The sequence below is a fragment of the Mesoplodon mirus genome, assembly GCF_964341445.2.
Source record: "Mesoplodon mirus genome assembly, chromosome: 15".
Lineage (NCBI taxonomy): Eukaryota > Metazoa > Chordata > Mammalia > Artiodactyla > Ziphiidae > Mesoplodon > Mesoplodon mirus.
Window position 1 is genome coordinate 836,941 of NC_138991.1, and position 68,333 is coordinate 905,273.

The 68,333-nt window shown below is 62.9% G+C and overlaps 1 protein-coding gene across 9 annotated transcripts; it reads left to right on the top strand.

The window, feature by feature from the left end:
• Nucleotides 1–6,907: 6,907 nt before the first annotated feature.
• Nucleotides 6,908–54,777, top strand: KCNQ2 (potassium voltage-gated channel subfamily Q member 2; the record flags this gene model as incomplete). 9 transcript variants are annotated; one of them, XM_082644981.1, is made up of 18 exons in its annotated part: nucleotides 6,908–7,203; nucleotides 21,402–21,492; nucleotides 22,374–22,500; nucleotides 22,789–22,964; nucleotides 23,833–23,958; nucleotides 27,807–27,917; nucleotides 28,599–28,694; nucleotides 34,214–34,308; nucleotides 35,394–35,423; nucleotides 38,974–39,042; nucleotides 39,939–39,968; nucleotides 43,988–44,041; nucleotides 47,500–47,723; nucleotides 48,150–48,258; nucleotides 48,669–48,800; nucleotides 50,809–50,916; nucleotides 53,464–53,587; nucleotides 54,043–54,777. In XM_082644981.1, 18 exons carry the CDS (start codon nucleotides 6,908–6,910, stop codon nucleotides 54,775–54,777), a joined length of 2,733 nt encoding a protein of 910 aa, XP_082501107.1. The 9 variants fall into 9 exon arrangements, with proteins under 9 accessions (XP_082501107.1, XP_082501109.1, XP_082501110.1 ...); XM_082644983.1 differs by lacking the exon at nucleotides 43,988–44,041 and having other exon boundaries at nucleotides 39,939–39,972; nucleotides 47,504–47,723; XM_082644984.1 differs by lacking the exon at nucleotides 50,809–50,916 and having other exon boundaries at nucleotides 48,129–48,258.
• Between the last annotated feature and the right edge of the window lie 13,556 nt (nucleotides 54,778–68,333).

Genomic DNA, 68,333 nt, shown 5'->3' on the forward strand with positions numbered 1-68,333 from the left:
GAGAGCTCCCAGGCCCTGCCTGTCCCGCGTCCGCCCAGGTGGAGTGGGTGGACCTGGAAGGGTCCATGGGGCAGGGACCAGATCATTCTCCTTGGACCGTCTCTGTGAAGATGCTCGGTGAAGTGGCCCCAGGCTCCGAAGCCATCTTCTTGTCAGGGATGCTGGCAGCTCGGGGGGGGCATAGGGGCCGTGGCTGGGCTTGTGCCAGCCCCGAGTGACTGATGGGCCCAGCTCCCTGGCCCAGAGGGCCCACCCTGGGCTCTGGTGACAAGGACCATGCCAGCTGCTGCTTGAAGCTGGATCTTTCGAGATGGCTGGGGTCCTGGTGTCTGGGGTTCAGCTGCCCAGAAAGTGGTGGGGGGGCGGCAAAGCTGAGCCAAACGGGGAGCTGGAGGACAGAACAGAGGAGGGAAGAGGGACGGGGAAGGGGGTGGGGATCATGCGTCTGAACCCCGCGGTGGGAGTTTGTGAAATGTCCCCTTCCATCTCTGGCCTCTGAGCAAACCTCTTGCCCCTCAGAGAGGGCAGGACCTGGATGGGTGCTCTGCGCACCTTTAGGGCCGGGGTCTGTGTTCGGTGGCGCTGCCCTGAGCCCCGGCTCTCTTGGAAGCCTACAGCTGCCTCCACTGGCGGGGGTGCGGCCCCTGGGATGCTGGGTGCCTCTGGTGTCCTCTCGTCCCTTTCTTTACTGTGTGTCTCCGGAAACCCAGGGTCCTCCTCCCCAGTGTTGAGGAAGGTGGTACATGTTGGAAATGCGAGATTGCAGAGGCAGCCCTGGCATCGATTCATTTATTTTTACTTTAAAGCGTATATAATGCTTACTCATGCCAGACATTGTTCTAAGTGCCATGCAAACCTTAACTCCGTGAACGGTTGTAACAATCCTGTGGTATCGTTTACGAGGGCCAGAGAGGGCCAGCACCTTGCCCGGTTACACACAGACATGAGCTGTGAAACAGGAGCAAAGACTGCACTATTCTGTGATGGTGTAAAGGTAGATTCTGTCATCAGGCTAGAAAATAGCAACATGGAAAACCCAGGGTCACTTTGTTGAACTCTGATGATGAGCTGTCCTGTTGCCTCTTGGCAAGTGTGCCCCTCACACAGATGCTTGCCCTGCCCAAAGCCCTTCCTGGGGTCGGGGAGAGTTGCTCTCCTGCCATGAAAATTCTCATCCCTTGGCTTGGGTACTATTAGGAGATTTAGGAAGAAAATCCATTTGTTGGCACTATTTTATACTAAGGGGTGAATGGCTAACTCCTAGAAATATTTGCAACTTGAGAGAAGACCTTGTTAACCTAAATCATGGTGTCTTAACCTCATCACTATTGACATCCAGGGATAGAAAATTCTCTGTTGTGGGGGTGAGGAGCCTGTTCTGTGCCTCTACCCGTTAGATGCCAGTAGCACCTGTGCCCATCATGACAATCAAAAATGTCTCCAGACGTTACAGATGTCCCTTGGGGAACAAAGATGCCCTGGGTAAGAATGATTGGCCTAAGTGGATCTCATCTCTGTGGCTGGATGCCAAGAAGGGAGGGGGTCAGTGTGTCTGAGCTGGGGGACTCTCCCATGGGGGAGGGTCTGTAAGAAACCAAGGAAGAGGGTGCTTCTAAGCCAGGACTGGGGTCACCATGCATCTCCCTGCTGTTTCCTGGATGCTGCTCTGTGCCAGGTGGTGTTTTCAGGGTCGCCTCCTTTCAGCATCCCCCAGCAGCCCCATGAGGTGGGAACCGTTTCTCTTCACTCGACCAATGAGGACCCCTGGGCTCTGCAAAGGTCACTTGACCAGCTTGGATGAGCCCGCGGGGCTGCCCCAGGGCTACGCTCTGCAGCACCACCCTGCCTCTGGCAACGCTGTGGGGTGGAGCCGCGTTTGCTGGTGGAGTGATTCATCAGGGTCCACCCTGCCTGAGCCCGTGGTGCTGGCTGAGGGCTCCAGCTCTGTCTAGGCTGATGTGTCCTGGTTTGCTGGTCCAAGAGTCCAGCCTTTCTGTCCCATCTCCCTGGCTTAGTGTGTGGTGACCTTGTCCTGGGTGAGGGGGCCGGGGGTGGGGGGGACTCTGACTGCCCATGGGCCCTGCCCCAGGCTGGACAGCTCTGTCCAAAGTCTACTGGACATCTGGCCAAGCAAGCCGGGCACTCAAGCGAGCTGGGGCTGGCAGTGGGCTGGCAGCCAGGACCCAGATGCCCATGCCCGTGTGTGGGCAGGGTGCTGACCGCTCTGCTGGTGGGCAGCCTGTCTCCACGGCATCGTGCTCCAGCTCACATCCACCCATGGTCTACCTGGGCAGACCCTAAGCCACACAAGCCCCAGGCCGGTCATCAGGGACACATCCTGGCTAGAGGCTCCAAGCAACATCTAGCTCTAGAAAAAAGTGACTGTTCACTCATTCAGGGAATGTTGATGAGCAGCTTCTGTGGGCTGGGCCAGGGGCCGTGAGAGTGTGCACGAGGCTGTGTGCGTGTGTGTGAGGCTCTGTGTGCACGGGCCCATGAGCGTGCACGGGCCCATGAGCGTGCACGGGGCCGTGGGTGTGTGCACAGGGCTGTGAGTGTGGCACCATCCTGCTCTTGAGCTCCCTGTCTAGTGGGGTTGGGGGACGACCAGGAGGGGAGACAATAAGTAACCCAGTTTCAGACTGTGATGGGGAACCTGAGAGCTGGGGCTGGAATCATACCTCAGGGGACATCCACAAGCAGGGCCTCCCTGAGAAGAACCACAGGGACCTTCGGGTGCTAACGGAGGGAACAGCATTCCTGGCAGAGGGAACAGTATATTCAAAGCCCCCTTCACCTGCTTGAGGGTCCTTGAGGCTGTCGTGTGCCCAGGGCACGGAGCTGGGAGGAAGGGACGTGGGGTGGAGAGGTGGGGGTCTGCGACCGCTGGGCCAGGTCACACAGGTAAAGAGGCCATGGCGAGGAACATGGGTCATGGGAGCATTGACTCGGAGAGAGAGAACGCTGGTGGGGCCTGGGTCACACCTCAGAGATGACAAAAGGCACAGCCTCCCAAACAACCCCCCCACCTTCAGCCTGTCTCCACAGTCACAGGCGACCATGGACTCCTGGCGTCAAGGTGTTATCGGCGGCTGAGAAATACAAGTCATCTCCCGCATGCAATTAGCTGGGGCTGGGGAATCTTGTTGAGAGCTCTGATCCTTTAAAAGAAAACCCTATACATTAAATTTATATTGACTTTAGTGCAAGATGTTTAAAAAAAATCAATGCTTTCATATCTTGAATTTTTCCTCACTCCTTTTTTCCCTCCATGAGCTGGATAAATAAAACCGCCCTTCCTCCTAATAACGGAAAATTCCTTGGAGGGGGTGGGACTCTCTGTCTGGGTAGGTGCTTCCTGTTGCCCAAATCACAGCATTAAGGCAACAACAGCCCTGACCCAGGTTACGTGACTGAGAACCTGTCTCTTCTCATTTCCCCAAATTGCCTTGTTTCTCAGCCTGGTGGAGTTTTCCCTCTGGGCCTCTGTGGGACCATCTGTTTTTCTGAAGGCGGTGTGGTTGGGGAAGGAGCTTGCTTCTTTTCTACTGGGAGGAAATGGGGTGGTGGTGAAACAGGAAACTCTGCTTTTCAGGGCCTGCCCCCCATGTCCACGTGGTCACTGGCCATGAACTTGAGCATGGCTGAACACCGGGATGTAAGTATCTTTTTGGTGACTGCAGGTGTCAACAAAGCATCAGACGGGGCTGAACGAAAAGGGATCCCACAGCAGGGTGCCGGAGCCACCTCCCCCCGGGGACAACCTGCAGGACCTTGCTGCTGATGGCCCTCGGACAGGACGGACGGCCAGGGGAAGCCTGCGTGCTCTCCACTCGCTCCCCTGTGTTCAGAAGTCTTCTGGTTCCACCGTCTGTCTGTTGTGAAGCTAGAGTCATACCCCCCGGGCTTGTGGAGAAGCGGGTTCCCGGGAAATGCTGAGCCCATGGGCTGAGCCGTGGGAAGGGTCACCATGAAGGTTCCCAAACAGGGGATGATCCAGATGCGCTTCCACGTGGCCTCCGACACCCGCGGCTGTGACATCCCCTGACCTCGCAGTGTGGGCCTCATCTGTGCCAGGCTCTGGGGGACACGACGGTGAGTGAGATGCACCCAAAGGCAGAGGAGCCGGGCCGGGAAGCAAGGTCACAGCCCTGCGTGGTGAGCTCCCCCACAGGAAGGGAACACACGGGAGTACAGGGGGGCAGGGGGTGAGACTCTGAGCTGGCCTCTGATGTGACAGCTCAGTGTAGCTGGTGATGTGGGGGACAGGAGGAGGAGGCCAGGAGAGAGGGCGAAAGAAGACTGGGCTGGGCTCAGAAGGTTCTGGGGTGGTGCTGAAAGGACAGCGCCTGGCCTGGGCAGCGGCCGCCCCAGAGTCCTGGTGAAAGCTTTCTCCCCAAACTGGGGCTGGGCATTGTGTGCATCCGAATTTTTCCACTCCCCTTCTCTGGATCCCGTCAGTGCAGTCTTGGCAAAGATGGCTTGAGTCTGAAAGCTTTTCCCATCTATTTTTAAATAAACGGAATTCCTGTCACTTGCATGAAAATTCACCCCAACTGACTGTTTTCAACAACCTGTTTTGCCTAGGTGGCAGGGGTGGGGGCACTGGTGACCAGACTGCTGACAGTGCACAGCCCGTGGTGTGCAAGACACAAAATTGAAAACACAACTGATCACGGAAAGGACACCCTAAACAGAGGAAGCAGAGGTTTTCAAACCTTGATGCGGTGCTCGCCTTCTGGAACCTCCAAGAGATGCGGTAAAGCTCTTGGTGCCAACGCCACTGTGGACAAGCGAGCAGGGGCTTGGGGAGGTGGAGGATGCCTGCAACCGAGCCCAGTCCCCTTGCAGCCGGGCGGGGGCTCCCTCTCAGCACCGCCTCCCCCAGGAGGTCATGAAGGCAGCCAGGGGCCCCTCGGACCTCAGCGACGTGCCCTCCTTGCTCCCTGCTCAGTGCCCTGGAACGCCGAGCCGACACCTTCATCCTCGGGGGCCACACTAACGTGGGCTCGCGTTGCTCTCCCATCCAACCCTGGGGAGGGGTTCCCCCAGGGAGGGACCATGCCCAGCCCAGGTGGCACCCCGGGGTCTGGGAGGCCTCCCCTCAGCAGGAGGGGGTGGCCCAGCCCTCGTGGAGTCTACACGTCTGAGTCACAGGGGTTCACCCAGTTTCTGAGGACTGAGCATGAGTGTCCCCCAGACGCCACCCCCGTGCAGACCCAGTGCGCGCGGGACGCAGTGTCCCCTTCTTCCCTTTCGTAATCCAGGGCCTCCCTCTCCTCCCTCAGCCTGGGCTCAGCGGGGGAGAACCCACCTAACGCTGGTGATTGTAGCTAGTGACCAGGCATGGAGGCAGGGAGGTGGGGGTCAGGAACGTGGCCCCTGGGATGCACCTGTGTGCACAGGTGTGGGTGTGGCATGCGCTGCAGTCTCCCCAACATTCTAGATGACTTAGCCCTGTGCCTGCATTGTCCATTATGTCTTCTGCCCAACTGAAGAAAAACAAAACCACGCCAATGCCTTTGGAACCCAAAGGGCAAACAACACAGCTGACCTGGCACCAGGGGTCCTGCGTTAGCCGCCGAGTTACCGGTGAGGGCAGCACCAGCTACTAAACAGGGCCTTTCGCTTGGTAGATCCCACGATACCGGGTGAACGTGGGAGGGGTCTGGGTGTAGTCAGGAGGGGCCCCTGAAGCCAACACCATCCTAGGTGTGCAGATGGGGGGGTCCGGGGGGGCATGGTGAGGAGCTGACAGCATGGAGTGTGCAGGGGCCCCTCGGGAGCTGAGGAATGAGCCCTTTGGTCTTCCAGCAGCAGGTTCCAGAGTGACCCCCCCCAGGACACCCGTGGCTAGGGGAGGCCAATTCTGCCCACTCCCCGCCAAGGGGACACCCTGCCATCTGTGTCCAGAGCCTGCCCTCCTTTGTCCTGACCGTGGGACCAGCGTCTCCACTGGCCTGAGGCCTAGGTCTTGCCCTGGGGCCCACTCTCCAACCCCCTGCCCCTGCCTCAGGCCTCTTTGGGGTCTGCAGAACAAATCCCAGGCCCTTGGGGGACTTCAAGGCTCCCCGGGGTGTCTCTCAGGTCTGAGCTTCCTGACCCTCCTTCCTCCTCTTTCTGCCGAGAAGCCTCTGCGAACCCCCACCTTTTCCCAGCTGTCTCCCCCCGGGACGTCCTCTCCAAGGCGCGGTTCTACCTCTTAGGAAGGAAGTCTCCGCAGACGCCTCCCTGCACAGCCAAGGGCCTGGGGTCTAAAGCGCCCTCATGCCTGGTCCATCTAGAGGCCAGGAGCATAAGGCCCCGGGGAGCTGGGCCTTCTAACAGAGAGCCTGGCCTCCCCGGCTTCAAGGTGTCCAGTCCAGGCCCAGCTGGTAAGAATTCAACTGCGGCCAGGCCCTGGCACCGCACCACCTGGGGATCCCATGGAGAGCTGGGGTCTCTGCTCAGGCGTGTGCTTGCCTGGTCCTGCCCTCCCACCCCAGAGGGGACCAGGGGGCCGGATTCCCTCGTCAGGGCACACGTGGCCGGAGGGGCGGGAAGAGGTCGGCGGGGTGGCGCAGCCTGATCCTCCCTCCTGTTTCTTCCCCCTCCTCCCCTCCCCTTGCCTCCCGCGGCCGGGGCGGCGGCGCAGGAGTTAACGGAGGGGGGGCGGGGGCGGGGCGAGGCGGCGGGCGGAGCCGGCGCGGCCGCGGGCCAGGCGCCCAGGCGCGCGCGGAGCGAGGGGGCCGCAGCGTCCCCGCGCGCGGCCCGGGCCCGGCAGGAGCGCGGAGCCGCCGCCGCCGCTGCCGCCGCCGCCGCCGCCTGGCCATGCGGCTCCAGGGCCGGGGAACTGGGCTCGGGCCCGCGCCGCCCCCCACGCGCCGCCCCCGCTGAGCCCGCGCCCGCCCGGGCGCCGCCCGGCACCATGGTGCAGAAGTCTCGCAACGGCGGCGTGTACCCTGGCCCGAGCGGGGAGAAGAAGCTCAAGGTGGGCTTCGTGGGGCTGGACCCCGGCGCGCCCGACTCCACCCGGGACGGCGCGCTGCTCATCGCCGGCTCCGAGGCCCCCAAGCGCGGCAGCATCCTGAGTAAGCCGCGCGCGGGCGGCGCGGGCGCCGGGAAGCCCCCCAAGCGCAACGCCTTCTACCGCAAGCTGCAGAATTTCCTCTACAACGTGTTGGAGCGGCCGCGCGGCTGGGCTTTCATCTACCACGCCTACGTGTGAGTGCCCACCCGGGCGGCGGGCGCGGGTCGCGAGGCCCCCGGGCGATCGGCCGCTGGCGGCCCGTGGGCGCGCAGCTGCGGGCTACGAGGGCCTCCGTGTGTGTCCGAGCGCCCGCGTCGGTCACACCGTGTGCCTGGGGTCCCTTGGTTCAAGCGAAGGACAGAGGTTGGAGAGCGATTTTGGAGAAGTCTGGTTGGAAGGAGTTCTGGGGTCGGGGTGGGGGCGCCTGTCCCCCTCCCGCGCCCGCCAGCGGCCTGGTTGGGTTGCATCAGTCCCTCCCCCGCAGGTTGGGGAGATGTGCAGCGCCCCAGCCTCCCCTTCTCAGCCCTGAGAGGCCCCTCCCCACGGCCACTGCATCGAACAAAGGGCCGACCAGGGAGGGAGGGCGGCGCTGCCCGTCCTGGCACTGGATCTGGACTCCTAGAGGGCCCCCTCTAGACGGGTTCCCTCAAAGAAGGGGAAATGGGGGGAGGGGCTGGCCAACCCTTCCCCATCCCCCCAAGCCGCTCACTCTCCTTCTAGGGTGAGCTTCTGGGGTGCTGAAATGGCGGAGGGGTCCCATCATTACTCTCCTCCCCCAGCCGTAGGCTGAGGGCAGTTAGTTGGCTGTTCCTGCCCCGTGGTGCTTGCACCCACCCCTGGCCTGGCCTGCGTCGCCCCACCCTCCCCTCCACCCAGCACAGCCCTGAGCCCCTCTGCAGCTGCTCGCTGGAGGAGCAGGTGCATGCCTGACGCCCCTGTGCGCATTCTGGGCTCCAGACCCCCTTTATTACGGAGTGGACCCCCAGGAAGAGGGGGGCCACCATCCTGGGGCCGCCAGCCCTGGCCCTGGGAGGGCTGTCGGTGTCCCTGGGCCCGTTGTCCGGGGAACTCCTGGCTCCTGAGGCAGGGCTGGTGGCCACAGGCCGGCATTGTGTGCACACGCGTGTTCGAGTGTGTGGCGTTTGTGTGTGTGTGTGTGCACGCGCACCCGTGCCGGTGGCGAGCACAGCCTCTGAGCCTACAGGCGCTCTCTCCCATCCCAGCTAGACTGGGCCCGGGACTCGGCCATTTTGTGAGAAAGAGGCATTTGGGGATGGGAGTGAGGGGTGGATTCTGGGAAACCATCTCCGACCAAGTGCCCACCTGGGATGAGGGTGTGTGTGCCCGTGAGTGTGCCTGTGACCTGTGAGTGTGTGCTCTGGACGGACCCTCTGTGGGTGGGGGAGAAGACCCTGGGAGGAAATGCCAAGCTGCTGGAGGGGTAGTTGTCCTGGGGGTCACCACAGCCCTGGAGGCCTCCTGGCCACTGTCCCCAGCCCCAGTGCTGAGCCACCCCGGGAGTCCCAAGAGGCAGAGGCTCCCCTGGCACTGTGTCAGGCCCCGCCTGCCCCAGGGAGGTGACCTAGCTCTTCCCGGGGCGGACATGCCCAGGTGCGCTCTTCCTCCTTGGAAGAGCCCCGTGCCTCCTCTCCCTGCTGGGCGGGGGCCAGCTCTTGTCAGCCAGGTCCTGGCCCGAGGTGACCTCTGGTGTATGGGCACAACCCAGCGGTGCCCCCACTCCTGTCTGACCTGTGGTGCGGCTGCTGGAGGGTTTGCTGTGCTTTGGGCATGAAGGTCCCCGCCGGCAGCACTTCCCGGGGTCCCCTCTGTGTGGCCTCTCCCTGCCCAGGCCTAAAGTGGCCGGCCCCTCTGTGCGTCCTGCGTCCTGGAAGCTGCAGCCTCCAGAACTGGCAACAGAGTGTGGGGACTGGGGGCCAGGCAGCTGCTCTCTTGGGTGTGGGTCTGCATCACCCCCCACTCGGGAGTGCCCGAGTTGGGACAGGTGGGCCTGCAGCGTGTGAGGGTCCAGGGGCAGTGAGCAGGGCACAGCTGCCCCTGCCCCCAAGGCATCGTGGAGGCTACCGCGTGGGGTCGCCACTCTCCCGGTGCTGGCCCGGGGCGCTCCTGAGTGGCGACACCTCTGTCCCGCTGTCGCCGCTCATCAGTCACCCCCCGGGTCCCTGGGCCTGGAACTCACTAGCTGTCCCCAGGCCCAGCCCATCCTTGGGGCCCAGCCCACTGGACTCAGGAGGCCTTCACTGCCCCCATGCTGGTCCCCAATGGTGCGGCCTCCCCTGTGCAGCCCCCGCCCCCCAGCATGGACTGGCCCTCATCTGTTTGGTTTGTTGATTAAACCAGTTCAAGGCCCTCCTGAGCTGGGCCTTGGGGGGGGCCAGTGGGGGCAGGGAGTAGTCCCAGGACTGGGGCAGTGCTGCCCTCCTGGGCCACCTTCCTCTGCCTTTTGCCACCAAAGCCTGGCTTCTGGAAGGCAGAGGTATGCTGAGCCCTCTGGGTGTCGGAGGTGGGGAGGGAGGTGGCTGCCCTCTGGCCCCCGGGCTTGGTGGGCATCAGGCCAGGTGCCCCCCGCCCTTTGCGCAAGGGGCTGTCTCCATGGACGTGCCTCTGGGCCTGGAGCCGTCGCCATCACTGCTTCTGCCTGTGAGCGGCTCCACAAGCACTTCTGGGGGCGGGAGGCTTCCCTGAGTCAAGAGGGATCCCGGACCAGGCGGAGGGGAGCCCGCCTGGGCCACCCCTCCCAGCCCCGAGGCCCCTGCAGGGTCCCTTCCTCTGCTCCCCGCCCCGCATGACTCGTCACCCAGCTCTGGCTGGGATTCGGGGCGGGCAGGCTGGTGTCATCTGCGGGGAGTGGGGGCCCTGTTGCGGGGAGCTGGGCCGTGTGGGGTGGGGAGGGGGTGCAGCTCAGCTCCCCACCGCCTGCCCTCCACACCCCCAGGCAGGTCTCGGGGCTCCGAGGGTCTGTGCACCCCTAGAGCAGGGCGTCTTTACAGGAGAGGATTTTCTAGCTACGGTCTAGAGTTTTCATGAGTCTCTCAGAGGGGGTGTGAGCCACAGAAAAGGCCCCAGACCACTTCAGGGATGTGTGTCCAGGCCAGTGGGACCCCAGGGGCTACTCATCGGCTTCAGGCAAGCCCTGGGGGGTCCTCTGAGAGCCTGGATTGGGACCGCAGCCCCCTCCCCTCTCGGGTGGGAGCGGCAGCTGCTCCATCATGGTGGGGGGTGGGGGGATCTCCCCGAGGCTCAAGTTAGGAGGGGAGGGGAACCGCACGTCTTCTGGGCCGGCCCTCTGTCTGCTGGTCTCAGGGGTTTCACACTTTGTGGCCCCATTTTCACTGGTGAGGAAACCGAGGCTGAGATGGTTGAGTTCCTGAGTTGCCCCACCCACGCCAGACAGAAGGGGTCTCTGCCCAGGGATGGGAGCTTGGGGTGCAGATCGGTTGACTTTTCCAACATCCAAAAGCCACTTGGAGTTGCCAGGTGAGACTGTGTTTAAAATAGGCGGGATGGAAAATGCCGGTGACTGCAGGGTAGGGACCAGCCCCTGGAGGCTGGGGCTCGCCTGAGCGGCTCACTCCTGCGAGCTGTCTTCTCTCGGGCGGGTCCAACGAGCCCCCTCCCTCCTCGGATGGCGTCCAGGTGGGTCTCGGGGGCCTCCAACATTTCGGGGCCTGTGGCTGGGGGCAGCGGGATGGGTGCCTGGGGCCTCGGGCCTCAGGGCCCTGCTGCAGTCCCCTGCGTGGCCTCAGATAACCCAAGTGGGGTTCCACGTTTGGTCACGTGCAGGCCACCCACTGCCCCCTCTCACCTGTCCGCCCTCGGGTGGGCAAGTGTGGGCCCACGTGCTGGCCTCTCTTTTCCTCGGTGTGACTGCACTTGGGGAGCGTGGGGGGGCCCAGGGCAAGTGGCCAGGGTGTCTGCTTCTGAGAGGAGACTGGGGTCTGAATGGCTGTATTCTCAGCTTCTTTCAGCTCCCAGACCTCGCTGCAACCCTGGGGAGGAAATGTCTATTGACTGAAGAGTTGGAGAATCTTATGGAAATTTCCCCAAAGGTGAAAACGGTAGGAGGGTTGTGGTTTCCAGGGAGACCAGGGCTCAGCAGACTGTCCCCGGCCGGCTGTCTGGAGACCTCAGGCCTCCTCGTAGGATTTCTCACCCACAATAAGACAATGAAGTGTTTCTTAATCACAGTGTCTAATTACACTGTCGTGAATCCCCGCAAACGCGGTCTGTGTCCTCAAGGTAATGGGGTCGGTAGGAAGCTCTGTTCTTGACAGTTTCACAGATCAGAACAAAGAAAAATCTCTGTTTTGTTAGAAACCAGTACAAGTCAAACATTGAAACTCGTCTCTACGGAGACTCGGTGGGGGGCTTCGACGTGGGCACCGCCTCTGAAAACACCTAAACCCGGAATGATTGTGAAGAGACCGGATTGTTTCCAAGAGCGCAGCCCGAGCCTGGTGGTGGATAGAGCGTCTCAGCGGGTGTTCTTCCTGGTCCGTTTTAGTCAGTAAATGAATCCTAGGCTGTGTTAATCCCTGCGCGCCTGTGTGTCCACGATGAGGCCCGGAGTCCGCTCCTGGCCATCTCTCACAGGTGTCCTGAGTCCGTCCTGGTGAGCCCGCCAGGCTGCCCCCACCCCCGGGAGCTGCGTTCTGAATGCCCCGGAGAAGGAACAGGCTCCAGAGGACCGAGAGTTCTCTGGGGCCTTTCATGGACGGTGCTGAGGGCCAGGGTGGCGGCGGGGGACCCCGTGGAGGGCCGAACCTGCGCTCGGAACGACGGGGAGGGACGTGCTGCAGGCATTCCGGGCCTGCTGACCCTCTCCTTGTGGGGGACGGGGAGGGGTGGGGCTGGGGGCCAGGCCTGGGGCTCACGACGCTGGGTCGGCCCTGGGCTGGAGGCTTGTGGCCCTGCCTGAGGCAAGGCTTGTGAGAGACATTGGCCTGTGTCCGATAGCCTCATTATAAACCGTGCTGCCTGGGTTACCTCGTAGGCAGGTCACTTGAAACGTTCTCGAGAGTAAATGGAGGATCTTTCCTGCGTGGAAATCGCCGGGTACGTGCCTTAGTCACAGACGTCACCTTGTCACCCTCATGCCCCTTCAGGGGTGGTGTGAGGTTATAACCAGTGATGGTTCAGGGGTGTGTGCGGGCAGAGGATGGCGAGCCGTGGGGACCGTGGGCCTGGCAGGGATCCTGCCTGTGGGCCCTGTGTCCCCTCATCTGTGACGTGGGGACACCACTCTGTGCTTGTCTCCTGTGAATCGCTCAGCACAGGGCTCAGAGCGTGTGACATTCACAGGGTCCTGGCCGCGCTGTCTGTCACTCAGCAGGAGGAACACCGGGCGGAGGGAGGTGGGCGCGTCCGGGACAGCACCCTGCGCCGTCCGCCCTCAGCGCGGCCCGGGTGCGTTCTCAGTCCCATCGGCCAGTGGCTGCGCCTGGACGGAGGGGTCTGGGGCTGCTGTGAACGTGGCCGCGCGATTAGACACGGGGCCCCCGTCTGAAGCTGCGTTTGTCCAGGAGGACTGGCCGTTTTCCTAAAGGACTTCACTGTTCTACAGCTGCCCGGGTGTTGGGAGAGGTCTTCCTTCCACAGCTGAATGGCCCCAGCAGCCTGGACCTCCGGGCATGGAGGCCAGAACGGTTTTGGCTTGAAAAGGACCATTGCGAGCGGGTTGTACCAATGGACCCCCAGACCGTAAAGGGGACCCCAGGTTTCCGCATGGGCTGCGTCCTGATGAGCTGCACCCCCTCCTAAGCTGTCGTGTGGTGACTTAGTGTCACATGGGCTGCCAGGCTGAGCCCATCTCCAGACTGCACTGCCCGGAGCATGGGAGGCTCCTTCTAGCACAGCCACTCCCTTCTGAAGGCTGGTGCCCGGCTGCGCTTTCCAACAGAGGTTTGCTAACAGCTCTGCGGCGTCAGGAAACGGGCCTCATCTGTGCCATGCAGTTCCCTCCCAGCTGTGGGGCACCCGGCCAGCAAGCCCGGGCCAGCTTGGTGAGATCCGAGGTAGAAAGAAGAGAGCCGTGCAGCCCCGAGGTTGTCCCCCAGGGACTCTGCCTTCCACGCTGAGGGGAGGGTTGGACGAAGCTGCCCCGGCCCCTAGACCCTCTTTCCACTTTTCTGCAGGCGGCTGTGGCCCGATGACTGCTCTCAGCTTGCCCCCCTGGCAGCTGCTAGGGCGGCGGTGAACCCCTCTTGGTGAGGTGGGTGCATACAGGAGGGGTCAGGGCAGAGAGATGACTATTTCTAAAGCCTGTCTGTTCCTCGTGTGAATTAAGACAGCCATGGCCGGAGTTGGAGGGAGGTGGTCCAGGTGCTGTTTTGCAAACGGTCTGGAGTTAGGGAGAGGGCTGGTCTTTGTTGTTTGAAGCTGGGCTGCACCAAGCTTTTAATTCATCCAGGAGGAAGCAGGGCTGGGGATGCCTGGGTCTTGGAGCCCTTGGGTGGGCAGCTCTGGGGCCTGCGTGCCTCCCAGTGGGGGCTGCAGGGCCCACATTCCTCAGTTTGCCCCAGTGTGTTTGGGTGGCTTCATCCACAGCCCAGCCAGAGCCCCAGGGGATGCAGGCCCCAGAGTTCCCTACTGTGAAGGCCTGGGTTTGGCAAGTGAGGGTTCCGTCATGCAAAGGGGGTTCCCCGGGGAACGGGCAGGATGGTGCCTGCCGAAGGGAGAACAGGGACAGCGGCAGGACTTCTACCAGGTGTCATGATGCTGCGGGGCGGGGCGCAGGTGAGCTGGGCTGAGTGACGGACCCAAGTGCGCACTGGTGCGCGCGGCCGGCAGCGCTCAAGCCGGGCAGAGGCTGGGTGAGGGCTGTGCCTTCTCCAGCAGCCCCAAGGACAGTGGGGAGACCCCTGGTCTGGGGCGGGTGCCCGCCCACGAGGGGGCTTTCGCTTCTCAGCCACCAGCTGCCCAGAGCTTTGGTCCCACTGCCCAGCAGCTGGGATTGGCCAAAGGGAGGGCACGCTGGAGCGGGCAGGCCTTTTCCGGCAGCTCCTTGCAGAGGCCGTGTTGGCTTCACTTGGTTGAGACGTGAGGGTGGGTGTGTTCCAGCCGCCAGCCCTGAGTCTGACCTTCGTCTCCAGGATGTACTCAGAGCTGAGCGTCCTTAGGCTCTGCCGGCTACCTGGCTTGAGTAAAATTAGGTCTTAATTTTTTCAGATGACCCGGATTAATCTTTTTAAAATATTTATTTATTTATTTATTTGGCTGTGCCGGGTCTTAGTCTCAGCACATGAGCTCCTTAGTTGTGAACTCTTAGTTGCAGCGTGCACGTGGGATCTCGTTCCCTGGCCAGGGACCGAACCCGGGCCCCCTGCATTGGGAGCCTGGAGTCTCAGCCACTGCGCCACCAGGGAAGCCCCCTGGAATAATTTTGTAAATGTACAGAACTGCGTTTGTTCCAGAAAGTCCTACTCGGACTCATTGGCAACAGCGTCTCCAGAGATTCCTTAATCGTCTGTTGTGGTGACAGGTCTCAGCTCCCAGGTTGTTCCTGGCTGTCTGCTGCGTGCGCGCCCACCCAGGCCCCTCCGTCCTCCAGGTCCTGTCTGGTCCACCCCTTCCTTCCCTTAGAAGTCTGTTCTCCCCAGAGGCCAAGCCCTGATGTGGGATGTGGTGGCAGCACCGGGACGGGCCCTCCAGCAGGAGGGCAGGGCCTGGCCCGGGGTCCCTGACCCTCACCCGGAGGAACAGGAAGTGAGAGCATTTGGAGCTCAGCCTTGGCGGGGGCGGGGGACCCGGGCGAGCCGAGGCAGGATGGGTGTGCAGGGCGCTGGCCAAGGTCCTGATCATGAGTCCACGGCCGTCTCTCCAAGTGAGCTCCGCGCAGGACCGTGGAAAGAGGGGAAATTTGCCCATCGCTGGCTGGCCTGGGGAAGGGGCTCCTGGGGCAGGCGCACGGCCACCCCTCGTCGCTTCCGTCTCCCGATTCAGCCTTTTGTGCTCACAGAGCTCCTTCCTCCTTGGTTAATGTTCTCCAAGACGGTCCTCTCCGATCTGTGTGGTTTGATTAGCTGAGTGCTGAATTAATATCGTGTGGACGGAAATCCAGTGTTTCAGGCCAGGTGGTGGGCAGACGGCACTGCATGGTCTGAGCGAGAGGGGCTGGCGGCCTCTTAGAGAAACACTTGGTTGTGGTCCATTATCTTTTCTGATTATGAAAATTACACACGTGCACCGTAGGAAACGGAGAAGATGCAGAAAACCTGAGGAGGAGCGTTTGTCCTTCCCGATTCACTGCCGAGCGTCTGTGCCCGTCTCTGCGTTTCCTAAAGGAGATCGGATCCAGGCTCTGTCCTCCTCCGTGCTGACCGTGTGTGGTGGGGGTTTTCCCGTGGAATCAGACGAGTCTCTGCTGGACAAGTGTTGGGCTTTGTCTCTGTCATCAGGGCTCCTGGTGCCCCTGGGGTCGGGGGAGAATGAGGTGGCCCTGTCACTGATCCCTCACCCTCCGCCCTCGGTGGCTTACGGCTGGGGAGCAGACAGCGCCTCTGGCCTGGAGAAGGACCCCAGGCAAGCACATGCCTGGTGGTCCCCCGGGGTCAGGACCAGGGCTGGTCCAGGAGGCGGCTTGTTCAAACGATGTCCTGCCCATGGCTGGGCCTGCCCCTCCGTCGCTGTCGCTGGAGGTGTGCAAATGGAGACCAGCAGAACACCAGGAGTGTTTCTAGCTCAAGACCACTGAGCTATGGGCTGTGGGGCACGGGGGCAGCGGGCCAGCCCGAGAGCCGCTCGCAGGGTGTTCAGGAAGAGTCCGGGGGAGCAGGCCTGGCCGTGCTGTCGACCTGGGGAGGCGGGTCTATGACGGCCCCTGGTGTGGGGGTACCCTGAGCACCTGCGTGGGGTCCTGTGCTCACGAAGGGGACGTCAGATGCCGGGACTGGTCCAAACTGACCCCTCGTGGGGGGAGGAGCACCTCTCCCCCGAAAGATGGTATTTGCCCTGGGTCCTGACCTCAGAGGCCTGTCCATGGCAGTGCCTCCCTCGGGGGACCCCTCCCCTCCTCACCCAGCTCCTGCGCAGGCTTCCACGTGGTGGGGCTATGGGACCCGCAGGGCCGGAGTCAGCCATGCTGACCGTTTCGTCAGGCCAGCTCCCTGGACAGAGCCCGGCACTCGAGGGACCCCAAAGGTGGCTGTGCTGGGGGTGTGTGTGGCAGGCCTGGGGGACGCACCCCCAGGACGGGGACCCCCAGGGTGAGCCGGGGCCGGGGGAGACCAGGACTTACAAGGACAGAGCTCAGTGTGGACCATGGAAGAAAACACACCTGGAGGGGGACCCCTGCCCCACAGCTCAGGAAATGACCCAGCCAGCAGTTGCCTGCTCCCCATGTGTGGATGCTGAGGAGTCCCAGGGGAGGCTGGGGCCCTCCTTGCCCCCCAAGAGGCCTCAGAGCAGTGTCCTTCCTTGAAGGCTGGGGTCAGGTCCCCTGCCGGCAGGGGATGCGGGGAGCAGTGTGGGCAGAGGGGTGGGCTCTCCCACCCAAATCTGTGCTGACGCAGCGGGGAGCTGAGGCACAGGTGGGGAGGGCCTGCCTGGGCACAGACGGGCGGATGGGCTTTACCCTCTGCTTCGGTCCCTGACAGCCTGGCCTGTTTCTCTTTTTTTCTTTAATTGAGGTGAAATCCACAGAATGTGCAATTATTCAATTTAATTTAATTCAAGGGAGGCCTCAAATGCCAAGGCCGGAGCCGGACCTTCCCAGGGTCTGAGACTTCCTGGGTTGGGGCCTGTCAGGTCTGAGGCGTTTACTGAGCACTTACTTGGCGTGTACGGGGGTCCTGAGTGCCCGCCTGCTTCACCCCCCACGGCCCAAGCTCAGGTGGGTGCTTCCGAGAACCTTCCATTCTCCCGTCAGCAGGCTCAGACGGGGCCTGGCGGGACTGCAGTGGGCCTGGGCGGGCTGCCCCACGGGCGGGCCTCGTTTCCGGGGTAGGGTCTGCACACGGCCTCCCGCTCCCTCGGGCCGCGGCGGGATCTCAGAGCGATCCCTCGCGTCTGGTTTGCGCCCGGAGTCCAGGCTTCCTGTCGCCCAGAGGTTGGCAGTGGCACCAGGTACTGGCAGCAGAGCAGTTCATTAAGGGTGACATGAGATTCCGGGCTGCAGCGCCCACTGCAGTCCTGATGGACGAGGCAGCGGGAGGCTCCCCAGGGACCCGGTGCGGGAGCTTGGGCCGCACGCCGGCGGCTCCTCCCTCCCCGTCCTCTCCTGGGCTCCCGGGCCACCCGGCCTTATCGGGATGGACGTTATTCTGGGGAGACCCCGCCAGTGGAAGGGGTGCTCAGGCTTGGCCCCACGCGGCTGCGGTGAGCTGCATCACAGCCTCCGTTTTCTCGTCTGTAAAACATATGAGCGTCTTCTTCCAGTCTGCTGGGTCGTTGCCTGCCTGGTGCCTAGCTGAATTGTAGCCTGGGGGGTGGTGCTTGATGTCAGGGACCCCTCCCCATCCTCCTCTCCCAGCTCTGCCAGCCAGGGGCTGGGGGTGAGCAAGTGGGGTGCTGATAACACGACTTCCCTTCCTCCCAGCCCTGCCGTTGGCTTATAAAAGGTGTATTTCACTAAATATGTAAAAGGAGATGAATAATCCCAGGCATCTCCCAACTTAGTCTTTGAAGGGAGCGAGAGAGTCTGGGCTGTGGGCCAGCACCATGGCATCCACCCTGGTGCCCTCCCAGCAGTGGGAACCAGACGTGGGAATGAGGCGGCAGAGGCTTTGTCACGTTTTCCGGAAAAGAAATATTCCCTGCAGTCAGATGGGGGGGAGGGGGGGAGAGGGCCGAAAGCAGTGGGGTCTCGCCCTGGAGGTGACGGCTGCCCCCTCCCGAGACTGCAGGTCAGGCAGAACGCACACGTGCGCACCCAGGACCTGCGGCACGGCTGTGGGTGGGCTGACCGCCTGGAGGGGTGTCGTCAGGCCTTGACTGGGGGGCTCCCCTGGCCAATGCCCAAGGCTCCACCACCCTCAGTCCCTCCTGTAACCTCCCGCCTGCCCTGTCTCTCCGTGCGTCAGAATCCCTACCTGAGGACCCTGCCGTGCCTCCACCTGTTTCAAAAGAGGGGTCCATCTCTGCCCAGAGCTCAGGCAATGGAAGTCCCTCCTGACGTCTGGCTGAGGTCTCTCCTGCTGCGGTGGATCCTGCAGTGCTGGGGTCAACCCCACCTCGTGGCCACTCGTGAACTGGGTGGTGCAGGCCTGGGTGTGCATCTGGGATGTGGTTGTTCTGATGCTCACTGTCCAGGTGGCCTACCTCCCCCCTGCCCAGGTGAGCAAGGTCTGAGGTCCCTGGCTGCCCTGCCCCTCCGCCTGACCCCCATCACAGCCCCTGGAATCTGGGGCTGGGGACCAGTTGCTTGAGCTGCTCGTCTCCTTGGCAACCGCTGCCAGGGAAGCATCCTGACGTTGAATTCATTATCATAATTAGCCACCATGTTCTGCCTTTGGAGCCACCTCCTGCCTCCCCTCCTTTCTTTTCCTGCAGCCTGGACAGTTCCCAGGCTGGAGGGCGTGAGAACTCCCCTCCCCCAGGGCCCTGGGGCCTCCGTCCCGGTGTTGGGGAGATGTACAGGATGGTGCTGGCCGTTGAGCTGAACCTTGGAACAGGGGGACGGGTCTCCCAGCCTGTGGGCGGGTAGAACTGCTCACCGGTCCCATCTGGGGAGGAAGCGGACCCAGCTACTAGCCACCACGTCCTCTGGGGCCGGGGGGGTCAGTGCTCGGCACACAGCTTGCCTCCCGGGGCCTCCCAGTGGTGCTGGCGGCTCCCACCCTGCACCTCCCCGATGCCTCTCCAGAGGAGGAGAGGGGAGGAGGGGGGTCCCTTTGATCCACAGCTGCCAGCTCCCATGAGCCTGCCAGGAGCCAGGTCACGGAGGCAAGAGAGGTCTTTGGGAAGGAAGGCCCCTGCCTGGCTCAGATTCCCCAGGGTCTCCAGGACGCTCCGGTACCCAAGGCCCCAGCATAACTGCAGCGGGCGACCCCGTGATGGGCCTCAGGGCTGGGGGTGATCACCTGTGTCGTCCTGCGGGAGGGCTGGCCCCCCCTACCCCCCGGCTCTCCGGGGCTGGGCCCCAGGGAAGTGTCCCCTGTAATGGAGGATGCCGTGCCTGGGACCACGAGGCCAGAGGCAGAGCCCCCTCCAGCCTCGCGGGACGGGCGTGGGCTTTGGCGGTCTCTGGGCCCAGGATGCGGCTATGTGCTGGGCAGGGGTGGTCGCCGGTCACAGGGTTACCCGCAGACAGGAGGGGACCTGGAAGTAAGTGCCTTTTCCCCATCGTGGCTGCCTGTGAGTGGCCGAGGGGTAGGGGACATCACTGCCCTTTGGAGTTGTCCCTCTCTTGATCTGCGGGGGCCCTACCTGCACCTGGAGGCATGGCTGGGGTGCCCGCTGCCCGTGGGAGTCTGCTGCCCGCCTCTCCTTCCTCCTTGCCATGTGGGTGTGCTGGCCTCTTTCTGGAGTGTCCATCCTGCTGCATCCCCTGCACACCCCAGGCGGTGCCATCTGTGGCCATCTGTCCCAAAACATCAAAAACAAAACTTGGAATGTCACTGGCATTTCCTGGGGCTGGGCCGCTGGGGAGGTTCCCAGCTTGGGCCGCAGGTTTGTCTCCTGAACTGCTGGTGGGGCTCCCGACAGCCTGGCCGCTGCCTGCTGGGAAGGGCTGCGCTTCGTGCAGCGTGCCCTGGCCATTCTGGAAGGTTCCGAGATGCTGGTCAGAGCGCCCTGGGGAGGCGGGGCTGAGAGGGCCTGGTCACCTTGGGACCTGGGTCTTTCCTGTTTTTCTTTAGAGGAATGTTTTTATACAGCACGAGGAGCCCTTCGTGGGCGCAGCCCTGGACTCAGTCTCCCTGACAGGGGACAATGGCGTCAGGCACCCCGGGGCCCCGGTCTCCAGTCTGGTCAGACTTGCCTGCTGCCGGGTCCTGGACACACTGTCTCCCCCCCCCACCCCCCCCCGCCTGGCGCCACTCCACTTGCCCTTCCCTCTGCCAGGAACACTTTCCCTTCTCTGTTGGCCCCACCAGCTCTTCATCCTGCAGTGCTATGGACACCTCCACAGGGAAGCCCACCATGCTATGCGTCCCCCCGGCTCCCGCATCCAGTGCTGAGCTGAGCTGAGTGCTGAGTCCAGGTGCCCCTTCTGAGCTGGGGATCCTGCCAGTCTCTCCCACCGCCCAGGCCCTGGGGTCCTGACTCACCACCCTGGGATCTCCTCTGACCCTGGCAGATCCTCTCTGGGCACGTGGGCTCCTTCCCACCGCAGGCAGAGAATTACGAGTATAAGGCACATGAGACATCTGGACATTTTTTCCCCCAGGGCTCAGCTAATTGAATAAATTGGCTAATGAGCAAAGGAAATTAATTGAGGTTTGAAACGTGACCGTTTCCCCGCGTGCGTTGTGTCTGCGCCAGCGGCCTCCGTTATCTGCCCTGAGCGCCTCTGCCCTGGAGCTGGGGGCGCGTCCGGAGACATCCTCGGGGCCACGCTCTGGGGAGGGGCCGCATGTGGAGGCGGGTCTGCGCCTCTCTGGCCCCCCGTTGTCAGGCCTCTGGGGCACATGGGCAGGGCCGCCGCTCGGTGACGCAGGCTGGGCTGGGCGGGGTAGGGCCCGAGTCACTGTCGTTGTGGCCCGGCTGAGGTTGGACCAGGAGGCTTTGGCTCTGAAGGGTCTCATCTCCCCTCCTCCACCACTACCACGGAGGATGGTGGTCTCGACTCCCTGGGGTGGTGGGGGTGTCCCAGTGGTGGTGAAGTGGGAGGGGCATGGTGTGCGGTCCCCGCCCAGCTTCCCGTACCAGGTTCTCTGTGTCTCAGACGGCCTGGGTCCTGCCCCTCAGCCCTCGGGGGCTCTGCCCCCTGGGACCCCAGCCCCGCCCTGTCCGCTCTGGCTGGACACCTGCTGCCCGTCGGCTCCTGGCTCCATTGGTGCCCCCGCCAGCACCGCCTGTAGACACAGGTCCGGCGGCCAAGGGCGCTGGGACGGCGTGTGTGAGGCTGGTGAGAGCTGGGAGACAGGAAGCGTCTACTTTGGGGCCTGGTGAAGGAACAGTTGTGGATGAGGAGAGGGGTGACTGCGTACGGGGTGCCCCGCGTGGGCACGGGCTGTGCGCTTCACTCATTTCTTGTTTGCCCAGTGGCCCAGAAGGCAGTGTCCGCTGTTTGTGTTCCCTCTGAGAGGGACGTTGGACGTTGGCGAGGGACGTTGGTGGGGGCGGCGGGGGGACCGTGGTGGGCATCCTGGAGGGCAGCGGGGCCCAGCCATCACCGTGGAGCCCTGGGCTGCCGCGTGCCCCCTGCTCTGCCCGGCGCCTTCCCGTGCCGGCTGGGTGCCCGGCCTGGCTGACCATCTTCTGCTCCGGCCCCCAGGTTCCTGCTGGTCTTCTCCTGCCTCGTGCTGTCTGTGTTCTCCACCATCAAGGAGTACGAGAAGAGCTCGGAGGGCGCGCTCTACATCCTGGTGCGTCCCACAGGTCGGCGCAGACGGGCCTGATGGCGGTGGAGCCCGTGGGCGGCAGCCTGTCCCCGGTCCCGTTGGGCTGATCTCCCAGACGCCCAACGGCAGGGACCCCTGTCCTCCTGGCACCCATGGCCCCTGCTCTTCCTGGTAGCCCTTGGGTCCCTCCCAGCTTCCCCCCCTGACGGTGGTGATGCGGCCGCATCCTCAGCCCCCACCCACCCCTCCCCCGAACACCCCCGGCACCCTGTTACCCTCCAGCCTAGGCTGGCCTCTCCCTGTGTCGTCACGATAGGCCTGATAGGCCTCCCACTGTCCCCACCCCCTTTCCCACCTCCTGTTCTCACTAGAGCCTGTGGCCCCCTCCACCTCATAGTGTGGGGTGTTCCCTGGCAGATGCGGGCGTGGGCTGGGGGTTGTGAAGCTCACAGCAACCCCGTGATAGGTCGGGGCAGGCGCCATGGCAACCACAGGTAATTTCTGTGTTGCTGTTGGTGATGGAGGTATGGGGCCACAGGGAAGCTGATGCCGCCTCCAGACGCACCTCTGGGGAGCCCTCCGCCCCTGCCCGCCCTGCGCTGTGTCCTGGGGCTGCCCCGGGCATGGGAGCCCCACCCCCTTGGCGGTCACCTGAGACCCTCCATTGGCTCTGCCCTCTGTGTCCCCACTCGCACACCAGCTACACAGGACGGGGTCCCCACTCGCACACCAGCTACACAGGACGGGGTCCCCACTCGCACACCAGCTACACAGGACGGGGTCCCCACTCACACACCAGCTACACAGGATGGGGTCCCCACTCACACACCAGCTACACAGCACTCTCCCCTCCCCGCCCCCCACCAGCTGAGCCCGCAGTGGCTCAGCTGTGGCTTCCCCTGCAGGAAATCGTGACCATCGTGGTGTTCGGCGTGGAATACTTCGTGCGGATTTGGGCTGCGGGCTGCTGCTGCCGGTACCGCGGCTGGAGGGGGCGGCTCAAGTTTGCGCGGAAGCCCTTCTGTGTGATCGGTGAGGCCCGGTGCAGGTGGGGGCAGGCAGGACTGCAGGATGGCTCCTTCTGGAAGTTTCTCGTCACCTGCCCTCTTGGCGTCAGAGCCCGTGGTTATTGTGGCCTGAGTGCAGGGCGATGAGGTGTCGGGCGGCCGTGCCCAGGGCAGGGCTGGGCTGGGCGGACAGCGGAGCCAGGCCCACGCCGGCACTTTGTGTGCGTCCGTCTGTCCGTCCTCCCGGGGCCCTGGTTGGGGGCTGCCCTACCGTGGCAGGGGCCGCCCCGAGCTCCTCCGCTGTCTCCCGCAGACATCATGGTGCTCATTGCATCCATCGCCGTGCTGGCCGCCGGCTCCCAGGGCAACGTCTTCGCCACGTCGGCGCTCCGGAGCCTGCGCTTCCTGCAGATCCTGCGCATGATCCGTATGGACCGGCGGGGCGGCACCTGGAAGCTGCTGGGCTCCGTGGTCTACGCGCACAGCAAGGTGAGCAGGCAGGACCCAGCCCCTAGCCCCTCGTTTCTTCTGGGCGTCTTGCCATGACTTGACCATCTTCCGCTTCTCTCCAGCTTGTCTGCCAGGTCCGGTCCATCTGGGCCCTGGAGCCGGCTTGCTCCTTGGTTGGGTGGCTGTGCTAGATCAGTACCCTCTGCCCCCCAGCACCCAGGCTCCTGCCCATTTAGGCTGAGGCTTGTGGTGGCCGCTGGCCATGGGACCCGCAAGGGGGCTGTGGCCCCATGTCCCATCCAGATCCCATCCCTGTGTTGCCAGGGGCCCTGCCCACCCAGGCCCCGCCCTGCCAGACTCTGCCAAGAGGCTGTCCTCTTGTGGGTGGGCTTATTGTCCCAAGAGTCCCTTCCCCACTACCCTTCCTGTCTGAGCCTGGAGGCTGGGGCTTGGCTGGCAGGACAGAGAGGGTGGTGGTCCCCCAGGGTGCTGAGGTGCTGAACCCCCAGGAAGGGCACCCAGTTGGGGTGTCTCCCCCAGGCTCAGGCAAGTTGGGGCAGGGTCCAAGCAAGCCCAAGATTCTCCAGCCTGACTGGCTGACGGCCGCCTGGGGACACTCCCTTCCTGGGTGGATGCGGCACTGAGCCGTCCCTACCCACCGCCCTCCAGGGGTGAGGTGCGTAGGTGTGGGACCACCCAGGGCTGGAACTGGAAAACGCGCCCCTGCTCCTGCCTGCCCCGGGCTCAGGGCTGCTGGGGCTCTGCGGCCGGCTCTCAGGAGGGGTACCCGCCCGCTGAAGCCCGGGGGATGCAGCGCCCAGCAAACCTCCAGGCAGGCGGGGCCTCGTGCTCCCAGGGGTGAGTCGGGCTGGACGCTGGCCCAGCGGCTGTGATGTGCCTCTTTCAGGAGCTGGTCACTGCCTGGTACATCGGCTTCCTCTGCCTCATCCTGGCCTCGTTTCTGGTGTACTTGGCGGAGAAGGGGGAGAACGATCACTTTGATACCTACGCGGACGCGCTCTGGTGGGGCCTGGTGAGTGCCCAGCCGCTGGGACCTTTGCCCTTCACTGAGGACACACTCACCGGGTGTGGCCTTCCTTGGGGTCCCTCCTGCACATTGTCTGCCCTCCCCTGCTCCCCACTCCAGGGCGTGCCCCTGGGCCTGGACAGGAGACGCACAGCTCTCCCTGGCTGACCTGGCCAGAGACGTCTCTCTGGGGCCTCTTACTGGCCACTACTGACTGTGATGCCACGTGGACGTGGCGGCCCAGGAGGGGTGGTGGTAGGGGATGCGCTGGTCTGTGTGGGGTGGAGAGAGGCCTGGCCTCAGGGAGCCTGTGCCTAGCCATGGCCAGTCACCTTCTCTCCTTCCTCACTGACCACGTGTGACCTCTGTGATGGGGGGAGGGGGGTCCTGCGGTCCTGTTGATGGGCAGGTAAGTTTGAAAAAGGGGAAGTGGACGCCCTGGCTCTCCCAGCTCAACTCCCAGGCTGCCCCGGCCCAGGGTGGGTCTGGAGCTGGTGGATTTTCAGCCCATGCTCATGGCCACCCACCTCCTGAGCCCCTCGAGGGCCCCTCTCCTGTCACCGGGTGCAAGTGGCCTCTTCTGAGAAAAGCCTTCCTGGGCCACCCTCTGAAGGCCCTCCTGCTCTGAGTGGCGAGGCTCCGCGTTCTCGGAGTGTGGCCTCTGGAGACCAGGCTGGGCCCCGGGGGGCCTCGGCCTGGCTCCTCCTCCCCGTTTCCACGACGTCCCCAGGCAGGGGGGCCAGAGTACCCTCCTTTGTGAGCTCTTCCTGGGGGTACTGGACACTCAGCCTGGGGGCACTGGGCCGGGGGTCGTGTGGAGGGTCCCGTGGGAGGTTAGAGTCCATTGTCTCCTGGGACCCCAGACCCAGTTCCGAAAATGAGGACCACGTGACCTTGGGCAGATGCTGCAAATCCAGTCGCTGGCAAGAGGGATGCCTGCTTTCACCTGGCCTTTGAGCCAGAAAGCAATTTACTTGTAGTTATTGTATTAATTGCCACGAGGCCCAGAGTCTGTGTCCCTCTACCAACCACGTGGGAAGCAGGGTGACGGGGAGCCTGGCTGGGGGCGGGGCTTGGCAGGAGAGGGAAGTTGAGGCCCGGGCACCGAGAGCTGCGCATCAGAGCCCCCCACAGCCGCTGTGTGTCCAGCCTCTGAGCGGACAGCCAGGGCCTCGCCGCCCTCTCGGCCTGCCCTGCCCAGGCCCTCCGGGGGGGCCTCCCCATCTTTAAGAATTGAATCAAAATCTTAAACACGCCAAGTAGTGCCTGAGTGTTACAGTGAAAATGTGCCCCCGCTCCCACCCCCCACTTTTGGCACCCCCCCCAAAAGACGGGGGAACCCTTCCGCATATTCCCCACCTGCGCCGGGATTTCCTCTGTGAGCTTTATTTTTATTTTATTTTAGGCCGTGCCTCGCGGCTTTCGGGGTCTTAGTCCCCCGACCAGGGATTGAACCCAGGCCCTTGGCAGTGAGAACGCTGAGTTGTAACCACTGAACAGCCAGGGATTTCCCTCCCCTGTGAACTTTAGACTTCAGAGGCTCGCTTTGTTCTGTGATAGGGTGCGATGAGCTCCCTCCCCGGCCCTGTCATTCTTGGAAAGCATCCTGCCCGAGCCCCGCTTTCTTCTGCTCTGTGGGCCTGGGGTCCTCGGAGGGGCCTCACTGGCGCCGGGGGAGTCCCCCACTGCAGCGCGCTCAAGCCAGCCCCCCGAACGCTGGCCGTAAATGCTGACCCCTGAGGGCTGGGCCCCCCGAATGCTGGGCCCCCAGGTGCCGAGTCCCCCAGCACCACCCCCAGTCTGCCTTTGGTTTGGAGGTCACAGTCTTCTGAGGGAAGAAGTTTGTGAGACGCGTGTCTGAAGGTGCCCCAATTCCACGCTCCCGCTGGTGGCCGGGCCCCTCCCTCCCTGACATTCTTCTGGAATGTGGGCCCTGTGGGGGGGCGCTTCCTTCCAGGAGCCTGGTGCCCTTTTCGGCTTCAAAGTCTACAGCTTCCTCCTTCCCTTCTTCCCGGGGCTCCGAGGCCGCTGGCGAGACCGCTGGACCGTGGAATGTGTCCTATCTAGATTCCTCATCTCTTTGCCTACATCCTGGAAGGTGTCTTCCACCTGACTCTATGATTTTGGTCTCGTTTTCAAGATTCTTTGTTTTATGGATACACTTTCTTCTCTCTGTCCGGGGATAGTGGAATTTTTAGGAAGTCTTTGCCCGTTGGAGGTTTTCTGACCAGCTCTGGGGTCCCCAAGAGTAGGGCCAGGCATGTGGGGTACAGGCCCGGCTGCTGGTGGGTGGGCAGGAGGGGAAGTGTCTCCCCTCTTGCTGCTCCAGTGTTCGCCGGTGTTGGGGAGGACATGGGTCCGTGGTCCTGGGGCGGGTGCGGGCGCCCTGGCACAGACTCGCCGTCCTACCCTGCGCGCCCTGTGCCTACATCAGCGCCAGGCCTGGGGCCTTTCCTTGAGCCCCGAGAGCCCTTGGGTTTCTCCCCACCTCCTGGCCCTGAGTCAGGCCCGCATCGGCCTCCGTCTTGCCCGGTTTGCTGCCCTCACCCTCGGCTTGTGTCCTTTCACAGCCTTTCCTGTCGCGCTGCCGAGTTTTGGGGGGGGGGCGTGATTTTGAGTATTTTACGTCTTTAAGATGTGTTTAGTTTCTGTTGAAAGCAGCCGACTAGAGGAGCCCGACCACCGGGAGGTTTCTGGTGAGAAGCCGGCTCACTCCACCCAGCTCCCTGTCACCTGCGCCCAGCTCGCTGGCGCCTTCCCAGAACCTTCTATGCAGGCCCGAATGCCTTGGCTGTGATTTCGCAGGGGACCGGCACAGAAGTCCCTGCTGGCGAAGCCGTGATTATTCAGCCCCGTTTTGCAGACTTTTCTCAGACTGCACAGTGGGCTTCGGGTGGACTCTCTGCATGACCCCCGAGTCGGGGGGATGGATGCCCAGGGTGGACGGTGGGTGGACGGTGGGAGATGTCCGTGCCCCTGGCGCGGGGGCCAGGTGACCCTGCTGTCCGAGTCCCCCATGAGGAACCTCTGCTCCTGTCCGCCGCCTGGCCAGGGCCGCCCCTGCCCCCAGTCCCCTCTCCTGCTCGCACCTCGGCCCCTCCCTCTGTTTGGCTAAGACCTCCCCTCTCAGGGCCCGCCTGGGCCCACCTCCCAGCCCAGCTGGCCACGTGGTCTGTCCTGAGCCTCCGTACCTGCCTCTGTGTGTGGCCTTGGTGGTCCTGCACACCAGGCCTGAGCCTCCACTTCGGCAGGTGTTGTGGGAGCTACCTGAAGATGGCCCCCTCCATTTGGGCTCCTGGGAAGGCCCGTCTGGGCCCCACTTCCTCCTTGCCCGCTCCCCACCGCAGAGCAATTCTAAACACAAGCACCTCCGTGGCCCTGCCTGCCACACCCTGGGGAGGGGGGCCTTTTCCTTCTCCAGTCCGGCCCCTCCTGTCGCCTCCTCCAGCCCCACCCCCGGCCCCTCCCGCTCTCCTGGCCTCAGCTTACAAGCCACCCTCCGAAGGGCCCACACGACCCTCTCCGCGTCCCTGGAAGGTCCCTCGGCACTGTCACCTCTCAGGCCCCTGGCTCTCTCCTAGCCTCCTGGCTCCTGGCTGGGTGTGAAACGAGAGCAGAGCCTGACCCCCACGCCCAGCACACAGGGACGGAGCGGAGGTTTGGAGTGTGGACGTGATTGTTGAGGGGGGAGGGGCAGCCAGCAGTGACCCTGGCCTCTCGGGCCCTGGGAGGGCGGCACGGCGGGGGGTCTGTCCAGCTGCCCTGAGGCCTCAGGAGGAGGGTCTGGCTCAGGTCCCGGGCCTCCAGGCGGCCACTGTCCGGCCTGGCTGAGCAATGGGGCCTGCTGTCCGCAGATCACCCTGACGACCATCGGCTACGGGGACAAGTACCCCCAGACCTGGAATGGGAGGCTCCTGGCGGCAACTTTCACCCTCATCGGCGTCTCCTTCTTTGCTCTTCCTGCTGTGAGTCCCGCCCCTTCCTGCCTTTGCTGGGGACGGGGTTTGGGCTCCCCTGGTGACCACAGCTGCCCTCGGGGCCATGTGGGGCAGGGGCAGGGCTCCCAGCAGGTCCACAGCCCCCAGGAGTGGACGTGGCAGCCTCCACAACCTGCCGCCCCAGGCTGTACCTTCTGACCCGTGTCTGTGGGTCACTGTCAGCGCCTCCCAGCCTTGTGGGATTGGCCAGTCGGGTCCTTGTGACCAGGAGCTGTGCTGTACAGTGACACAGCTCTGTCAGGTCTCCTTCAGAAGAGGCAAGGGCCCTGTTAACCCTCTACCCGCAGCTGTGGTGGGGGGGCTGGCGATGCTGCTCTCCTGGTGGCCCTTCTCTGTGACCCCGGACCACACCCCTCCACTCACTCCAGTGTGGACAAATTGGGGAGGAGGATTAATCTCTGGGCCCAGATGTGTTCAGAGTGGGCCCTGCCAGGCTCCTGTAAGCGTGAAGTTCCCTTTACCCCAAATCCAAGTCTTTCCCCCCAGCCTGTCTCCTGGCACCGGGGGCTGAGGAGGCAGGAAGGTGGAGCCAGAAGTGTGCAGGCAAGGGTGGAGTAGGGGTGCGGTTCCCCGGTCGTGGTCTGACCCTGAGGAACTCAGTGTGGGGCTGTGGTCCCTGGGGCATCGTCTGACCCCAGTGACTTGCAGGGCATTTTGGGGTCTGGCTTTGCCCTGAAAGTTCAAGAGCAGCATCGTCAGAAGCACTTTGAGAAGAGGCGGAACCCTGCAGCAGGCCTGATCCAGGTGAGTCCAGGTGGCCCCCACATGGAGTGCCACGTGGACCTCCATGTAGACCAGCAGAACCCCTGGCCTGGGCCCACGGTGTTGGAGTGGAGCCCTGCTAGGCGTCTGTCTCCCTGTTGGGGAATTCGAGTCTGTGCTGAGAACCAGCTTAGATGCCCACAGCTGTCTGGCAGCTAGGGTGCTGGCCAGCGTTCTGTGGGCCCTGGGACCTGGGCCAGGCTGTCACAGGTGCCCCCGAGGTGTCCCTTCACAGCACTGACACCCATCCTGCACTTGTGGAATCAGGGTTCAGAGATTCCCCACACAGGTAGGTGCCAGAGCGATGTCTGTGCTGCCCCAGCTCACAATGCCCACCCCGTCACTGGGGGTCACAGTGGCCACTCGGCCTCCAGTAGTGCTTCATGAGCCATCCTGAGAGTGTGGGCCTGAGCACAGGCTGCCCGATGGGCCCAGCGTTCCTGCAGCCCCTCCCAAAGCCCAGGGGACCCAGTGGACCTTTGGAGTTGACTGGCCTTTACTGCTGGCTGGACACTGCCCTGGCCCCTCAAGTGCATTTCGTTTTTATTTTTATTATTATTTTTTTTTTTCTTTTTGCGGTATGCGGGCCTCTCACTGTTGTGGCCTCTCCCGTTGCGGAGCACAGGCTCCGGATGCGCAGGCCCAGCGGCCATGGCTCACGGGCCCAGCCGCTCCGCGGCATATGGGATCCTCCCAGACCGGGGCACGAACCCGTATCCCCTGCATCGGCAGGCGGACTCTCAACCACTGCGCCACCAGGGAGGCCCCTGCATTTCTTTTTTAAAGACGTGGTCTTGCCCTGGGTGCAGCCTACTTTTATGTATGTATGTATGCATGTGTCTTTCACCATAAGAGCTTCAAATGGCTACTTCTTTTAAATGCAAAGGAGTGTGAAGAAGAACAAAGATGCCCCCCAGTCCCACCCATATTGACAATGAAGTCACAGCACTACGTGTGGTTCGGAGGTTTGAGTAGCACAGGGAAGGAGCGTTGCCTGAACACGCAGCACCTACCCTCTGCGCCTCCTCTCCGAGAAGCTCGGAGGTTTGGGAAGGAGACGTGGAAGAATTAGGGCTTGGGAAGGACCCCCATACACTGGGGGATCTAGGAGGCACACACATGCCCAGTGCTGGACGCAGGCTCAGAAGTGACTGGAGAAGGCACTAATTGCTCACTTCAGGCTGATCTTTAGACTCCGTGCAAGCAGGAAGTGAGGCTAAGGCAGAGCTGTAAGTGACCTTCTCAGGTGTTGGAGGAGTGCCCCAACACAGGGCCGGTCTGCAGAGGCTGAGAGCATTTGTTTCCTCTTTGGTTCTTTGGGTTTAAGGGAAGGTCTGTCAAGTCACCATCTGACCACTGAGCTAAGGGAACAGAGACTTCAGTGACCACACACACAAAGAATACAGTGTTTATGGAATAGCTTAGAAAAGTCACTTAACAAACGACTACAATCAACAACAAACAGCAGCAACAAACTCCAGGGATGGGGAGGAATCTGACTTCCAGAGGTACCACATTACAATACTCAAAATGTCTAGTTTTCAACAAAAAATTGTGAGGCATGCAAAGAAACAAGAAAGTGTGATCCAGTCACAGGAAAAAAAAAAAAAAAAGTAATAGATACTGCCCCTGAAGAAGCCCTGATGTTTGATTTACTAGACAAAGACTTTCAATTAGCTGTTTAAATATGCACAAAAGACTAAAGGAATCCGTGGACTAAAGGAAATCAGAAGAATGATGTCTCACCAAATAGAGAATGTCCATAGAGACAGAAATAATAAAAAGAAAACAGATAGAAATTCTGGAGCTGAAGAGTACAATAACTGAAATGAAAAATGCACTAGAGGGTTCAGCAGCAGATCTGAGCAGGCAGAGGGAAGAATCGGCAGACTTGAAGACAGGTGAGTTGAAGTGACCCGGTCTGAGGAGCAGAAAGAGAACAAGTGAAGAAAAGTGAGCAGAGCCCACGAGGCCTGTGGGATACCATCTGATGTACCATTTGCATAATGGGAGCCCCAGAAAGAGAAGAGGCATTGGGCAAAAAGAATACCTGAAAAAATAAGGCTGAAAACTTCCCAGATTTGAAGAAAGATGTGAATCTGTACATCCAAGTAGTATAAAGTCAAAGGGATTCACACCAGGGCTCATTATGATCAAACTGTTGAAGCCCACAGACAGAGGGAGTCTTGGAAGCAGCAGGAGAGAAAGGACTCTTGGTGCCCAAGGGTCCTCAGTGAGGGTAACTGCCGATTTCTCATCAGAAACCATGGGGGCCAGAAGGCAGTGGGATGACGTGTTTAAAGTCTGCAAAGAAAAAACTCGATTTTGTCTGGCAAAATTATGCTTCAAAAGAGAAATCACAGCATTCCCATAAAAACAAAAGCTGAGGGAGTTTGTAGCTAATAGACCTGCCCTACAAGAAATGCTGGAGAGGGCTCTTCAGACGGAAGTGAAAGGACCCTGGACAGTACCTCAAGCCACACAGACACTGGTAAAGTTAACTACACAGGTAAATGTGAAAGTGAATAGTATTATATTTTTGATTTGTAACTCATTTTTTCCCTTATATGAGTTAAAAGACAAAGGCATAAAGCAATAATCATAAATCTGTATTTCTGGGTGCACAATGTAGAGAGTGTAATTTGTAACAGTTACAACATAAAGGGGGCGGACTGCACAAGAGCAGAGTCTCTGTTCACTATGGAAGCTGAGTTGGTGTTAATTCAAACTAGATTGTTACAAATTTAAGATGGGATTAATCATAATCCCAGGGTAGCCCTTAAGAAAACAACTAAAAAATACCAGAAAAGGAAAAGAGAAGGGACTCAATAATAACTAGAAAAAAATGAAACTCTACAGAAGGCAATAATGGAGGAATTGAGAAACAAAAAAAACAGCAGAAGCAAGTCCTTCCTAATAAGTAATTACTTTAAATGTAAATGGATTAAACTCCCCAGTTAAAAGGTAGAGGTTGGAGGAATGGATTAAAAATCTATCCAACTGTACTAGATCCAAAGACGACAATACACTGAAAGTGAAAGAATGGAAAAAGATATTCCATGCAAGCAGTGACCTGGAGCCGGGTTGGCCACACTTGTATCAGACAAAATAGACAAGACAAAGAAGGTTGTTATGTATTGATAAGAGTCAATTTATAAAGATGATTAACAATCATAAACATTTATATACTAACAACAGAGTCCTAAAAACATATGAAGCAAAAACTGACAGAATTAAAGGATGAAATAGACATTTCTACAGTAATACCTGGAGAATTCCAAACCCCACTTTCAAAATGGGTAGAAAGGTACTTCCCTGGTGGCACAGTGGTTAAGAATTCACCTGCCAAGGCAGGGGACACGGGTTCAAGCCCTGATCCAGAAAGATCCCACATGCCATGGAGCAACTAAGCCCATGCATCACAACTCCTGAGCCTGTGCTCTAGAGCCCGTGAGCCACAACTACTGAGCCTGCGTGCCACAACTACTGAAGCCCATGCGCTTAGAGCCTGTGCTCCACAACAAAGAGCAGCCACCACAATGAGAAGCCCACACACCACAATGAAGAGTAGCTCCTGCTCGCTGCAACTAGAGAAAGCCCGCAAGCAGCAATGAAGACCCAATGCAGCCAAAAATAAATACATAAGAAAAAAAAGGTAGAAAAACCAGACAGAAGATCCTAAGGAGACAGAGGACTTGAACAAACCACGACCCAGCTAGACCTGCAGACGTCTGTCATTAGACATGTGTCACCAACCACAGTGAACACATCCTTCTCAAGTGCACGTGGAACGTTCCCCAGGATAGGCCATGGGTTGGGCCAAAACAAGTCTTGATAGTTGGGTGCCACATCTATCCAATGAGGAAAGGACAGTCTCTTTGACGGTGGTTCTGGGATACTGGATACCCATTTTTAAAGGAGTGAAGTTTGACCCTTACTTCACACCAGTGCAAAATTAACTCCAAATGGATTAAAAGCCTAAATCTAAGAGCTGAAACTAAAATTCTTAGATGAAATTATGGGTGTAAATCTCCATGACTTTGGTTTCTTAGATACGACACCAAAAGCATAAGCAATAAAAGAAACATAAGACTTTTAGCAAAATTAAAAACTTCCGTGCGTTAAAGGACACTATTCACAGCGTCTCTTTAGAGAGTGAAAAGACAACCCACAGAATGGGAGGAGATGTTTGCAAATCATATATCTGATACGGGTCTGGTATCCAAAATATATGAAGGACTCATACAGCTCAACAACAGACACACAACCCAGTTAAGAAATGGGCAGAGGATTTAGGTAGACATCGCCCCAAAGAAGATACACAGATGGCTAAGAAGAACATTAAAAGATGTTCAACATCATTCTTCATGAAGGAGATGCAAATCAAAAGCACTTCACACCCACCAGGATGGCTAAAATTGAACTTAAAAGTGTTGATGAGGATGTGGCGACATCAGAATCCTCGTACATTGCTGGGGGTGTGTGAAATGGTGCCGCCACTGTAGAAAGGTTTGGTGGTTCCTCAAAAAGTTAAACATGTCACATGACCCAGGAATCCCGCTCCTAGGTATACACCCAACAGAATTGAAAACAGGTGTTCAGCCAAAAAGCTTCACACAGGTGTTGGTAGCAGCACGATTCACAGGAGCTGAAAGGTGGAGACAGCTCAGATGTCCCTCGGTGGGTGAAAGGATACACAGATGTGGTCCATCCATATGCCTGAATATGGTTCAGCCTTAAAAAAGAAGGAGGCTCGGACGCAGGCTCCAGCGGGGATGGGCCTTGAGAATGTGCTAAATGAAGGAGGCCAGACACAGAAGGCCACGTGCTACGATTGCATCGCTACAAAGTGTCTGGAGTAGGGAAACCCACAGGGACTGATGCAGATTGGGGGTGGCAGGCCGGGGGCAGGAGGGGGCGGGGAGTCACGCTGGTGGGTTGGGGGCGCTTGTTTTTGAGGTGGTAAAAATGTGGGGCTGGCTGGAGGGGACGGTTGCACAGCATCGGGAATGGGCTTAGCACCAGTTAATTGCACACTTTAAAGTGGTGAGTTTTATTCAATGTGTATTTTACCCCAGTTAACAAAAAGAGTGAGGAGCGGAAGCCCAGGCCGGGTCGGGGTTGGTGTACGGGGCAGGCCCGTGACTGGCAGGGGCTCAGTCTCAAGGTGGGGAGGCTGAGGGCTGTTCCTGGCTCTGCCCTCCACCCCGTCCCCCGGGGAGGGAAGGAAGGTGACCACGATGCCGGGTGACGGCTTCCAAGCGTCAGGTAGTGCAGATGGAAGGAAAGAAGCGAAGCTCGCTGCAGGCTCGCCAGGTGCTTGACCTGCGCCCCGCGCCCCGCCGCGTCTCCATTCTGCAGAGGCTACCGAGGCCTGAGGTGGTGGGAGCAGCACCGGGCCGCAGTCCAGAGCCCCGCGCACGGGGCTGCGCAGGGGCGAGGCCCTGGGAGAGGCCGGTGGGACCCCTTAGGGCCCAGCTGACGTCCTGTCCTCCCCGCAGTCCGCCTGGAGGTTCTACGCCACCAACCTGTCGCGCACGGACCTGCACTCCACGTGGCAGTACTACGAGCGCACGGTGACCGTCCCCATGTACAGGTACCTCCCGCACCTCCCAGCACTGCCTGTGTGCAGCCCCCTTGTTCCTAAACTCCATTTTTCAGTTGTCGTTCATCATTTTGATTATTTTTTGTTTCTTTTTCTTTAAAATATATGTACTTTTCAAAAAGGAATCGTGCGTGATTATTCTATTAATTTTGTTCTCTGTTTTATAGTTTGCGGCTTTTATTTTTCACCTTCATTCCGCCCCCCGCTTAGTGTCTTTGCTGTCAGGTGCATAGTGTGTAAACCTTGTGACGACAGCCCCCCAGAGCTTGCGGAGGTAAATGCCAGCTGGTTCCAGGGACTGCAGCCCCTCCAGGGGGCCCCGTGTTTAGAAACAAAAGGATAACCTTGACCCTCTGACCCCCAGCGAGGGCAAGCGTCTCTGAGTACCCCAGACCCCACAGCGAGGTCCCGACAGGGCAAAGCACAGACACCCCCAGGCGCCCTGAGGGGGAGAGGAGGGGGCCGGGGAGTCCTCCCTGGGGGGCTGCGTGGTCAGCAGGCGGCTTTCCAGGCACGGCTTGTGCCCCCCAGGGTTTGTCTGTGCCAGGCTCCGGCTTAGAACGAGGTCTGAGGTGAGAAGGGCGCGGGCTGGCCAGCGTCCATGCAGGTCAGGTGCCCCCGGGCTGGGCGCTGCCCTGCCAGCCCGCCCTCCCCCCTCAGGGCTGACGCTGAGCCCTGGGGCCTCTCAGCCCGAGGAGTCCCCTTACCTGCCCCTGGGGGTGTCCACCCACGGAGCCCTGTCCCTGGGGCAGGGTCCTCCTGCAGGTCCCCACCTGCCACCTGCCTCTCTCGGGATCTGCCGGCTCCCTCCTCCAGCACCGTCCCGCTGGCACTTTAGGGGACGCTCAGCTTCCGGGTGGTGGGGGCCTGGCGCCCCCCCGCTTCCCGGAAACGCTGACGGCGCTGTGCTCTCAGCCCTCCGGCGGGGGCAGGACTGACCCTCGTGCTAATTTTCTTTGTTCTGTTGTTTCCCCCACTTTCCTGGACTATTTTTTTTCATTTTCTTTTTCTTATCCCGTTCTTTTAAAATCTTTCATTCCTTTCCCTTTGTGTGTGTGTGAAAACACTTGAAAAAGCTCGCAAACTCAAACCTACGGGGCCTCCAGGTAGGACTGCATGGGCGGAAAGCGTGTGGTGTGATTCTGTTCTGTTGGGGACTGTTCCGGGGCCACCCCGAGCCCTGCCCCGCCCGGCCTGTGGCCCCCGCCTGGAGCCACGTGCGCCCTCCTCGCTCCCCTGGTTCCCTCTCCCGACCGCCCCTCCCCCCCAGCTGCTTTCTTGTGCTGGATCTGTCTGTCCAGGTGTCCTCTGTTCCTTGTCCTGCTTCCTGCCTTGTCTCAGTGGCTGGGGTCCCGCCCCACGGGCCCCACTTTCTCCCAGTGCAGAGGTGGTGGAGATGGGATATCAGCCATCCCAGCTCGGGGGCACCCCAGCCAGCGGCCCCCGGTCCTGGAAGGCAGCTCTGGGCTTGGAGTCTCCCTCTCTGCATACGCCCCCCACCCCGAGTCTTCTCACTACAGCGAGAGGGAGACGTGAGGCCCTGGGCGGAGGGGGCCTGCGGTCCGTCCATGTGGCCCCACTGACCGTGTCTGCCTCAGATGGCTCTCTTCCTGCTGCACTTTCAGTCTGGGGCCCCGTGCCCAGACGGGGGCACTGCACTGCTCCACGAGGGCCCCTGTGCCCGGGGCCAGGTCCCTTTGTAGGCCCTGTGCTTCCCCTCAGAGCGGTGGCACCGTGCTGCGCCCTGCAGAGCCTGGGTGGGGGCGGTCTCTCATCCTCCCCTGGCGCCCTGCATGGGAACCGTGTTAGGAAGTTAATCCCTCCGCTCCCAGGAGGGAAGAGGGTGCCGTGCTGGGCAGTGTAGGGCCAGGCTCCGGGGGCGGGAGGGTCCTGACCCCTCGGCATCTCCGCCCCAACAGTGCCTGCCTTTCACCGTTGGCCATGGGCCACAGGGGCTTCACTCAGCAGAGGGTGGCGTTGGGAGCAGCATCCTTCCCCGTCTGCTGGCCCTGGACCCCTGGGGCTCCAGGCTGCCGGGCAGTTGGGGGGACCCTGCTTCAGAGCCTGACAGGCTCCTCCCAGACCCGATGGCCCCCGCGGTCCATCTTCTCCAGAAGCCCCCCATCCCCTGACGTCTGTGGAAGCACCCCATCCCCACCCTGGGCCTGGGGGCTGGCCTTGTCCTCCGGAGGCGTCTGACCCCAGACTAGCCGTTGCTCGCTCCTGGGGATGCCCCCCGATGTGTCCCCCCGACCCATCGCCCACTGCACCCTCGTCCTCCACGACTGGGGCTGTGTGTGCGTGGCCCCCACGTGTGTGGTGCCTGCACGTCTCTGTCCGCGGCCCTGCCCGTCCATGTTCTGTCCCCTGCCTCTGTGTGTCCAAGGCATGGCGTCCAACTGCGTGCCCCTACCCTGGACCTGCGTGTGTGGCGGCCGAGTGGGGCCAGCTGCCCAGGGTCTCCGTTCCAGGCCCCGTGGTGGGTGGCCAAGGGGGTGGGGAGACCAGCTCTGTCCCGGTGTCCAGTCCTGGGGCTCTGCTGCGCCCATGCTGTGAGCCGACCTGACCGCGCAGGCCTCCTGCTTGGTCTGGACCTATGAGGACAGGAGAGACCTGGAGGGGGAGTGGGGAGGGGAGAGAGAGGGCTAGTGTTCCCAGGATCCAGGCCTGGCCGGGCTGGGGCGGCAGAGGGAACAGAGGGGCAGGGCTGCCCCTGCTGGCCCTGGAGATGGCAGTGACTGAGGCAAGCCCGGTGGAGGGGGCACTCGGATGGGCGCTAGGGGGCGTGGCTGGGTAGAGGAGGAGTCGGGAGGGACCAAAGCAAAGCCAGACTGGCAGGTGGGCGGGGGCGGATCAGGGCCGTGGGTGCAGGGGGGTCACAGATCCTCCTGTTTTGGAGACAGCGGGGAGTGTGAGCAGGGGAAGGACAAGAACGCATCACACGAGCAGGGTGGCCATCCAGGGAGGCCCAGGGAGAGGAAGACACGGGGGACGTGGGAGGGGACAGGAGGGGGTGAGGGCTGGAGCCAGGGCTGTGTGTGTGGTGGGTGGTGGTGCTGTGGACCGGCTGAGGGTGCTCAGGATGGCTCGGACACAGGTGCACAGGAGGGACAGGGGTCCCCAGGGTCAAGAAGGACTGAGGCTCAGGACTGGGTTTGGGGGCTGGGGCTGAGTGGGGGGTGTCACTGAGCAGGTGGGGATGTCACATAGCAGGTGGAAATGTCACATAGCACTTGGGTGTCCCACAGCAGGTGGGGATGTCAAAGTGGGGTGTCACAGAGCAGGTGGGGGTGTCAAAGTGGGGTGTCACAGAGCAGGTGGGGGTGTCACAGAGCAGGAAGCAGTGTCACAGAGCGAGTGGGTTGTCACAGACAGTGAGATGTCACAGAGTAGGTGGGGATGTCACAGACAGTGGGGTGTCACAGAGCATGTGGGGATGTCACAGAGCAGGTGGGGGTGTCACAGAGCAGGTGGGGATGTCACAGACAGTGGGGTGTCACAGAGCATGTGGGGATGTCACAGAGCAGGTGGGGGTGTCACAGAGCAGGTGGGGATGTCACAGACAATGGGGTGTCACAGAGCAGGTGGGGATGTCACAGACAGTGGGGTGTCACAGAGCAGGTGGGGTGTCACAGAGTAGGTGGGGTGTCACAGACAGTGGGGTGTCACAGAGCAGGTGGGGTGTCACAGGGCAGGTGGGGATGTCACAGCAGGTGGGCATGTCACAGGGCAGGTGGGGGTGTCAGAGAACAGGCGGAGTTGTCACAGCAGGTGGGGTTGAGTCAGGAAAGAGACCAGGGCCTGGAGACACGCAGTGTCACTGATGGCATGGAAGCTGTGTGTGAGCTGAAGGTGGCCAGGATCCGCGAGAAGAGTGGGGAGTGGGGTGGGGTTGGGGACAGAAGTGTCCCCAGACATTGTGGGAACTTGAGTCTCGGGTGAGTCTCCTGCAGCTAGAGGTGGGAGACCTGGCTTCCCCAGGAATGTCCCAGGTGTACAAAACCCTCCCTGGCATCCCAGGGGGACTTTTCACCTCTCGGCTTCCTGGCCGGTGCCCGCAGCACTGAATGCTGGGCCGGCAGGCGGGCCAGGTGTGCGGCTGTCCTGGTAGGTGTGACTGCCTCTAGGAAGAGGGGCTCGGAGCAGGGCCAGGCCAGCCGTCCAGGAGGCCCGCTTGCAGCCCTGTGGGCTCTGCCCAGCACAGTCCTTTCCTGTGACCTCGGCCCCGCTGAGCCTTGGCAGAGAGAGTGGCTCTGCAGAGAGGGGTCTGGGAGCGCCACTGTGTTGGGGGCTGGGTTTGCAACTGTGCTTCTCCTGGGGGTGTTCAGGGATTGGGAAGGTGGAGGGGCAGGAGCCCCCTGTCCTCCCTGCAGCACCAGCCCCACATGGGGATCCCCTCTAGGGATGGCCCAGGCCCCGCGCACCCCCAGGGCTGAGGCCCCCAGGGCGAGTGAGCCCAGAGTCAGACAGTGACCCAGCCCCAGAGGTGGAGGCCCGGGCTCCCTGGGGTCTGCCGCCGCCGTGCACTCCCCTCTTTCTGCCTGTGACGGGCCACAGCCCGTGTCCCCGTGTGAGACGTGGCTGCTCGTGAGCGCTGGGCTGAGGGCCCCGGGGCTGTGGCGGGCGGGGGCCCACTCACCTGTCCTCCTGCCGCAGACTCATCCCGCCGCTGAACCAGCTAGAGCTGCTTCGGAACCTCAAGAGCAAATCTGGACTCACCTTCAGGTGAGCGGGGGCGCCTGGGCTGGCGCTCGGGGCACAGCGTCTCGGGGCTTGGCAAGGGGCTGGCAGCTGCAGGGTGCTGGTGGTTGGGCTGCCGTGGGACCCGGCGACGCCGGTGGTGTTCTGCTTTTGCCGACCCCAGTCTCAGCTCCCATCCTGAGGGCGGCCGGGTGCGGCGTGGGCGCACAGAGGGGAGCTCCATGTGGGGCCGGGAGTCTGGTGCTCTGGCCTGAGGCGGGAAGAAGAGTCCAACCGTGCACGTCCCTGGAGTGTCGGGTGGACACGCGCGGTGGCACCTGCTGGTTCTCCCAGTCACACACCCTGTGACTCCTCGAGCGCTTGACGCGGGAGGGTCGTGCGGAGGAGCCAGGCTGGGCTGCAGGAGAGGGGAGGGGAGAGTGCCCATGACCAGGCCTGTTTGTCGACAAGGAAGGGTTCTCAGTGGGCAGAGCGGCCGGAGTGGGTTGAATGGTGCGCCCCCACCTGCCCGACAAAGACACATCCGTGCCCTGGAACCTGTGAACGTGACCTTATCTGGAAAAAGTCTTCGTGGGTGTGATTAAGTGAAGGACCTCAGCTGTCCTGAGCGTCGATTTGGAGGAGCTTCCTCCACACTTCCTCTCTGAAAGTCTGTTAATGTCGGTGATTCTGATGAAAGCGCGTGTCCATAAACACGGGGCGGTAGCAACCGCAGCCTCAGAACTTCTCGTGACCCCTTCCGGATTCCCTGTCCCCTGGGACCCGCCTCCTCCGGCCCCCAGTGGGCTCTCGGGGTGGGTGGGCTGTTCCTGCCCCTCACATGCAGCCCCTGGCCTGTGGGAGCATGGGGGGTCAGCTGGGCTCTGCACAGGGTCGGCCCGGAGGGCTGCCCGCGAACAGGCTTGTGCTTCTGTTTGCAGGAAGGAGCCCCAGCCGGAGCCATCTCCAAGGTCAGTGCCACCTGCTCCCGCTGCCTCCGCGCCTGCAGTGTGTCCTCGGGGAGCGCGGGCTGCCTCCGGGCTGTGCATGCTCCTCTGTGCTGCTGAGGGTGGACCCCTCCCTGCCTGCTGGTGATGTGGGCCCTTAAATCACGCTTCCTGTGTCCACGCCCCCTCCCAGGCCCCGGGCCTGCTCGGCAGCTGAGGGGCAGCTCCTGCCCTCCCGTGACTGTAGCCCCTCGGAACGGACGCGGGGGGCTTCCAGGGGAGCAGTCCTACCAGCTCCAGCACAGGGCCTGGGCTGTTCTGAGCCGAGGGCGACCCAGGTGGGCACTCCCACGGGGTGTCCCCCCGACACTGCAGGTCAGGGTCAGACGGTGGGAGGAGGGGCAGCTCTGAGGAGGGGTCTTCGCGTCACCCCCGTCAGGTCTTGGTTTGTGGAAGGTTTCTGGAGGAGTGGGAGAGGGTCCCCTTTGGGGCAGGGCCTCCTGCCCTGCTTCACAAGCCCTCGGTGGGGACCGGTCTCCCCCTCCCTGGGTTTATCCAGGCCCCTGCGATTCTGTTTGCTTTAGGCGAGTTTGAGACTGGGACCCCGAATGGGGACTCCCAGGGATGACTTCTGCTGAGGGCAGAGGAGGGATGACAGCACTCTGCTGTTCTCCTAGTGTTGGAAAAAAAATCCAGATCAGTTCACAGCGTTCAAGTTGGTGACCTCCAGCCTGTCCGTGTATCGCTGTGTACCTCTGAGCTCAGGGTCCCCCGGCGCCCCGTCTCCACCTGCAGAGGGAGCCCTGTCCCCGAGGCCGGGGGCCAGAGACGCTGCCTTCCCACATTAGTGCCCTCCTGGATCAAAGGCGGCTCGGCTGGCTGCCCAGTTGGGGAGGCGTTGGGCTGAGCCCCCCCTCGGCATCCATCGGAAGGGGGCATGTGTCCCCACCCCCAAGTCCCCAAAGGGGGATGTCAGCTGGGGCCTGGGGTTGGAAAGGTCGGCAGGGCTTTGCCCCGAAGCAGCCCGAAGAGCAGCAGTGGTGACCCCCCAGACCTGGACCAGAGAGGGTTCAGCCCAGGCAGCGACCTCTGTTTTCCTGGGCAGGCTGGGAGCGAGGGGGCCCGACGCGGGGCTGTGGTCGGGGGGCTGGGAGGGGCGTGCAGCAGGGCCTCGCGTGCTTTGTGGGATCCCGTCGGGGCTGCCATCCGCCCCTCTGTGAGCCCCGGGACCCTGAGGCCGGGGAGGCGGCGCGGCTGCCCTTGGCTCTGCCCGGGTGGGCGCCTCTCTGGCCCTCGGCGCGGCCCGCCCACCCGGCGGCCCCTGTGGCCCGACGCGGCTTCCTGTGCGCGCCGCCCCGCTGCGTCTCCACTCCCGACAATGTCCGTCTCAGCCTCTCTCTCTCTCTCTCTCCCCTCCTGCCCTCCCTCCCCCGATCTGGACACTCTTGCCTCTGCCCCCCAAGTGCCTTTAATCATGTCACTGCCCTTCTCGGGCCCCTTTCACGTCTGCTCTGTCTTTGGGGATGAGGTGGCTGACCCTGAAAGCAGGACTCAAGGTGAGGATACGCTGGAGCCCCCCGGCTCTCCGGCACGTTCTGTGGCTACCCCCCCGCCCCCCTGCTTCCTGCTCCTCCCTCCCTCCCCTTGTGTCCGTGTGTCCCTGCCTGTGACCCAGCGGCTTCCCCTGGGGGCCCCGGGCTGAGGCCCTGGGACAGAGGGCCTGCCTCTCCTGGATGCACACCTGTCAGCCAGGTAACAGGTGGCATTTCTGTTCCCTGACTGGAGCAGCCATGAGCCCCTTTGTAGCACCCAGTGCATAGTAGGTCTGCAGGAAATGATCCTGCCACAGGACCCACGGCAAGGTGGGCCTGTCCCTGGGCTGCCTGGTGAGGGGACCCTGTCCCGTGAAGCCCAGGTGGACGGGGTGGACGCAGGGACCCTCCCTCAGCTGCCGTGAGAGCCCCGGTCCTGGCTCAGGATGGGGACGCGCCCCGTGGCTGTGTGGGCGTCAGACCAAGGCGTGGGGCTGGGGGCGGGGCAGGCGGGGGTCTCAGGCTGTGCTGCTCTGGGTGTGGCTTTGACCTGCCCTTCGACCCACCCCATTTCTGACTGCCCCCGCCCCTCCCGTGCCTGGGGGAACCCCTGTGCCCCAGCCGCTTTGCCCCTGTCCTGTGGCTCCCCTCTTCGTCGCGGGGGGCAGTGTGCCGTGTTCGGGTGCGTGTCTGTCCAGTCTGGTCTTGGTGAGTGTCCGTGGGCGCCTCTTCCACCCTCTCGAGCCCGGGCTTGCCTGCCGGTAGTTCTGATGGGGTGAAGCTCCACTTGGCTGCTGTGGGCAGGAAACCCCAGCGCCAGCCTGGAACCCAGAGGCAACGGGCTGGAGTTGGGGCTCCTCGTCCCCCTGAACCAGAGGGGCAGTGATCGGGGGGGGCCAGGCCAGCAGCAGCCCACCTCCCCTCGCTCTTGTCCCCCTCTCAGGCTGCGCTGTCTCATGCAGGAGCCGCTGGCCATGTGAGGCCGTTTAAATTTTCGTTAAAATTAAAGACAGTCGCTGCAGATAGAGAGCCTTTCCCCAGTCTTGTGTGCTTGGGAGCCAGGCGTGGGGCGGTCGCCTAGGAAACAGTGGGTTTGGCGGTGCTGGGCTGTGGGCAGGTGACTGCTGGGAGTTTTGAAGGCAGCAAAGCTGGTCGAGGCGGGGACTTGGTCAAGGCTGGGGGCAAAGACCCCGCCCCGCTTGGTCCTCTTTCCCAGGGGAGGAGTCTCCAGGTGGGGTGGGGTGGGGCAGGTCCTGTGTGCAGGCCTGGGGGCCCCCGGCGGGAGCTGGCCACGAGGGTCCTGGTCTTTAGGGTCCTTATCTGTCCTGCAGGCCCTGGTGGGACTGGGGAGGTCTGCCCCTGTGTGGGTGCGCTCGGTGGATAGCTGGACCCCAGCTCCCTCCACCCGGGGTCGACCTCTAGTTAGTTTTGTTCTACAACCCGAAGTGACTGGGGAAGGTCCCACTGGGGAAGCACGCACGCTCGCAGGGGACTCCGTGCAGGGCGAGGCCTGGGCAGCCGAGCGAGGGCTCCTTGAGGAGACTTGACCTTGGCTTGCTGGTGTTTAGTGGGGGGATCCTTGTCTGGACACTGGCAGGCGCTGTCGGTGTTTAAGTGAACGTGTGGACACTGAACACTTTTGTGAGTCAAGACCATTGGCCGCGTCTGGGTTCCTCAGGTACAGAGTTTGAGAACCACTGTCTCAGAAGCAAAGGTGGGGGCAGAGAGCGAGACCGCAGGGAAGTGAAGGGTTTCTTGAGGTTCTGGCTGGTTCTTCTCATCTTTGCTGAAAAGTCTTCAGGTTCTAGTGCAGAGCTGAGTCTTGGGCCTTTGGGGAGGTTCTTGGGCAGGGTGACCATGGGCAGCGTTTCCTGAAGAGCCGCCCGCAGGTCCGCCTCTGCCCTCAGCACGGGGTGGACCTCACCCAAGGTCTGACCTTGGCGGCCCTTTCAAGTCCAGGAGCCCCAAGCTCCCTTCTCCTTAGCTCCCCTCCAGGGAGGGGCAGCCGCTGCCTTGTGGGTAAACTGAGGCCACTTCTGATTGGGCTGCTGGCTGGGTTGGTTTGTGAAGCCAGACTTGCACGTTTTTCCTCTGAAACGTGAGCTTTCTGGAATCCTGTCTCTCTAGAACCAGCACAGCCTCAGCCCATGTATTATTTTTGTTGTTGTTGGCATGAATATAGCAAAAAAAATAATACATCTTTTGAAAGACGTGGCCCCAAACTGACGCTGGAAGGAAAAGTTATTTTTGGAGGAAAAAACAGGGATTTTTTTTTTTTCTCCAAAAATAGGGACTACTTTTTTTCCAGGCCGACGAAGGACTTTACGCGCGGCTCCCTCGTTCTCTCTGAGACGCGAACTCTGTAGCGGGTGTGGCTTGAGCACAGAGCCGCCCCGGGTGGCTGGTGCCTCGCGTCCCTGCGCCTCCTGCCCGCGCGCCCGGCCCAGGCTCCCTCTGGTCGCGTCAGGTCGCCGGCACCCCCGGGACTAACTGTCCTCTCCTCATTTCCAGTAAAGGCAGACGGTGCACAGAGTCCCTGTGTGGATGCTGCCCAGGACACGCTAGGTACCTCAGACACGTCGCTCGGACGACCATTGCTGCACGGCTCTTGTCCCCCTCCCGCTCCAAGCACTCTGCTTATTAGAGGTTCTAGATGCGCCAGGGAGAGGCTGCCGCCCGCCCGGCCCCCCAGGCCCCGATTCTGATTGGCAGCTCGCCTCCCGGCCCCTTGGTGGAGCCCTAGGCCCCCTCCGGCTCCAGACTACCGCCTGGGTGACGGTGGCCGTGGAGCTATAACCCCTTTCCTTCTCCCCATGCCAAACGATGCTGTGCTCCAAGCAGGAGGGGGGCCGGCCAGGGGCTCTGAAAACCAGAAAGGGCGCCTTCAGGAGCCTGATTGCTCTCCCGTGAGCCTTTTCTCCACGGCTCGTCCATCTAGCACCTCTACTACGCACGGGAGGACCGCTGCCCTCAACCCGGAGCCCGCCCGCCCACCGGGAGGCAGCTCTGTCGTGTGTGTGCCCGCTCCCTGCGGTCCTGGCACACCAGACACACCGGAAAGCCAGAGGTCCACGGCTCCCCCTCCCACGTGCAGGCCTGGTTTAGGGCAGGCTGGAAACGGGTCGGTGAAAGGCCGCCCAATCTTTGCCCCGTGGGCTCCCTGACTGCCGGCACGTTTCCTCTCTCTCTCCCCTATCTGCTCTCGGGGGTGTGGAAGCGTCTGTCCTCTTGCTTGCTCTGGGGCCCCCTCCTGCCCGCCCCTCCCTGCCCCGTGCGGCCCTGCAGGTGTTGGCAGCTGCACTCACCGGTCATCGTGTGCATGTGGTCCGTGATGGCCCTGGAAGCAGGGGTGCCGAGCGGCGGGCGTGGGGAGGGGCCGGGCAGCAGGGTCGGGGCTCCAGGGCGGCGGCATGCTTGCACATCTGCATCCGTGCATGCTCTGAATCCTTCTCGCCCTCGAGAGGGGCCCGGAGGGTCGCCTGCCCCCACCTGCCCGTGCTGCCTGTGTGTTCCCGACGTAAGGCACCGTGGGGGAGGCTTTTGCAGCCCCAGGAGGGGAGATCTGGGGCCCCGGCAGAAGCCGTCCTGCTTGCCCAGAGCTGGTGTCCAGGGTGCTTCTGGCCACAGGCTGGCTGGTCGGGTCAGGGGCTGTGATCAGGCTGCTTGGGAACCAGAAAGGCCAGAGGTGTCCATGGCTGGGCCAGGAGCCCAGGCCTCACTTGGCCCTGCTGTGTGCGTCTCACGGACATCACTTCATCCCCCCCACCCGCCTTCCCTGGGCATCCGCGGTCCAGCTGTGGGCCAGGCGGTTCTCTCTGGATGCTGGCTCCTTCCCCGCTGAGCTGGGCCCCGGCCGGCCGTGCAGACCAGGGTGCAGCCGAGCTCAGCCGGGGACCCCGCTCGCCTGTCCCTGTTGATGGCTGGCTTCACTTGTTGGGAATTTTGCCCTGGGGAGGGTGGCAGGCAGGGGAGGAGAGGCCGGGCCTCGCTTTCTCCCCCAGACCCTCCTGAGCTTGCCCCCTGGCCCCTGTAAATGCCCTCTCACTCGGAAGGTGGGCTGGCCTTGTGCTCCTTCCCTGGGGGCAGGCTGCCAGAGCCCTATCCTGTGTATGCTTCTGTCCTTGGCTTGTGAGGCGAGGGAGGGTCTCTCTCGACACCTGCAGGACCGTCGGCGTTCGGGCACCTGGAGTTGAGGCAGGCCTGGGGTGGCTGGGGGCTGCGTGCCTGTGAGCCCTGAGCTGTGATGACCGTGGAAGTCCAGACAGCCACCCGTGGCCTCCTCCAGCAGGGCACCCCTCCCCAGTCTGAGCAATCTGAGAGCCAGGGACGGCAGGGCCAGGCCAAGGCCAGGGAAGGCTCCTTCCTGTGGCTCTGTCATCGCGGTCAGCTGCGTGGGCCCCAGTTCTGGGGGCCCCTGTTGTGCACGGGACAGCAGGTCCAGCGGGGGTCCCCAGCAGTCCTGGCTTGGTGGGGCCCTTGTTTCATGGTCTCCCTGGACCAGCTGGTGGTCTCCTTTGGGAACAAAGGACGGAGAGGGTCACCTTCATAGCAGCCTCCACAGCCTGGCTCTGGCTGCCCCTCGGTCCCCCACCCCTGTCTTGGCCTCGTGCCGGGCACAGCAGTTACAGGCTTGGGACCAGCGTCCTGAGCAAGCAGACACCCCGGCTCCTGTGTTCATGGGGACACAGGACACCCAGGGTCTCTGGAGGAGCCACCCCTCTGAGTGGGCTCCGTGCCTCGGGCCTGAGCACTAGCACAGATGGTCTCGGCCGCCTGGGGGGCGGCAGGGCAGGGGCACCGACCTGGACCACAGTGTGTGGGCTGGCTGGACCAGGCCACAGGCTGGTTCTTGTCCATGGTGGGTCATTTCTGCGCCGTCTGACGACGTGTCTCTGCTGTGGGTCCCCTTCGGGCCGATGGAAGCAGCTGACCTGGGCCATCTGCGGTGGGGCTGGCGCTGTCTGAGGGATTAGCTGGTGGTGGTAGCTTCCCAGTGACAGCAGAGGCCCTGCCAGGCACCCATGCGGGCTGGTCCCAGCCCCCAGGGCAGCGCAGAGGCCCCTCGGGAGGTTCTGAGGGTGGCCCCTGAGTGTGGTGGCGTGAGTGGGTTCATGGTTCATGGGGGCCTCGCTCTCCTCCTGGGAAGATGGTGGAAACTGTCCACGGGAGAAAATGAGTGGCCGCCTGGCCCTGGGCCTGACCTCACCCTGACCAGAGACCGCCCTTTTCTCCTGCCTGCTGCCTGGAGGGTGTTAGAACCAACAAACGTGGGGTGTCAGACCCGTCTCCATGGTTACCAAGAGACGGGGGCAGCGAGGCCCAAAGACCCTCACGGGGCTGTGGCTGTGCGGCCGTGGTTGCCCCCTGTCTGCGGCCTCGGGCCGGGGCTCGACCGGCACCCATAGCATCCTTCCGGAAGTGTGGACGTTCCGTTCCCGGCCGTGTCCTTGGTGGGGGGTGGAGCCTGTGCCGCCCTGGGTGGAGGGGAGGTGGGCAGACCCTGGCCCTCGTGCTGCTCTCCGTGCTCCCCCCCGAGACCTGTTTCTCCAGGCAGCTTCCTGGGGTTCGGCCGAGGGGCCCGGCGGCCAGCTGCAGACCTCACCGTCCTGACCCGGGGCGGTTACAGGGGTGGAGGGCGGGCACGGTAACTGCTGGAGTGGCCGGGGGCCCTCAGGAGGTGCCCAGGGAAAAGCCGTCATCGCCCAGGGCGTTTGAAGAGGGAGCCCTGGTTGACAGTGTGGCGAGCTCTCAGGCAGCTTTTGGTGGTAGCTGAAGGTGATTTCAGAGTCCACTGACCACTCCCCGGCCAGGCTGAGTGCTGAGCGGGCCCCGGGGAGCCTGTGGTGGAGCTGACCTGTCTCCGCTCGCCCTAGCGACCCTCCCGCCCCGGCCCGTGCTCCATCCCACGGCCAGGGCACTCTGTCCACCCGCCAGGAGCCAGCGGGAGCGAGTGTTCTTTGCAGAGTGACCTCTCTTGCTGTCTTTCTGTGTGTCTGTCCGTCTGTCGGTTCTCGCGGGAGCAGTCAGAAGGTCAGTTTGAAAGACCGTGTCTTCTCCAGCCCCCGCGGCGTGGCTGCCAAGGGCAAGGGGTCCCCTCAGGCCCAGACCGTCCGGCGGTCGCCCAGCGCCGACCAGAGCCTGGAGGACAGTCCGAGCAAGGTGCCCAAGAGCTGGAGCTTCGGGGAGCGCGGCCGCGCACGGCAGGCCTTCCGGGCCAGGGGCGCCGCCTCCCGGCAGAACTCGGAAGGTGGGTCGGGCAGCCTTCGGGTTGGGGTTTGCTCTCCCGGAGCTCCATGCGACGCGGCCACACGTGCTTGTCCCCCCACACCAGGTTCTGCTCCCCGAGCTCCGTGTTTTCCAGGCTCAGCCGTGGAGCTGGTGCCGGCGCATCACTGCTTTTACGGCGGATGTTCCCCGAGTTCTCTGTGTGGACGTATCCCACTTTGTCCTTCTATCTGTGCACAGGGATGCCCTCTTACACCCTCGTGGTGGCTGCTCCCTGAGGAGCACAGTGGAGGGAAGCAGGCTGGAAGAGCAGGACGGGGGGCGGGCTGGAGTGTGGGTGTGCCTGTGGAGGCCCCCTCGGACACGCGTGCGCTGTGGGGCCGGAGCACTAGGCCCCCTCCATCCCGGGGGTGGCCCAGCCCCTCACGGGCTGTGTCCTTCCACCCAGAAGCAAGTCTCCCAGGGGAGGACATTGTAGACGACAACAAGAGCTGCAACTGCGAGTTCGTGACGGAGGATCTGACCCCGGGCCTCAAAGTCAGCATCCGGGCCGTGTGGTGAGGACCCGGCGGGCCCCCTCGCAGAGTCGTCCACGGACGCGGGGCCTTGGGGGGCTGGTGGGAGGGCCTTGCCTTGCGGCCGACGCCCCTTCAGTCTGGCCCCTGCGGCTCACAAGGCATCTGCTGTCCCAGCCGTTGCCTGCGTCCCAGGTGCCGGGTGCCCAAGGCTGTTAGTGGACGGCTGGGAGGTGCCACTGCACAGGGGTTCCCGGGTGGACAAGGGTCCTCTGCGCAGCGGGGCCCAAGGGTGGCTGGGGTACGAGACAGGTGGGTGGCCCAGATGACAGGGCCAAGTCATCCAGCAGACATTCTCAGAGATGCTGGGCGGGCCAAGGCAGGTGGATGTTGGGGGGCTGCCTTCGGTGGTCTCTGCCCAGGGCTCACAGCCTCCCGACCACCCCCTCCAGTGTCATGCGATTCCTGGTGTCCAAGCGCAAGTTCAAGGAGAGCCTACGGCCCTACGATGTGATGGACGTGATTGAGCAGTACTCGGCTGGCCACCTGGACATGCTGTCCCGCATCAAAAACCTGCAGTCCAGGCAAGAGCACCTCCCCTGCCTGCCTGGCCCCGGGGGCGTGGAGCTGGGTCCTCTGGGCCAAAACTGGGTGGGGGTTGGGGACAGGGGCGCGGCGCAGCTGCACACTCCTGCCAGAGGTGGGGCGGCGATGTGCCGTGGGCGCAGCGGCCGGCCCTGCTAGTTGCCACATGTGGGCCCTTCCTCGCCGGCCCCACGTGGGCTTTCTGCCATATCCTTGTGTGGTCTGTTTTTAACCTTTCTGTTGTCTCTCTCTTCTCTCCTGCCCGTGCTGCGATGGGCAAGCGTGTATGTGTTGTGCACACACACGGGCGTGCATATGCACATGCGTGAATGCACACGTGTGCTTGCATGTGTTCAGGCCTCAGGTGCATGTGTGTGTACACATGTGTGTACAGTTGCATGCATGTGCGTGTGTGCACACGGGTGCAACACGTTTTGGCAAATGTGTGGGTGCACGCGTGTGTGCTGTGCCATGTGTGTCACGTGTCCACGCACATATGTTGCCTATGTGTACCCGTGTGTGTTGGGGAGAGAAGTTAGTTCTCTTGAGAGGTGAAGGTGCAGGTTTCTGTGGGCCCATCAGGCAGCAGTTAGGCCACGTGGCACCTCTTCCAGAACAGAGGGCTGGTCCTCCCTCCCCACTGCACAGAGGGATTCCCATGGCCGGAGCTGGCGGTGGGGCTGGACATGTGCCTCGTGGGCCGTGGCCGGGCACACGCTGGCACTGCCATCTCTGGCCCCATGTGAGCACTGGCTTGCTCACCCCAGGAGTCAGCTGTACATACGTGTATACAGACACAGCAAGGACCCAGGACATGCACACACACAGACCCATGTCCACTCCCACATGCCCACGTGTGCCAGCACACATGTGTACACACATAACCATGCTCTAAGCCTTGTGCTCACATGTGTGTCCTATAGGACTGACACACGCACACCAAGTACGTGTGTGCTCATAGGCACGCACCGTCCATACACAGACGAGCGGGCGCACACACGTGTGTCTGGTGCCTGGGAGGAGGCCTGTGGCTGTCGTGGGTCTCTCCTGGAATGGATCCCACCTTCCTGCTGGTCAGGTCCCTCCTGGCCAGGGCCCCTCCAATGAGGCGGCTGCCAGTTCTCTGGCCCTGAAGCCTAGGCCCTGGCCGTGGGGGGTCTGAATGGTTGGGGCAGTCCTGGGGGTCAGCCCAGATCCCAGCCCCGTGGCAGGTGGCGTCTCCCCATCCTGCTCAAGATCCCAGGGGAGGGGCCCCTCTGGGCCTCCAGCTGCTCCCATTGGGTGAGGCCAGGGGACAACCCCTTCCTGTCCCCAGGCTCAGGCCAGGAGGCCAACTGCTCAGCGTCCTCCTTGAGCATTGAGTAGCCCTGTGTGTTTGTGCAAACGTGCGTGCAGTTGTGCACTTGTAAATCGTGTGAGAGTGTACACGTGTATACATGAGTGTGTAAACGTGTGCCGTGCGTGCAAACTTGCGGTGTGTGCATGTGTGCAAGCGTGCATGTGTCCACGTGTGTGTGCAGGTGTGAGCACACGTGTGTATGTGAGAGGCCACCCTGGGTCTCGACGGCTGACCCGCCTCCACTCACGGCAGCGGTTTTTGTTCACGAGGCTCTTCTGTCCTAGGCCGTCCCCTCTCTTTCCCTTTCTGTCTGGAAAACAGACGAGACAAACCGACCCCCACAGGAGCCAGATGTCTGTCGCTTGCTGGCAGGGCCTTGGTGTCTTTCCCGGGGCCCTTTGGTACTTTGCTGCCAGCTGCCACGTGTCCTTGGACGTGTACCCTTGCCCGGGCAGATGGGGCTCTGCGAGCTCGTGGCCTCACCCAGTGCTCGCTTGACCACATCTGGGGTCACGGGAACGCAGTGTCCCTGCGTCCCGTTTGTAAGAAAGGTCATGGCTGCTCTCAGCGGGTCATTCATTTTGTCTCTGCAAGTTTCCGGCTGCCTCCCCTTTCATGTTGCTTCACGATGCATTTTCCTGGTGTCTCTTTTCTTGTTTACTCGCCAGGATAGATATGATTGTGGGCCCCCCACCCCCTTCAACTCCCCGGCACAAGAAGTACCCCACCAAAGGACCCACGGCCCCTCCGAGAGAGTCGCCCCAGTACTCACCTAGGTCAGGATGCCGAGCCTCCCGCCTGTCTCTGTGGAATGGCCAGCCCCCTTCGCCCCAGCCACATGACGGCAGCACCCGCTCTGCTCGATGGGACCGAGGGGCTGTTTCTCTGTCCCTGACAAAATGATGTCCTCTGCAGGCCCTGGCAGGCTGGGTTGGGGTGCCCTTGAGCTGCTCCTCTTGGCGGGGTCCTGGGGAGGCTGTCCGGGGGGCTCCTTTCCACCGACACCTGTGTGGTGTCTGCTGGGGGTGGGGGCTCCCTGGGCAGAAGAGGGCGGCAGTCCCCCAGGGATCAGGTGCGTTTAGACATGGAGCCCTGCCCCAGCACCGCCTCAGACCCCTGCCACCACCTGCCGGTGGGTCGACCTGGGCTGCTGTGTGGACTGAGCAGGTCCTGGCGGGAGCCCAGCTCCCGGGGAGTCCCCAGAGCTTTGGGGGCTCTATTCCAGTTTTCACCGTGGTCAGGGTTATTGAAGAAGACAGTCCCAGCCAGCGGGCAGGGTGAGGGGCGGGCAGTGAGGTGGTGAGTCAGCAAAAGCAGGCTCGGTGGTGGTGAATTCAGACTTCGGAGCCTTCCTGCTCCCCTGGACTACGGAGATGATGGCTGTGACCCGCCCCCCAGCAGGTCTGGGAGAGCAGAGCCCAGGGCAAGGATGTGGGGTGAGGGCAGACACGCCCGGCCAAGCTGGCAGAGGGGCCCAGGGGCGTCCCGGAGGCCGGCAGGGGTGCTGGCAGCTGGGCCATTGGGGCTACTGGGGGTGCCTGACCCTGTGTGTCCAGGTTTCTGTGCGTGAGGCCGAGGGTCAGTGTGTGCTGGGCATCTCAGCCTGGCGGCTCTCCCATGAGAAAGGAATCTCCGGGGGAGCAGGCCTGAGCCCGGGCAGCCCAGACAGTGTTCGCCGCGTCCCCCGCTCTGCCCGGGACCTCCAGCCCCAAGGAAGCTGGACCCTGAGACAGAAGCCCACACCCCTGGGCATTGCTGCAGGGCACAGGGGCTGGGCATCCAGAGCCATGGGCTGGGAAGGCCCTGCCAGCCCTTGGAGCCCCGCGGGCCTCCTGGACCACTGCAGCCAGATGCCCACAGAGAAGGAGCCAGAAGGACAGGGGTTAAGCCCGACTCCTCGGCCTGAGGCCCAGGGGAGGGGGTGGCACAGGCTCCACGGAAGACCCACCGGGGGCAGCTCCAGGCTGACCCTGGGCCAAGGCTCCCAGGGGAGCAGCCGGGAGGGCGGCCCGTCATGTGGCAGGGGTGAAGGCCCTGAGTACCCGTGCCTGGACTGTGTGGACGCCTGGAGCCAAAGAGCCCTCCTCCCGCTCTGTCCCCACTGGCGTCTGCTGGGAGCCCGAGGGCCCCATGGTAGCCCTGCCACCGCATGACCAAGCATGACGCCCCGTGGAGCATGAGAGGCTGCCCCGCGGCTGACGCAAGCCTGATCCCCTCCTGCTTCCTGTGACAGCAAGGACGGACCACCCTGAGCCCCGATAGGCAGTTAGGGCGGCACTGTGGGTGAGGACTGCCGCCGAGCAGGCTGGCAGCTCCCGTGACGCTGCTTGCAGGGTTAGGAGCTGGCGCCCCTCCCCACTCGGGAGCTTGGGTGGTGCACTTCGTGCATGAGGCTCCAGAGAAGTGGCGGGGCTGTGTGGCCTGTGCCTGGGTGGCTGTCCTGCCCAGCTGCACCCTGGCCCTGGTGCATTTGCCCAGCGTCCACGTGGCTACACTTCTGGGGCTCAGTGTCGGGCGCCCACCCTGACACTCCCAAGGTCCCTTCCGAGCCCCTCAGTGGCCCTTCCCATCCAGCACAGGGGACAGGGGACGCCGCATGGGTCAAGCAGAAGCCCCCCTCCCTGAAGGAGGCCTCCTTCCCCTCGGCATTCGTGACTGATGGCCTCGTTTGAGGTCACCTCAGCTGCGTCTGCGTCTCCCTCGTGCGTGCGCACACACAGGCCCACGCACTCTCACACAAGTGCATGCACAGGCATGCACAGCAAGCACACATGTGCACACGCACGAGCACACACGGACCCCCTCTCTGGTTGCCAGTGGCTCTGTCTGTCCCCTCCTCTGGTTGTGCGTTGGTGGTTTCCTGTGTTGGTCTGTGTCCCCTCCCCCGTCCGGCGCATGGCGCGAAGTCCTCACGCCCCCACCCCCCCGCTTCTGTGGTTCCTGCTGCAGACGTTTATCTCCATCCCCTCCAGACCCCGGGTGGGCAGGGGCCTCGGTGGCACCTTCTCCGGGAGCAGGGCTCGGGGGTGGGGGTGGGGGAGCTGAGGGGTGCTTGGCCCCAACTCCCTTCTCTTTACCCCTTGCTAATGTGCCAGCCCCACTGGAATGGAGTGGTCGGGGGACAGGCCCCGAGGGCAGCGGAGAGCAGGACAAGGACCAGGCGCCCGGGGTCCATGTGTCCTGGTTCCTCGCTGTCCCCCGGTCGGCTCTGGACCCAGCCCAGAGCCTGGATCTGGCGGCTGCGGCCTGGCCAGGAGGAGAGGGCCACGGGCTCCGCCGCTCCCACCTGAACTCACGCTGGGGACGGGGTCTCTTCCCGGCAGAGTGGACCAAATCGTGGGGCGTGGCCCGGCGATAGCAGACAAAGACCGAGGCAAGGGCCTGGCTGAGGCAGAGGTGCCCGAGGACCCCAGCATGATGGGACGGCTGGGGAAGGTGGAGAAGCAGGTGGGAGAGTCTGGGGGTCCTGGGGTGTCGGCACGGGCACTGCGGGAGAGAGCTGAAGCTCTGGGGGGAGGGAGGGCTGCTGTGTTTGGACCCTGGGCCCCCAGGAGCACCCTCCGGGCCTGGGGCACTTCCCTGATGGGAGCTGAGGAGAGGAATGGCCAGTTCTTTCCCTCTGTAGGGTTTGCTCTAAGGGGTGAACCCGCAGCGGACACAGGGCGGCCCAGACAAGCAGGAGGGTCCATGTTTGAAGTCCTGAGGCCTCACACACTGACGGGTGGGGTCAGAGGCTGAGCTGCTGTGGGGGGTCTGCCCTCCATTGCCTCTGCACCTCTGTGGGAAACATCCTGGGTCGCCCCCCCTTCTGGGGAACAGCCCAGTTCCCCCCCACCCGGGGAGCAGCCTGGGGCCCCCCTTCCGGGGAGCAGCCCAGCATGGCCTAGCAGCCCCTCCTGCAGGTCCTGTCCATGGAGAAGAAGCTGGATTTCCTGGTGAACATCTACACACAGCGCATGGGCGTCCCCCCGACGGAGACCGAGGCCTACTTCGGGGCCAAGGAGCCAGAGCCGGCGCCGCCGTACCACAGCCCCGAGGACAGCCGGGACCACGGCAGCAGGAATGGCTGCATCATCAAGCTCGTCCGCTCCACCAGCTCCATGGGCCAGAAGAACTTCTCGGCACCCCCAGCCGCGCCCCCCGCCCAGTGCCCGCCCTCCACCTCGTGGCAGCAGCAGTACCACCCGCGCCAGGGCCACGGCGCCTCACCCGTGGGGGACCACGGCTCGCTGGTGCGCATCCCGCCGCCCCCCGCCCACGAGCGGTCCCTGTCCGCCTACAGCGGGGGCCACCGGGCCAGCACGGAGTTCCTGAGGTCGGAGGACGGCCCGGGCTGCAGGCCCCACGAGGGCGCCCTGCGGGACAGCGACACGTCCATCTCCATCCCGTCCGTGGACCACGAGGAGCTGGAGCGCTCCTTCAGCGGCTTCAGCATCTCCCAGTCCAAGGAGAACCTGGACGCCCTCAACAGCTGCTACGCCGCCGCCGCCGCGCCGTGCGCCAAAGTCAGGCCCTACATTGCGGAGGGCGAGTCGGACACGGACTCGGACCTCTGCACCCCGTGCGGGCCTCCGCCGCGCTCTGCCACGGGCGAGGGCCCCTTCGGCGATGTGGGCTGGGCCGGGCCCCGGAAGTGAGGCCGCCCGCCGGCCTGCCCCTGACTCCTGGCCTCCCGGTCTCGAGGCGGACCCTCCAGGGCCCTTTGCTTAGAGTAGCGCAGTGCAGGTGCCCGTGTGGGGTGCTGGGCAGGCGTGGCCCTTGGTCTCTCGCACTGGAGGTCGGCAGAAATTCTTTTCCAGCGAGGGGCAGCCAGGCTGGCCGTGCCCACTCTGCAGACTCTGCAGACTGTTGGCCTGGGCGTGACAGAGGCCGGGGTCAAGTCTGAGGACGGGCCCCTGGCGGCTGGGGTGAGGCGTGGGCTGGGAGCAGGGCCGGGTGAGGGTGGCAGCAAGGCGCAGGCCTGTCTTGTGAGGATCAGCGGCCTTGAGGCCTGGGTGGGCGGTGGCTGGCCCCTCGGGTGTGGCTTGTCTCCGCCCCCCGTTCCTGTCCTGCCCCATCTGTCTTGGGTGCCCACCCAGAGCTGCTGGTCAGTCGCCCTCCTTCCCGTGGTTTCTGAGTGTCCGGTGATGGGAGCCGGCCCCAAGTCCAGTACCCTGGCCTGGAGGGGGCAGGGTGGCGAGGCTTGGGACCACCCCAGAGCAGAGCGACCCTCAGACCTCCCGAACTTGGCTCTTGTGGGGAGGGGCCCACTCCACAGGCTCCTGGAAGGGGGCTCTTGGGGGCTCCCTTCCAGATGTGGAAGATGGCGGGTGTGCCCCCGTGTCGTCTCCCCTCTGCCCTGGCCGGGTGCTGGTCACTAGGCTGTGGCCAGCACTGCAATATGGACCCGCCTGCGGGGAGAGGTGCTGGGCAGCTGGGGCACTGCCCCAGGCTGGGCTTGTGCTCTGGGGTCCTGGGCCGGGCTGGTCGTGGTCAGCAGATGTGCACGCTGTCCTCCCCTGGGGACCCTGCCTCGCCTGTCTCCCATCAGCCCCTGATGGGGCCCGGGCTGGACAGTGCCGCCGCCATCGGGGAAATCTTCAGTAGGGCAACCCCCGCCGTCCAGAGACGAAGGCAGCTCTGTCTTACAGGTGTCTCTCCTGTCCCTGCGGAGCTGACCGTCCCCCACCTGCTCTCCTCCACTGACCGGCCCCTTGGCTGTGACCTCTTGGTGTCTTGGAGTCAGAGACGCCCATCCCCACCTTGTATCCTGGGAAGCAGTGGCCCCCATCATTCCTGTCCTGGGCGCCTGGGTCTGTGGGGCAGCAGCTTTGAGCTGGGATTCCAACCCCAGGAGGCTGAGTGGACCCCGTCCTGGGCCCCCAGCTGTCAGTGCGCGGGGGCCTCTGGCATTTGGGGTGACAGGACAGCAAGCCTGGGCCCCTAGCGCCCTCTGAGGCAGTGACCTGTGCTCCAGGGCTGGGCCCACTAAGCCCACCACATAGCGGCGTCCCCCGGAACACAAGGTTCAGCGAGAGCCTCACCGTCTCCTCAGGACGCCTGTGTTTGTCCTGGTCAGCGAGGGAATCCGTGTCCCTTCCTCTGGGAAGGACTTTGAAAGCAGCATCACGTGCCCCTGGCTGTCAGGATCCTGACGCTCTGAGATCTCTGGGGAGCAGTGTCTGCAGTAGCCTCTGCGCATGGCGCCCGCCCTCGCCAGGACACCCAGGGTCCCACCCGTGTGCACCTCTCTGCTGGGGCTGCTGGCTAGGCGGCTGGAGGGTGGGCTGGGCCCAGTGCAGAAGGATCCAGGCTCGGAGTTGGAAACCGTGGTCTGTGCTCAGGGCCGCAGCACGAGGATACCCCTCTCTTCCAGCCTCCCAGGAGGGGTTGGGCGTGGAACCTTCCATGTGGCCCCACTGGCCCCCTCCGCCCGGCGTGTCTGCTCCGTGCCCCCCTCTTGTTCTCGAAGGCAGTGTTTCTCCAGACCCTCAGTGGTGAGAAAAGCCCCTCCCAGTGTGGACACATGGATACTTGGTGCGACTGGCGTGAAGGGGCCCTGGCAAGCGGCCGCTCCTCTGCGTGAGGGGGAGGCCCCTTTTGCCCTCCTGCTGCGGGAGAGGGAGGCCCCAGCTGCAGGCCCCTGGGCCAAGCATGTCCACATCCTGCCCAGCCCCAGCCCCTGTTCTCTGGCCCTGCAAGAGTCAGATTCAGGCCGCCAGCAGCAGGGACCCTCCCCTGTCGGATCTTGGTGGCCGTGGGTGCCCTACTAGGAGGGGCCCTTGGCCACAGGAGAGTTTCGTGTCCTGTCCCACACGCTCCCTGTGCCGTGGGCCCCGGGTGACGGGAGGTGCCGGCCCAGACATACCCCTTGTCCCCAGAGCTGCTGAGCCAGACGCAGGCACCAAGGCCACTGCTGGGAGGGTCTCCGAGGTTGCACCAGGAGGGGTTGAGGCTGTCGACGTGCTGCACTTAGCAAGGGGCTGTGACGTCTCTGTGAAATCCCGGCCCCTTGGAAGACAGGAGACCCATGTCTCCGCTTGAGGGACGGTTTGGGGGTGCAGTTTTGGGAGATGATGGGGGTAGAGGCTCCTTCTCAGGGGCCCCCAGACCCCGGCCCAAGCAGCGCGTGATCCTCCCAGCGTCCATCCACTGCGCCGGGGCCCCCACCTTCAGGAGGTGTAGAAGGAAAGAGGCTGGGCGCTCTGGGAAGTCGACGTGCTTCTTGGGCGCACGTGTGTGACTGTGCCGGGACCCGCCCTGCTCCTCAGCAGGTGTGGCGAACGTTCCCCAGGACAAGCATTTTAGTTACTAGAGCACGCACCGCCCCCCAGCCCCTGACACACGCCTGTGCTCACACTCACGCCCGTGAACATGCAGCACACATGCACTCACGCATGCACACATACCACCACACAGAGTCATGCACACGCATTCTCACCCCCCCGCCACACGTGCACACCCCCCCACGCACGCACACTCATACACACCCACGTGCACAGACACCTCGTCTGGCTCTGTGGCTCTGCCTGCTTTAAGCCAGAGAAATTAATGACTGGAGTTGCAGACGGTCCTGGGACGTGGACCCCTGGGTCGGGGTTCCAGCTGTCCCAGTCCTCTGGGCAGCACCGGAGATGGTCCACTCGAGCCCATCCAGGTCCCACTTGCCCCCTCCTCCTCCTCAGCTGCCCTGGAGGCCGTCCGGGATGTCGGGTCAGCCAGAGGCCAAGAGGTCCTGGCATCCGTGGGCGTCCCGCTGTGACGCGGGGGCTCTGGCACCTCCTCTGCCCTCCTTAGCCATGTGGCCCGGCCCCGGCCCCCTCTCCCTTCTCTGGCCAACATCCCCTTCTGTCCGCATGACAGCGTGAGCTGTGGCTGTCCTGGAGGATGGAGGGACCTCAGCCAGGTGGCAGGGGGCTCCCTTCCGGGCCTGCCTGCCTGGCCCTTCCCCATGGGAGACCGCAGCGGTCCCACCCTCCTTTGGGGGTACTTGCCTGCGAGTCCACTTCACGAGGGATGCCCCTGGTGGGCCTGTAATCACCACGTGCAGCCCGGAGCAGAGGCACCGGCCAGGCGGCAGCTCACAGCTTTCACACGTTGGTTGGTTTTAACTTCTCCATTCCCTGGGCTTGTCCCCCGGTGGCCACTGATCTGAGACGTAAACCCGGGAGAGAGGGGGAAGCGCCCTGTTTTCTTCTGCTCCCCGCCCCGTGAGGCAGAAGCTGGATGAGACCGGGGAGGGAGGAGGTGGCACTGCCCCGTCCAGCTCTCCCCGCCTCGTCCATGCTGTTTGTGGACGGAACGGGGCCCTGGCACGTCTGGATGCTTCCGAAGGCCTGAAGGGTGGAGGCTACGGGGAGGCCTCTGTAGGAGCCTCGTTTGTACTATTTCACACTCGCCCCAAATGAGAAGGCGCTGAGCGCTTGTGGAGGCATCTGGCCCGGATTTCCTGCTGCAAAGTCAAGGTCGGTTCCGCCCCCCACGTCAGACCCTTGAATAAACAAGGTGTGAAGAGGGCTGCGTTGGCAGTGAGGACCCACCTGGAGGGTTTGGTGACCTTTTGCACCCAGGGAGTTCTGCGCAGCAGGAGGGGCTCCGTGACCCCGTAACCCCCAGTGCACACTGGTTCCCAATCAAACACTCCCTTCCCTGGCCGGCGCTGTCCTGCATGGTCCTCAGCTGTCCTCAGCAGTGGTGTGGACAGCCCTGCTCTCTGAGACCCCTGAGCAGACCTCCAGGCCGCCTGCTTGGATATACAGATGTTCGGTGTGGGGCAGGGGGGCTGGGCTGCCTGCTTGTGGTGCCCAGGGGAGCCTGCGTGGCTGTCCCAGGACAGCTGCCTCCTGCGTTCCTGCCCCCAGGGGCAGGCTCCACTAGGGCCGCTCGCCACCAAGTGCCAAGTGGGAGAGACAACTAGGGAGGGCTTCCTGGAGGAGGCGGTGTGCTGGGATCAGGGGCTCATGCCTGCCTTCTCTCCAAGGGATCTGGGAGAGCTGCTACCCAGGCCCGGACACTGTAGCCCCTGGAACCTGCCCCCCCGAGTGGCTGGATTCTGCCGTCTTGTGAGGGGTGGGGGCTGGCGGCAGACACCAGAGGAGGGGATGCTGGAGGGAGGGGAGCTTATGAAGCCGGCAGAGAGCATGAGAAAGAGATGCTCCGTGGGGGGAGAGACCCCTCTGGGTCGGAGGAGGAGTTGGGCGGTCTCTTGTCTTGGACACTTGAATGGGTGCCCCTGCCCGACAGAGGTGTGGCTGGAAGGCCCTGTCCAGAGACACCCTCGGGATGGGCAAATCAGGTGCCAGGAGAGGAGGGGACCCTCCTGGGGGGTGGTCCTCGGTCCTGGGGTTTCCAGGTGGGCGAGTGGACATTGCCAAATGCCGCACGTGCAGCTCTGACTGGGTTTCGTAAAGTTGTTGCCTTAATGCACGTTGATGAAAATTCACCAAGGTCACCCCCTGCCCCCTTGGCATCCTCCAGGCCCCAACACAGAACCCCGCTGCCTATGTCCATTCAGGATCTGCAGGACCATGTCCACAGCAAGCGCAGAGTGGGCGGCGGGCCTCACGGCATCACTCCTGCAGGGGCCCAGCCCGCCCGTCCGCCCGGGGGCCCCTGTGCCCCCATCCCGTGCCGTCCTCACAGCCATCGCCCTCCAGCCCCAAGGCGGCTGCAGCCCCCCACCTGCGCTGTTGCTTTGGCTGTCTTTGCACTTTTGTTCATGTTCATGCTCCAAAGAATATGTCATGATGCCTTCAGTACCGACGAGCACCGTCTCACTCGAGTCCCTGCAGCACAGCCGGGCCTCTACTCCTGGATGTGTCACACACACACCCCGTGACAGGTGACGTGTGCGCCGTCCGTTTTCTAGGACAGACGCCCAGGGAAAGAACTCTAGTTTTCTATGGACCAGCCGAGATTCTCACTCCACTCACTGTCAGGTTGACACTTGTGCCGCCAGAGGGCCCAGCGCGGGTCTGCCCGGGGACTGCAGGTGTGGAATCTGGCGGCAGGGACACATGTGGAAAGTTCTGGAAAGCTCTACCGCCACGGGGATGAGTTCGGATGCCCAGTGGACCTGTGCACTTAGTAAAACACAGTGATTCAACCTGGACAGTGTGTGGTCTCTTTCCTTGCGTCTTGGGACTGCTGGCCTGTGGCAGGGCTCACGCAGGGTTCTGCCCTCCAGGGTGAGGGCGCTGGGCACTGCTGAGGTCCTGTTGCTGCCTTAATGAAGGACCATAAGCCAGTGGCTTACACAACAGAAACCCACGCTCACGAACCTGGGCCTGGGGCCTGAGCCCGTCGAGCTCCCCACCTGGCCCTTCTCTCCACCATTGGGATGGCAGGGGCCCTGGGACTGGACCTTCCAGGTTGGGGCCCTCAGGAAATGGTGGGTGGGTGCCCGTGTGCGGGGTCCTGTTCTCGGGCGTGGGCTCTGCGCACGTGGGTCTGCACGGTGGGTGGAGACCCAGAACTCGCTGCTGGTGCCCGGCCTGGACTCCGATGTCCTCAGAGCCCCTCCTGCTGGGCGTGCCACCTGCTTGGTCATGCGGCCATACCTTCTCTCCAGCGGGGGGAGGGGCTGGAGGGTGGTGGACGAGGCCATCCCATCTCCCACCTGGAGGGTTGCAGTGAGGGCCCGGCTGCAGGTGGGTCTGAGATGCGGCCGTGAGCTGAGCCTGTGTGTGTTTTCAGCTCTGCTGCCCACTGCCTTCTGGAATTTTCCACCCCACTGGACCCTCCCTGGGCCTCCCGGGGGTCAGCTGAGTAGGAAGAACAGCTCAGCAGGACAGGACCCCAAGAGGCAGTGAGCGGGTGTGGACTGCTGACCCACAGCCGCTTCCCAGGCAACCTGGCCTGCAGCAGGGGTGGTTAGGGAGGGGCCTGACAGGCCCAGGTCACCCGCCAGAGGCCTCTGGGCTGCAAGGCTTCCAGAAAGTTCTGGGCTGGGGCGTCCTTGGGTGAGAGCTGGGCTCCTGCTCGCAGGCCCGGGGTCGTCTGCTGGGCTCACCTCTGTCCACCCGGAGCACCAACCAGGGTCCTGCCATGTCCTTGCCCGTCTGCTAGAGCCAAAGGGTGGAGGGTTCCGGAGATGAGGTGTCATGGCAGAACCGGGAGGCCGAGCTCTCCCTCCCAGAGGTGCTGGCCCAGGGGCGTGATGGGTGCCTGCTGCCGCAGGGCCACTTGGGCATGTCTCGCCCACTGGCCCCTCTCCCATCCTGAAACCTCCCCTCCACCCCTGCCATGTCCCGCCCCTTCCGCCTTCCTGGGGGCAGGAAGATGATGTCCCCCCCACCGTGGTGCATTCCCAGGTGGCTGATGAGCTCGTGGGGCGCCCCTGAGTGCCCAAGGGTCAACGGGGCAGGGGATCTAGCGTGTGAGCGCTGGCCCGGGGGGATCAGAAGGGGCTGTGGTCACGGACTGACAAGACACATGGTGGACAGGTGCTGTGGGCAGGGGCGGGCTGTCGGGAGGCTGGCGGGGAATGCCAACCCCCAGGTGTGCTCGGCCGCTGCCCACCTCTAAGCCCCCCCAGGAAGGACGCCCCATCTGGCCCTTCCTGGGCCCCAGGGCCGCCGTGTCCAGATGCCACTAGGTGGCAGCACTAACCCGGAGGACGGGGACCTGGAGCCCACCCGGGGCAGCTGCTCCCAGGGACCCATCAATTCTGAGGTCGGTGCTCGGCTTGGAAAGGCTGCCTGGCTGTTTCTGCTGGACAGACGTCCCCAGGCCTGGCCCCGGACTCTGTGGTGCCTCGGGAAGGGCCTGAGGGGTCAGAGGAGGGCCCCCGCTGTGCGGGCTCCTGTGGAGGGTGGGCTGGAGGGTAAGGGGTTGGGACGCTAGCTGGGCCCTCAGGCCTCAGGACAGTAGGAGGTGCTGCTCCCGCCAGGCCCCCTCGGCCTGGGTCCCCGCGTCCGTCAACGTGCCCAGTGCCTGTGGTCCAGCTCCCTCTACCGCTCTGCAAGCCGGGGGCTCACGCAGCTGGGGTGGCCGCAGCCCCGGCCCCGCCTGGACCCTCAAGCCTGCAGCCCACGGGGTCCCAAGGCCACGAGGGGGATGTTCTCGGAATGGCCCCGGCTCCGCCCAGGACAGGCCCAAAGGCTTCTCTGGGCGTGGTGCCCTTCATTCATTCACGCATTCATTCATTCACTAAACAGGTGAGTGTCGGTCCCCAGGAGCAGCGACCAGAATGTGGCAGACACAGGCCTTGGGCTCATGGAGGCTGAAAGCCAGATTGTGGATACCACCTGTGAAGCCTGACCTTTCACGACAGCTGCTGGAGCACAGACGTTACGGACAGAAGTGCCCCTGTGCGCGTGAGGTCAGAGGTCAGACAGCTCAGTGGGGTGGTCACAGGCTGCCCTCACTGGCTTGTAGGGCACAGTTGTCTCAAGGCGGAGCCCAGTCCAACCCTGGGTTAGCAATCCTGATGGGCTCTGGGTGCAGCAGGCCCTGGGGCAAGCCTTGACCCTCGACCCTCCGGGGGCCCAGCCAATGATGTCCGGTGCCGGCGAGCGGAAACGCAGGGCGGGAGCTCGGGCACGGGGCTGGCCGGTGCGCAATGGAAGCCATCTCCTGTTACTGGAACTGCTGCCCGGAGCAAGGCCTCTGTTGTTACCGTCTCCCTTTCCGGAAGCTGATGGAGCAAATCTCCCTGACCTTCTCCTAACACAGCAAGGCTCAGACCCGTGCCAGGAGGGCAAGAGGCAGGCACGGGCGCTGGGCTTGTCTGCAAACTTTATTACATCCGCGAGGCTGGCCCTGCAGGTCAGGGCTCTGGGCTCTGGCGAGACCGGGGAGGGTGGAGGTGGCACTGCCCTGTCCAGCTCTCCACCCGCTGCCCGGCTGTGAAATTCGGAGCTTTCGCAGGCAGGACGGAGGGTTCACTGAGCAGGGACCCAGCCTGAGTCACCGCCTGGTGTTTCAGGAGCCCCCAGACTGCACCTCAAACTCAAGCATGGGGGTTTATGGGAAACCAGCTGTCCACACCCGCCCACCCCGCTGCCAGCCCAGAAACTGCACATTCTCGCTTCTCCCGGCAGAGGGCAGGCCTGGAAGCTTCTGTGTGTGTGAGCAAAGGCGTTCCTACCTCACCGGGTCCTGCCTTTCTCCCCTGTGACCCCTCTGCCTGGCTGGCCTCGGCCTCCTGCAGCCCAGCCCCGGGATCCTCCCCCCACGCGTCTGCACTCTGCTCCCTTTGCCCTGGGCACCGTCCTGCTCTGAAGCCTCCTGTGGCTCCCCAGTGCCTGTGGGGAAAAGTCCAAACCCTTCCTCCCCACACGGGGGCCTTCCCCCCGGCACGCAAGCGTCGTGCTTCTCTCCGGGCACACCCCCACCCCTCCCTCCTCCCATTCTCCGACCCTCTGGTCCTTCCGGGGGCCACCTCCGCTCCTGCTTCCTCCTCGTGGCCTCTGCGCTGCCCTGCACCAGTGCACCTCCCTCACATGGACTTGCATCCCGGGGGTGGCGTTCAGCCCCTCCGTGCCCCCATCCTCCTCCCCATGGGCCCCTTCTCCTGAGGCCCTCCCGTCTCTCCAGGGCCAGCTCCTTGAGCCTGCGCACCCGAGTCCCTGCAGACCCGCTGGGGTTAGACGCCAGGAAAGTCCCGAAATCCGGGCACAGCTGGGTCCTCAGGAAACCCTGCCCCGTAGCCGCCATCATCTGCTTTTACAAGATGCAAAACTATAATTTCTTTTTCAATTTAAGATGAAACGGTTTAGCTCAAGCAATTGGCATTTTACTTCTGCACGTGCAGAGGGAGGTTTGCTGGTGATGCTGGCACGTGGCTTGTTCTTCTCAGACACTCGTAGGCGGAAAATGCCTGTCAGTCTTCATGGATGGCCTTGAGACCACTGGGCTGGGAGCAGTGAGCCCAGGGGCAGTTTGGGACCCTCCCCTCCTGCTTGGAGAGACCCTGGGTGGGACCTGCCCGGGGCTGCCACAGGCCAGTGGACAGAGAGGGAGCTGGGTGCAGGACTCATGCTCACTAGAGCCAGAGACCACATGGCCAAGAGCATCTATGGAGCACCTACTGAATGCATCCTTTGTTCTCTGCACTGTGGAGAGGCAGGGGAGAAGGCACGGCCACGCCCCTGAGCCCCTCAGGGACTTGCTGGAGGGGGGCATGCTGAGGGGACAATGGGCGCTCTGACAGCCCAGTGGCCAGTCTGCACCCAACAGTGGCCCTGATCCAGCTGCCTCTTCCCTTGGCCCCCAGCCCAGGAGCTGGAGAAAACAGCTCAGCCCCATCCGCCCCGCCCACTGGAGCCAGACAGCTAGAGCTGGAACTCCCTCCTTGACATTCAGAGATGCTAATTTTTCATCACAGGGTGGGTTTGACATTTGCATTGGAATCGGTTTCTGTTAACTTCCTCCCCATGGCTGGCGCAGAGACTGAATCCTCCTGGCTGCCCGCACCACTGCCTGCTATCCATCCCACCCTGGGGGCCCTGGCCACCTAGGCGCAGACCTGGTGCTGTGGGGCACCTGGGGCCCCCATCCTCCACCCTGCCTCTGCCCCCACCTTGACCTCAGGACATGGCTGCCCACCCTGCCCCAGGCCGCGCTCCAGGGCAGACTCCCCCATAAGGGTCCCTGGTGGGCCCTGGTCCTGGCGCTGTCTTCCCTGGCAAAGCCCCATCACACCTGCTCCTCCCAAGTCCCCATCACCTGTCTTAGGTCGGGCGAGGCTCTGTTCTTCCCACTGCAGCGCCCACACTCGTGAGTATCCCCTCGGCATCCAACCAGCCGAGGTGCACGCTCCCTGCAGCATCGGTGCCTCACGTGCCCCATCCCTGCCCGCTCTCCCGGATTCTGCTGTGCCTGCACCCGGAGAATGCGTGCCCGCCAACCCCGGGCAGGAAGGCTCACCTGTCTTGTAGACAAGGGCCCAGGGGGATGGGGCCTGTGACCCCCAGCCTTGCGTCTCCCCAGGCTTCTGTTGGGGGTTGGGGCAGGGTGGGAGAGGGCTACCTAAGGAGACAGGTGTAGGTGGGCGTGCAGGGTAGGGCCGATGACGGCTTTGCAGGGGTGAGTGGGCCTGGCGGAGCCCCCTGTTGAGAGCCCAGTGCCTCCCACCCCAAGGCTGACCTGGGAGCCGGGCCCAGCGCCTGCCCCTCCTCTCCCAGGACAAGTCCCCCTGCCGGGAGTTTGTCCTCCATTTGCCGCTTGGCCTGCATTCAGAGACCCCTCCCTATTTAGGAGAAAAACCTGAAGCTCAGAGAAGCTAAGCAGCCTGGCTGGAGGTGCCAGGGGAGACGGGGGGACAGGAGGTCCCCACGGGGACACGGCGGAGTGGGCTGAGTGCCTCTACCCGTGGGCACAGCTCCCCTGAATTCTCAGAGAGTCACCCTGAGGGTGGGACAGGCTGGCTTCCAGAAGTGGGTCCACGGGGTCTGAGAGGTTGGTTGCCGGCAAGCCTCAGAACTTGAGGACAGCAGAGTGAGCCAGCTGGGGGGCGGCGAGGGGCCTCAGACCCCTGGGGCCCCTGCCTGGCCCTCCAGAAACAGGACGGGAGGCAGAAACGGTGGGGCAGACACCTGTGCCCTCCTTCTGTGAGGGGGAGACCCACCCCCAGGCTGGAGGGAACCCGAGCAGCCTCTCCGGGCGCTGCCGATGGGCACCCCAGGCTGTGGCCTCCGCGGGGATGGGGTCCCTGTAGGAGAGGAGGAGGGCCTCCCACGCATCCAGGGACTGGCCTGGATCCCCACCCCAGGTGCTCCCCACCAGGACTCTCGGAGCCCGGGGACCCCCGGTGGCATCCCCGTGGCTCCCGCGGTACTGAAAATGCCCAGAGTGGGGAAGGTGCAGGACTCATGGGTGTTCACAGGACAAATGAACCAGGCAGGGTGTCTTCTAGTGGTGGCCACAGCACACACCCCACGGGCTCCTCTCTCAGGGGACCCTCACTTCTGGAATCCAGCCAAGGCCACCAGGGACCCACGTGGGGGTGTTCTGGCCGACAGCTAGTGCCAACCCAAGCTTGTAGGTGATGCTCCCAGCCCCTGGCTGAGGCCCAGAACTTTGTCCCCTCTGTGACCTGTCCAGATCCCTTCCTGGTATTCGGAAGCCGTGGGAGATAATACATGGGTATCGTTGTTTGAAGCCGCTAGGCCTGGGGTTATGGAAGGACCCATGCTTCCAGTTTTTATTCCCAACTCAGGCAAATTCCAGCAATTTCTGTGGGCTGAGAAATTTGCATCAGAAATGACTCTAATATCAAAAATTGAAATGTAGGGCTTCCCTGGTGGCGCAGTGGTTGAGAGTCCGCCTGCTGATGCAGGGGACACGGGTTTGTGCCCCGGTCCGGGAAGATCCCACACGCCGTGGAGCGGCTGGGCCCATGAGCCATGGCCGCTGAGCCTGCGTGTCCGGAGCCTGTGCTCTGCAACGGGAGAGGCCACAACAGTGAGACGCCCGTGTACTGCAAAAAAAAAAAAAAAAAAAATTGAAATGTAGGACCTGTGTGTGTTTGAAATGATACTCGTTATTCAAATGCCCTGAGGAAAGAGCCCCAACAGGCCACTGAGGCGCTGTATCAGTTGCCAAGTTCGTCTGCTCAACAGGACGAAGGGCACGGGCTGGACTGCGGCTGTGCCCGCCCCTCGCAGGACCCGGCGGCCCCTCTGCTGAGATTTGCTCCTCCCCACAGCTCAGCCCCTCTGCTGGGCCCTGGGCCTCCCCTGGGTGGAGGCCGGAAGACCGGGCACCTTGCTATGAGGGGGAAAGCCCACCAGACAGAAAACCCGCCGCTCCGAAAGTGTTCCTGGCACGGGGCTGCTGCCCTCAGCAGAGGCGGGAAGTCGTCCCCCGTCCCCCGCCCCCCGTTTATCCTCAGCCTCCCCTAGGCTTGAAGCAGCAGATAACGGGCCTGCCTCCTGGCCTTGAGTCCCTGGACAAGGAGGCCAGGGACGGACAGGGCCCACCCAGTACCCCACGCGGGGGTCCAGCGCCTGGCCTTCCTCTCCCAGGTATGTGAGAGATTGGACCCTTCTCATCGGTGACTTCTGTCTCCTGGTGGGCTTCCTAGAAGGGGGCATGGTTGTCCCTGGACAGCATGACCCCTGCCCCCCCGCATTGTATTGAAAGGGGAGGTTCCCTCTCTCTGGGCCTCAGCGTCCCATCTTCAAGATGGCTCTGGATAGACGAGGTCCCGGACAGACTGGTGGTAGGGGGAGCCCGTGCTCCCTCACCGCGCTCACTCATTCAGGGTCATGGTGCCCCAGCCCCACTCTCATCAGCCAGCTCAGGGTCCGAGCCTTCAAAGGGCTCACAGTCCAATGAGATGCGACCAACAGAGGCACCTGTATGTTGCTATGGAAACACACTATGAGATATGGGCTGGGGATGGGCCCGGACAGGCTGGAATGAGGTGTTGAAAGATGAATGAGTTTCCAAGCCCAGAGAACTCGGAGGAGGTGGGTCGGGAAGTGTGTCCTTCTGGGCGAGCGAGAAGCTTCTGGGATGGACGAGAAACCCCGACACGTGGGATCTCTCAGCCTGGTCCACACCTGGCGCCAGGCGCCTGCTTATCTGAAAACCTCTCAGCAAAGTCGGTTGCAGGGCTCAGGCCATTCTGTCTTCTCCCTGGTTTGGGTGCGCAGACAGAGCCGTGGCCATGCACGTGGGGCCCCGGGCAGACAGCTGGGCTGGAGAGGTGTGGGTGCCCCAGCTGCCGGCCAGGCCCAGCGCAGAAGAACTGAGCCGTCCAGGAGCCAGGCTCCATCCCCTCCCTCGCAGGGGGCTACGTGGGCCGAAGTCACGGGCCAGGGTCCACCGGCTGGGCCTCAAGGTGCTTATTTGCCCCCATCAAAGCCCCCACCAGCTGGTCCCAGAGTTCAAGAGATCAGTGGGGAGGGGTCCTGCCCGGGCACAGCTCCATGGTGGGTCCCGAGGCACCCTGGTCCACGCGAGACCCTGGCAAGTGCCTGGCGAGCAGGTGGCCATCCTGCTGCAGCTGCAGTTAGGACAGGGAGGCCCCTCGGGCGGAGGGTCTCACCACGGCAGCTCAGCCCACAGGTTGCAAGCGGAGAACCCACCTCCTGAGGAACAGCCTGGTGTCATCCTGCAGGATTGCCGGTGGGTGGGCGTGGCTGAGGGTGGGTGAATGGGGCCGGTGGAGCCCCCCTGCACCACCGCCACCTGCCCTCAGCCCACCCACCCCCCTCTTTCAGAAGGCAAGTGTCCTTGGCAGCTTTCCCCTGCTTAAAGGGGC